Source organism: Astatotilapia calliptera, chromosome 2 (assembly GCF_900246225.1).
Source record: "Astatotilapia calliptera chromosome 2, fAstCal1.2, whole genome shotgun sequence".
In the NCBI taxonomy this organism is placed as follows: domain Eukaryota; kingdom Metazoa; phylum Chordata; class Actinopteri; order Cichliformes; family Cichlidae; genus Astatotilapia; species Astatotilapia calliptera.
This window is the reverse complement of record NC_039303.1, coordinates 22,070,735-22,140,405: the sequence shown is the minus strand read 5'-3', so window position 1 is coordinate 22,140,405 and position 69,671 is coordinate 22,070,735. Positions and strand designations below refer to the sequence as shown.

The 69,671-nt window shown below is 42.6% G+C and overlaps 5 protein-coding genes and 1 long non-coding RNA gene across 9 annotated transcripts; 2 read left to right on the top strand and 4 right to left on the bottom strand.

Moving 5' to 3' along the window:
- Positions 1-9,035: 9,035 nt before the first annotated feature.
- Positions 9,036-9,432, top strand: LOC113029183 (uncharacterized). Its single transcript, XR_003273356.1, has 2 exons — positions 9,036-9,142; positions 9,224-9,432. It is a non-coding gene; the product is annotated as an uncharacterized LOC113029183 (long non-coding RNA).
- A 12,556-nt stretch (positions 9,433-21,988) lies between these two features.
- LOC113033922 (transmembrane protein 182-like) lies at positions 21,989-29,124 on the bottom strand. The gene is made up of 5 exons (XM_026188131.1): positions 28,678-29,124; positions 25,859-25,982; positions 25,237-25,335; positions 22,892-23,029; positions 21,989-22,575 (listed from the first exon to the last, which is right to left on the bottom strand). Exons 1-5 carry the CDS (start codon positions 28,849-28,851, stop codon positions 22,355-22,357), a joined length of 756 nt encoding a protein of 251 aa, XP_026043916.1. The 5' UTR covers positions 28,852-29,124; the 3' UTR covers positions 21,989-22,354.
- A 156-nt stretch (positions 29,125-29,280) lies between these two features.
- Positions 29,281-43,134, bottom strand: LOC113033906 (sodium/hydrogen exchanger 2-like). 4 transcript variants are annotated; one of them, XM_026188118.1, is made up of 14 exons: positions 42,623-43,134; positions 35,953-36,158; positions 35,441-35,663; positions 33,601-33,841; positions 33,275-33,525; positions 32,958-33,175; positions 32,676-32,872; positions 32,501-32,590; positions 32,117-32,187; positions 31,803-31,940; positions 31,604-31,700; positions 31,359-31,484; positions 30,861-30,924; positions 29,281-29,732 (listed from the first exon to the last, which is right to left on the bottom strand). In XM_026188118.1, exons 2-14 carry the CDS (start codon positions 36,044-36,046, stop codon positions 29,548-29,550), a joined length of 1,995 nt encoding a protein of 664 aa, XP_026043903.1. In that variant the 5' UTR covers positions 36,047-36,158; positions 42,623-43,134; the 3' UTR covers positions 29,281-29,547. The 4 variants fall into 4 exon arrangements, with proteins under 4 accessions (XP_026043903.1, XP_026043874.1, XP_026043882.1 ...); XM_026188089.1 differs by lacking the exon at positions 42,623-43,134 and adding an exon at positions 41,352-41,811 and having other exon boundaries at positions 35,953-36,200; XM_026188097.1 differs by lacking the exon at positions 42,623-43,134 and having other exon boundaries at positions 31,359-31,481; positions 35,953-36,251.
- A 5,078-nt stretch (positions 43,135-48,212) lies between these two features.
- On the bottom strand, positions 48,213-50,280 carry LOC113029177 (uncharacterized). The gene is made up of 2 exons (XM_026179876.1): positions 50,016-50,280; positions 48,213-49,173 (listed from the first exon to the last, which is right to left on the bottom strand). The coding sequence occupies exons 1-2, from the start codon at positions 50,182-50,184 to the stop codon at positions 48,503-48,505; spliced, it is 840 nt and encodes a 279-aa protein (XP_026035661.1). The 5' UTR covers positions 50,185-50,280; the 3' UTR covers positions 48,213-48,502.
- A 1,203-nt stretch (positions 50,281-51,483) lies between these two features.
- On the bottom strand, positions 51,484-64,341 carry sh3bgrl (SH3 domain binding glutamate-rich protein like). The gene is made up of 4 exons (XM_026188080.1): positions 64,053-64,341; positions 55,655-55,840; positions 52,765-52,845; positions 51,484-52,384 (listed from the first exon to the last, which is right to left on the bottom strand). Exons 1-4 carry the CDS (start codon positions 64,095-64,097, stop codon positions 52,346-52,348), a joined length of 351 nt encoding a protein of 116 aa, XP_026043865.1. The 5' UTR covers positions 64,098-64,341; the 3' UTR covers positions 51,484-52,345.
- Positions 64,342-65,289: 948 nt separating this feature from the next.
- On the top strand, positions 65,290-68,014 carry LOC113033891 (non-histone chromosomal protein HMG-14A-like). The gene is made up of 6 exons (XM_026188067.1): positions 65,290-65,447; positions 66,404-66,436; positions 66,614-66,643; positions 67,295-67,342; positions 67,434-67,553; positions 67,670-68,014. Exons 1-6 carry the CDS (start codon positions 65,433-65,435, stop codon positions 67,715-67,717), a joined length of 294 nt encoding a protein of 97 aa, XP_026043852.1. The 5' UTR covers positions 65,290-65,432; the 3' UTR covers positions 67,718-68,014.
- Positions 68,015-69,671: the final 1,657 nt, after the last annotated feature.

Below are 69,671 nucleotides of genomic sequence, written 5' to 3'. Positions count from 1 at the left end.
TGGGGAATCAACAGCAGAAAAGGCGCCTAATTAAAAAGGCCTTTTGATACATGAGGTGTCACAGCCTCAAAAACACTCTCACGGTTTTCTCCAGTACGCTCACGTCAATGCCATTTTCACCCCAGTCTTGTCTTCTCTCCCTAAAGTCTGCTCAGGCAGGTGCTTCCCTTCTTTACTCCCTAATGTCTAAAGATCTCTGCACTGACCTCAGCTCTACATGACTCATCCTGTAGCGTGCTGGCTCTGCGTATCGGCGTATGTGTGTGTTGGCCGTGTTCATCGGCCTGTGTTGACTTCCCGGATCCCTGCAGGTGTCTGTGTCAATAATCCAGAGGGCAGTGCGAAGAGAACCAGCGGAGGTTGTATTACCTGTGCACTGACGCACAGTCTGTCTGACTGTTATGTCACTAAGTTTGGCTGTGTGGCCTATTATGGAAGGAAAAAGAGTAGCTATGAGTTTCCTCTGCACCTAATATCATTGCATTTTAATAATTTTATTAGCATATTTGACATTTTTCTCAATTTCTCTAATTGGCTTTAAAGTTACCTTCCAACATCTGTAAAGCCTCAACACCTGCTTGCGTGTCTTTAGTTTTTAACACAAGAAAACAGAAAAAGTCAACAAATCTTTGAGCTCTTCAGCAGCTAAAAAGAGCTCAACTCTGCTTTGCATGTGATTCAATGACTCCATATATAGAATGATCACAAACTCCAGGTCTGAAACATGAAACCTGCTTTTCTCATTACCAAAATAAAGTTCAGGGTCTCAATTGCTAGTTTATCTTTATGTAATACACCAGGATGTTAATGTTGTAATGTACGGTACCCATTCAGAAGTATGCTTTAGTGTGTGGCTCCCATATGACTGACGACACGTGAAGTTGGCCCCTTAAGGTCGGTCTCTCAGTTACGCACTCACTTATTTAAAATTCAGTTGTATTGAAACAGACCTTAACGAGTGAGCTATTCAGCTTTTCTTCAAAAACATTTCCAAACCCACCACTCCTGGAAGCTCTCTTGCTGGTACTATAATAAAATATAAACCTTTTTATTCAAAGAGTTTACTTATTAAGATAGTAAAAGTTATATAGTCCTCACCAGGTGTTAAAACTGAGTGAATACAACCTCAGCTGAACAATGATACATGAGATATTACACCGTGTCATTATTTATTTAACAAAAACGAAGCAAATATGCAGAAGCAGTGTGTGAAAGACTAAGAGCACCCCACGATTAAATAGCTACTAGAACCACCTTCAGCAGCAATAACCTGAAGTAATTGTTTTCTGTATGACTTTATCAGTCTCTCACATCCTTATGAAGGAATTTTGGCCCCCACGTCTTTAGAACATTGAGGTTTATGGGGATTCGTTTAAACGTGATTTTCTTGAGGTCTTACCCCAGCATTTCATTCATGCTAAGGTCTGGACTTTGGATCATTGTGTTCTTTTCTTTGTTCCAGCCATTCTGTCGAGGATTTGCTGCTGTGTTGGGATCATTGTCCTGTTAAATGACCTAATGTGGGTGAAGCTTTAGCTGTCGGACAGTTGGCTGCACATTTTCCTCTAAAATACTTTGGTTTACTGACGAGTGTGTCACTGTTGGCAAGGTGTCCAGTGCAATGTAGGTCCTATTTTTTTAGCTTCTCTACATGGTCTTTGCTGGGACAGCCACTCCTGTAAAGACTGCTTGAATGATTTTTCCACTTGTGAATCTTTCTCATTGGAATGATGGACTTAAACTTGGACATTTCCATATGACCTTTCCCAGACTGGGCAACAACTTCTCTGAGATCATTGCTCATATCTTTTCTAATTTGAGATAATTCATGTTGTTTTCTGACATGAGAACTCCCTGAGAACTGAAAGAAGGTATACTTATGTTGTTATCATGACTGTTAAATCATTGGTTCACTTGTCCGAATATATGGAAGCCCGTTTCCGCCACTAAAAAAGTATCTGTAACTTCTTAATTCGAAATTTTGAGAAAGGTAGCGCTAACAATCAGTAATCTAAGTGAATTACGTCATTTTCTTGTTACCTGGAAGGATATGGCGCAGAGGAATGCGGACTCAAAACCGGATTGTGAGCTACCAATGTATAGCAACAAATTGGTGCTTTTGAGAGTACATTTGCTGATAGTAACGCCATGTGATTCTGCTAATAACACAAGAATTTCATCATTTGTGAAGCCACGCTGAAAATACTCAGCAATTTGTGCATTCATGACTAGCTGTAATACTGGTAGCTTAGCTGTAGCATTTGTAGCTGAGGGCTTCAGCTTCCGGGTAACAAGGAAATGACGTAATTCATGTAGATTTCTGATTGGCAGAGCTAACTGTAAATTTCGAGTTAATAAGTCAAAATTTTGTGAAAACAACTCGAAATTTAGAGTTATGGAAACGTCTTTTTTTTGGTTAGGGGTGGAAACGGGCGTCCATACGAATGTCTTTATGAGTCTGATTGTGGCTGTTGTCACAGTGACAACAGCCAAAATCAGATATTATCCACCCTTAATATACAAGCTATGGATACATATGAACGCTAAGTTACCAAAAGACATAATTTCTGCACCTGATAATATATTTTAAAATTTTAAATATATTCCTTTCAGATTGTTTCCTTTCAATAATTGTTACTGGGAAAAAATATGTTTTCCAATACTAAACATGTTCATTTTTTTCATATTCTGTGGGCTCATGCATTGAAATAAAATGACATCTAACAAGGATCATGTAATCAAACAGTAAGTTCTCAGGTCTTAGTAACTTGTATACATATACTGTGAGATCAGATTTGCTTGTTAGACGTGTTTCTATGTGAACGTCGGTGAATATCGTTCCTGTTAGTCCACTAACTTCATTGTCTTCAGCTCACCTTGCCCTCCCCTTGTTACGAGCTTGTTAGTGTTAAGTCATCAGCAGGGTCAAACTCTCTGAAAACACACATTACAACACAGCCAAAAGATCACATTACACAGTTTGAATAAATACAAGGCAATTTGTCATTGTCATGTCAGAGTTGCCCCTTCCTCTGTCTGCACTGGCTGTCTCTCTCATCCTCCTGCCTACCCCCACCTCTCCTCCATGCCCTGCCTCCTCTGCCCCGGCACAGCAGCAGGAAGCAGTAATGGTGATTGTATTAACCCCTCGCAGAAAGCGTTGACCTTTGCTGAAGATAGTAGTGAGGGGGGGACAAACTCAGAGATTAAAAGTGTACACTTACACACTAAAGCATTAAGCAAAAGCATAAAGAAGAAAGAGAGATGTTATATTTTATATGCAAATTTGGGGTATTTGTTGTATTCCATGCATTAAAACATAAAAACGTATGATAGCAAGGATGGGAATTAAGCTCCAGCTCCAGTTGAGAACCAGTTCCCTTACCTGTCCTTTCGTCCTGCTTGCTGGGGAGTTTCAGCAGTTTTGACTATTTATTTATACTCAGTTTTTATAAACACTTCTGCAATGGCAAGTACATGTTAACGGGACTTTTACGGTCTATCTTAAAACCCTTCATTTAGTCGTGTTGCGATTTTTATTTCAGTTGTGTCGACTTGGATGTGTGATGTGATTTCGGCTATTTAGGTGACGAAGAACAGTTTAAAGGTTTAGCTATTAACAGGCCACCATGACTGAGACTCCGGTAGCAGTTAATGACTACCTTTCTGCACTCTTGCTCCGGATTGTTGCTTAAATGGCAATAAAAGCAGAGTTCCTGTACCTGTGCGGTGTATGGGGCACAGGAAAAAGGCAAAAACGTAAATATCTGCCAACCATTTTCTGAATTTACCATAAAAATTGCTAGGTTTTATTAGACGCATTACTAACAACTTTGAGTTGTCAGTAAGTCTATAACAATGTTGCCATTTCATTCAGTCTGTTCCATTAAACCTAAAACTAGAGCTGTTCGACTTTGGTGTCGTTCTAAACGTATTTAACTCGACTTCATTAGAGTTAGCATAACTTGTCCTTCTGAAATTGAGATCCCTTAATTTATTTAATCGGTTAAACTTACAATGTTTTATAGTAGACATGGAACCGTGCAGGCTTAATCGATTCTGTGAGTTTCTGTCACTGGTAGTGGTGTGCAATACTTCATATTTTGGTATCGATCTGATACCAAGTAAATACGGGCCAGTATCGCCGATACCGATACTTTCAATAAATAAGGTGGATGCGTCCTTGAATTGCTAAATCTCAATTTTCATGACGTTAAGTGTTTTTTGTGATGTTTCCTTTTTTATTATTAAATAGTTAAAACTCAGGACATAATTAGGACAAAGTTTATAATTAAATAGAAAATGCTTTATTATTTTGGCGGGGTGTGGCCTGCGATGCCGCATATGCAATCACGCCTCGCCGGCTTAAAACCTGTGCTCTGCTTGTGTTGTTGGTGGTGGTGGTGATGGCAGCGGTAGAGCTGCAGCCGTTGAATGTACTGTTACAGCAACCGCATGATTATTGTGAGAATAAATGATGCTGCGAAGCATGAAAACGCCATCGGGTCTGCTGTGGTGGTTTACAGTTTACAGTTATTTTTTTTCTTAAATAAAAAGCGCTCGCAAACCAGTAAACAAATTAAAACAAGTACTGTTGAGAAACTATAAAACAAAACACAAGGGAGGGGAGGGGGAGCAAAGCATGCCCGCTCTGCACAGCATTGCAAACAGCAACCTGCGTAAAACTTTACAGTTGCACAGAAAAAACTACAAATGAATTGTTCACTTGTGAGCTATTACCTCTACTGAACATATTTAACTAAACATTAACAGGCAATAGATGGTGTTTAAGCTCTGAAGTCAGCACAATCAGCACAGTAAAAACCACAATGTGGTCATTTACTCATGTAAACACATATGAACAGTGATGCTGTTGTTTTAATTATAAGCTGCCAATCTGTGGCTGCAAATCTTTGGCCAAAACAAAGTCAAATTTGCAAAGCGATTCACACATCCAGCATCATTTTGCAACACCACATGTCTCAGTTCAGGTGGTGTGCTTATGTTTAAAACAGCGCACTTGCTCGAGTTTTAGGGGTCATACAGCTTACCTGTCTCCACTAAAACAGCAGACGGCCCATGTGGTTTAAATGGGCAGGAATCAATACCACTGGTTGCTGTCTGAAAGATTCAGTGCTCATATTTACATTCTCAAAGGGCCTATTTTCATTGCCAGGCTAACAAAGAGATCTATCATCACCCTTAACTCCTTGTTCTTGTCAGACATCACCGACATTAACCCCGACGCATTCACGCTCAGATCTATCGGCCTTCTACGGTCAGAAGACTGAGAGGACAAGAATGATCTGAGAGAAATCACATGTATACCTTTTCACCTACAACAAACCGTCTTGACAGTTTGGGCACAGAGGAAAGCGATGTGTGTGGACTGGAATTCAAAGGGTCACCTTAAAATGTATCAGGGTTAGTACACCAGCGAAGACCTCCTACACTCTTTTATTTGGCTGTTCCCCTCCACCCCTCCCATTCCTCTCTTAAACAAATCCTTTTCTTTCTGACAGCCGACTAACTCTTAAATAAATCCTGGTTGATGTGAGATCCTGGCTGTTCCCTTCTGACCCAGACAATACCCCTCCAAATACACACACAAACACAAAGAACCTCAGGGCAGAGCTGTGACCTATCCAGACTTTGACCTGTGTGGGTGAAGCAGTCAAAGTCCTCGTGGACCCAGATGTCCTCTTGGCTCTTAAAGCAGCACAGTCTCTCCTCTAATTTCCCCCCCCCCTCCTCTTCTCTTCTTCATTCGCACTCCTTTCCCTCCAGCCCCTCTGGAGACTCAGTGATAACCAGGGTAGACGTGAGGAGGAAGGGAGCAGAGGAAGGAGCGGTGGAAGGAGGGGAAGGAGGGTGGTGAGAGAGAGTTGCGATGTCCCGACTCAGGGATATTTAATCCTCTCTGTGAGGGGCAAGAGTTTCTCTCCCTGTTTGGTTTTGGGAGATCAAAGAGGCCGTTCAGATTCGGAGCGAGATGGTTCGCTCTTTCTCCCATTGAGCCGACAGACGCTGCACACACTTGCACATACACTCACATACTTGGGGTGAGCTGTGAGGACACTGTGGTGGTAATGAGGCAGTGATTGATGAGACTTTATGCTTCTTTGCTTCACAGTCTTAAACCACCAGTGTTTGAGCAGACTCCAAATGAAATCAAATCTGTCTGCAGAAAGAAATCAGTTAGTTAAGACAGGAAAAAGAAAAACACAATTAGCTTCTATTAGCAGTATCATAAAATGTTTCTTTTGCTTGTTTTGTTTCTCAGTTATAATCACAGAATTAATTTCTTGCTTTGGGAATCTTTGTCCTCCCACGTGCTCCCACTGTGTTTCTTCATCTGGCATCGGCCCAGCAAAACAAACACACCTGGAGTCGGGTCAGTGTGGTGGTATTTGCACTCATCTGCAGTAGGAGAACACACCAAATGCAGCTGGCTGTGGGCCGTGGCCCTAATGCTAATCTGAGTGCATTTAAAAAAAACATTTTCCCACTGCTTTGGACATTTACCAGGACAAAGTTGATAATTCAGCTATCAGGAATTGGAACAATGCTCTAAAAAAAGAAGATTTCTGAACTCTCTGTCTCAATATCTTAGAGTGATCAATTTTTAACAAATCTTCCATTCCAGTGTAAGACGAGCATGCAAAATGGCATCACCAATTTAATTTCAGCGCTCATCAATTTCTTGTGCTGTCAAATTAAAGCAAAATAGCCACGGAAAATAAATACATTGCATAAAGTTGATTATCTGCAAACTTGATAAAACTCATAAGTACTTTTCCATTGTTTCTCTGGTTTAACGAATGCATGAAAAAGTATGATTAAGCTGGCATCGCTTTAATTGTTATCCTCACAAATGGTCCTTTCAGTCTTCTCTGCAAAGGTAGGTGGAATACTAAACAACAATCAAACTTAGAATCCATCCATCCATCCATTTGCAAACTTGGAATCCTTTTAATAATATTTTTCATCAGGACAAATTTTTTTCAGCTTTCATTTATTTGTTCTAATTAATCAAAAACATTTTAATCTTAGTGGTTTGTAATCAGAATTATTACCATAAGTATAAGGGACACTTTTGCTAGAAATTGGATGAAAAATCCAGAGCGTCCAGAGAGTCCAGAGTTACATTTTGTATAAAGATTTGATTTTGATGGGAGTGTAGATGCAGTAGGTACAGATACTGGGCACTGAACAACAAAAGCAGTGACTCTAAGAGTCCTGTACACTGGGCATATTTTGCATTTGATTGGGATGATCAGGAGCAGTGTGGGTCACATAAGAGTCACAAAGATTTGTGTCGTTTTGTTCAGGCTAAGCAATAACTCATAATGTGCTCATACAGTCTGTAGGCTACACTCATTAATGTTAGATTTCCCAGAAAATACCATCAATGCTGCAGATTGTTTGTGGTTTTGTTTTTGTTTCAATGTATGTTAAAAACATTAACTTAATATTTTTATTTTATTAATACCAGTTGTAATTCTGTGGTGCTGTTCTGGTCTTTAAGTGATGACGTATGAAACCTGCTTCTTTCCAAACTACTCTGCGTTTATTAAGGCTGTTGTGTTTTTAACATGTTTTAATGCTTTTTATCTTGTTCTATTTAAACTGAACAAGCCCGTGAAAAAAGGCAGTGATCACTGTCGGCCTCTCTCAGTTTTATTACCACTGTTTATTTTAAAGCTCAGTTTTTAAATCCTTACGATGTCACTACAGCCCAGCACACACAGCAGTATATTAATGACTAACCTCGTATTGTGGATGGATTATCTCAGTTGTTCTCCTGACTGAAGTTTGGTCCGTTTACAGCATCCTGCCATGCGATTGCATTTGTCCCTAACCATCAGGAACCCTCACGTTAACTTTTATCGAGTGGAAAAAAAAAATTGCATTCATCCTCCTGCTTCACTGTGCTAATGTGTTTATATTGTGCTAACCATAGCTGTGTAGCTAGCCACCACGTAGCATATCATTATATACCAGCTAGTCCAACTTCGTAACCCTGTCTTCATTTATGTCGGAAGTGATAGCAGAGCTGTACGTTTTAATTTTTTCAGAAATCTCTCAGTCAGAACATGCTATACCATCTTTAGATAAAAGCTAGCAAGCTAACTTCCTGCTAACTTCTGACTCCGTTAAATGACATAGATTTTGTTTTCATGGATGCCTGGATGTTAAAACTTAATTCTTACACTTGGTAAAGTAGCAACACTGATCATTTTATTGAAGATGAAAGAATTTGATCTCCTCCATACCCGCTTCACACCCTGGAGGACGGGGGGCTGTGGCCCCCCCACACTCCCTAGCAGATCATTACATGGAGAAACCTTTGGAATGCCAAGCATGCTGATCCACAACAGGGTATGCACCACATGGGTATTCACGACGCGGCTGTGCGCTGTCCTATCTTGCGTGGTGCACAATATCGTTTTAATATTTAGTAATATTGATATCTATGACTACTAGGTTTATTGTGGGATGTGCTTTGTTTTCTCTATATTATGTTGCTCTTTGTTGGTTTGCTGTCTCCTCTGTTTGTTTTTTTTGGTTTTTTTGTTTTTTCTCCATACAGGTGGACCCGGAGTTCTTTTTTTTTTTTTTTCTCTCCTCTCTTCCCCCCCCTCTCACCGTCTCTTCTCCCCTTTGGTTTCTTTCTTTCTCTCCCCCTCTTTCTCTCATTCATTCCCCCTGTCACTATTTAATAAAAAAATAAAAATAACAATGACAAAGGAATGAACTGAAGCTCTGCCCATCACGTAATGTCGCATACTGCTGTTTCTGATGTCATTTAATAAAAAAAAAAAAAAAAAAAAAAAAAGAAGATGAAAGAATTTAGACAGTATTTAACTCTCAGTGATGCTGCAGTGTTCCTTTGACTTTGGGACCTGAAACTGTCACGGCCAGATCAGCAGGCCGCTGACTAGTAGTGTTCTCTCTCTTGCTCTCTCTCTCTCTCTCTTGCTCTCTCTCTCGCTCTCCCGCCAGGGCGGAACTCATGGTTGGGTTCGCGCCCTCGGCCCACGCCCCTCTGAAGAGGAAACACCTGGGCCTCATCAGTGCAGCCAGCATTTAAGCCAGGGAGTGGCTTCTACTCATCGCTGGATCGTTGTGTGTGACTCGCGTCAGTGCAGCCCGGCTCTGAGCAAGTTCTCTTTTGCTTCCCTGTGCAAAACCTCTAACGTGTGTTTCCTTCTGTACATAGATCCCCTGGACCCGACCCTGCATTCCCCGAGCGGATTCCCTTTTTGTGTGAGTGTTTGGAGAGAGAGTCAGAAGAGGAGCAAGTGTCTTTTCCCTACCTGGATTTCCCCGGAGCCTTTTCCCTGTCACCGCTTTGTATATAGCACTATCCCCTGCACTGTTTGTATATACACCTGGTGGAACTGTAATAAATACTGACTGTGCCTCTGAGTCCTGCATGTGAGTCCTCAAGCGAACCGTGACAGAAACAGATTTTGGACCCGGATACGGCTAATGACGTCAGACTTAAAGACCGGATTAGCCATACTTTGATTACTTTGATTTGGATATATACACTCAGTTTAACCATGGACATGGTCAGCAGCAATACTATTCTGTGACATCAAGGGGGGCAAAAGAAAACATCACCCGAATTACAATTACGTGACCATCACCAACCTGAACAATTGATGCGATGTAGGACAGATCCATGCTTTCATGACACTGGTACAGCAGAAATCAAGACAACGGTGTGGCGCATTCAGAGATGCTCTTCTGGATACCTTAGTTGTAAAGACTGGTCATTTTCTCTGACCTTTGGCATCAACAAGGCTTTCTCACCTCCTGCTCACTGGATATTTTCACTTTTCCACCTATTCTCTGTAAACCCTGGAGACATGAAACCATGTCATATTCAGAGTAACTTAAATCACCATTCTTCTTCATTCTGATGCTCAGATTGAACTTTAACAGGTCATCTTGATACAGTTTCAATAGTTGCCATGTGATTGGCCGATTAAGAAACAAGTGTATCTAATAAAGTGGCCAGTGAGTTTATGTAGCCTCCAGATCAGAATCAGAATCAGAAACTTTATTGTCATTGTCATGAGAACAACGAAATTAAGAATGGTCCCCGATCATTGCATCATCCCTAGCAATATCAAAATATAAATAAAACAATAAAATTCAATAAATAAAATAGATAGAATACTTAAAATACTAATAAGATATAACAGTAAAACATTCACATACATTCCCACACACATGCTTCAGACCGTGCATAGATTAACACAAGAGTGGCGTGATGGACATTTTTTTGTAGTATTCAGATGTGTTATTGCAGTTGGATAACAGCTGTGTTTGAGTCTATTAGTCCTTGCTCTGATTGCCCTGTACCGTCTGCCTGAGGGCAACAGTTCGAACAGGGAGTGGCCAGGATGTGAGGTGTCTTTTATGATGTTTTGGGCCTTTTTAAAACAGTGGGCGTTGTGTAGAACTTCCAGTGTGGGGAGAGGGCAGCCAGTGATCTTTTGGGCGGTGTTAATGATCCCTTGGAGTGCTTTCCTCTGAGCCCCTGTGCAGCTAGTGTACCAGATGCATATGCAGTAAGTTAGAACACTCTCAATGGTGGCTCTGTAGAAGGACACCAGCAGTCTCTGTGTGATGTTATTCCTCCTGAGAATTCTCAGGAAGTACAGTCTCTGTTGGGCCTTTTTCAGCAGCTCGGAGGTGTTCACACTCCAGGAAAGGTTCTCCTCTATATTGACTCCCAGGAAGCGGAAGCTTGCCACCCTTTCTACACAGTCCCCATTTATGAATAGTGGTTGGATCTCTGCCTTTTTCCTTCTGAAGTCTATTATGAGTTCTTTGGTTTTTGAAGTGTTGAGGAGGAGGTTATTGGCCTTACACCATGACGTCAGCTGCTCCACCTCGTCTCTGTACGTAGACTCGTCTCCCTTGGAAATGAGCCCCACCACTGTGGTGTCATCTGCAAATTTCACAAAGATGTTGCTGTGGTGGCGAGGAGTGCAGTCGTGTGTGTAGAGAGAGTAGAGCAGTGGACTGAGCACACAGCCCTGGGGTGAGCCAGTGCTGAGACTCAGGGCTGAGGATGTGTGATGGCCAACTCTGACTCTCTGTCTACGGAAGCTATTGACCCACATGCAGGTGCTGTATGGAAGCCCAGATGTGAACAGTGAAGCCCTGAAGTGTCTTAAACCTGTATTTTTTGCAATGAGCACCAAGGGGAGGCTCCTTTGGTTGCAGAGGCAGTAATATGCTATTTTTTAACTTATTTAATGCTAAACTGTTTCCTAATGAATATATGGTACCAGTTGCTCGCTTCTTTTTAAAAAAAAATATATAATCACAATGTTCATTTGAAATCATAATTCAACTCAGATTGAAATAGGTGATAAAGCTGGAGACGTTTTGGACGTGTTCTTTCTTAACCAGAGGTTATTCCTGGCTAATGTCTGGTTGAGTAAAACAAAGGCTGAAGATGTCAAAACAGGACTAATGGGTAACACCAAGATGGCTTTGTCCATTTCATATAGAGTCATGTATCATCTACCAAACTTCTGGCATTGTGGCGAGCTGCTTGCACTCTTACTCTTGCCTGAGGAAACAGGAAATGTGGGAAACAGTACGGTTAGGTCAGAAAATGTTTGGACACCAACACATATTCCTCAGTGTCAGCAAAGCGCAAGACACTAGATTTGAAATGACAAGATAAGTTGCAGTTAAAAAGTAGACTTTAAGCTTCAGCGGAGTTGCTCATTTTGGACGTAAGGCCTACACCTGTGGGTGATCTGTCATATCAAAAACCGTCCCGGGATATTTCTCGAGATAAAATACGCTAAGCAGCTCTTACTGCATCCAACAGTAAAGTGCAGGCTCTGCTGTTCGCAGTGATGTAATGCCTAAAATGAGTTTCACTCCCCTTGCAGTACCCCTTGCCAATGGTTTATAATGTTACTTAAAAGATATTCTGTGAGTCATGAAGTGAGTACATTTCAGCGCTTTCTGTTTCATCACCCTGGAGGAGTTTGTTAACAGTGGGAGCCGTAAACTGCGTAGCTGGCGATAAGAAAAGTGATGATTCCAATGTTTCCTTTCCATTTGTATTTTAATTTTATCCCGAAACACACACACACACACGCTCATACGGACTCAAATGTAAACCTGGCAGCTCCCCTGCCACTCGGCTTCTGAGGTTTGGAGGTCTCTGATAGGAAGCCTCTGAAATGGAAAAGAGATAAGAGTAAATAAACAAATAAATACAATAAAACTGAATTTGTGCTGGTTCAGTGCACACAGAGGAAAAGAGGGGGAGAGAGAAAAGGAGGGAGTGCACTCTGCGAGGCCTGACGGCGAATCCCACAAAGGTGCATTCTCAGTAAAGCAAAGCAAGGTAAATAGCTAAGTGAATTCATGCGAGTTGCATTTATTCTCTGAAATCTGATGGAGAGAGACACCATTTTGACTCAGACAATGAAGCTATCGGTTACTGCCTCTGATATGATCTCTGTCCATTTTGCACTACCCAATTGCTCCAGAAAAGGCATTTTTATTTCCATCACAATGAAGTTATTTGGTGCCGTCAGCTAATTCTCAATGGCACGACAAGCTTTCTTTGGGCACACATCGATACCTTCGCAGAGGAAACCACGCTAAACCAAATGTTCTGCACAGCAAGCCCGCCTTTAATGCAGTGCCACGGGCTTTGATGTGCACCCACACCAACACACCACTCCAACAGCCTTTCTTCTCAGATGTTGCTTAATTACACTATCATAGTCTGTTAATTACCTTATCAGTGGTGCATAATCCCATGGTCAGTGTCTGAACGCCACGTATCAAAGCAAAGCAACGTCTCTTTCATGCGGCGGTTTCTTTTTTCGGAGGCCCTGATTAGTGGTTTGTGAGATTGCAGATGAGGTTATTTTTTACTAACAATTAGTGTCTCGAGGCCAAAATAAAAAAGATTTTTAAAAAGGTGTGTTTATTTTGTTTTGTTTATTTAGTAGTAGCGCTCTAACGGTAACTCTAATTGTTGCCCCAGAGAATCCGTCTTAGTCATATGATTAATGAAAACAGTGCAAGGCTGGATTTTGTAGATATAACATTAAAAGAATAAATCAGCTCACTGGAAAAATGTTTAAATATTTGCTTTCTCGTAGAGAGGGAGTTGATTGACTGAAGAGATGATTGGCCTAGATTAGTACAGCCGGTGTGCTCTACAGTTTGTTTGTTTGGTACTTTTTGGTATTAAAGTAGGCAAAAGATGTTAATTTCTATGCATCTAGTGTACTCATGGGGTAAAGGTAGGGTTAGTTCACTATGGCCATAACTCACATCGATCCAATAATAATAATAATACAGGTTCAAAAAAATCAAGCAGCACACAAGACAACAGGACTCTCTCAAAAAACAACAAGTATGGTTTTTAGGACTTCATCCAGCCATTTAAAAGCTCTAAGCACAGCATTAGGACTGTATGAATTTATCCGTTTCTTACATTGCTGTGGAGGAAACATGGCATCAGTGCATTGAGGTTTGCAGGCATTCATTTATGAACAGCTCTCACAGCATTTCAGTCAGGTCAAGTTCTGGACTTGCAACATTTGTTGCTATTTTGGGGTCATTGTCTTCTTGCATAACCCAATTTCAGCCAAGTTTTGGCTTTTTGACAGAAGAGTTCATTGTGGAATCAGTGACTGCAAGCCGCCCACATCCTGCGGCTGTGGTACGCCCAAATCATGACTCTTCCACCACCGTGCTCGACAGTTGCTATGATACGCTGACATGGCGTGTTTGGTTTTCACTAAATGTGGCACTGTGCATTATGCCCTGACATCATCACTTTGGTCTCATCAGTAAAAAAAAGGGACATTACTCCAGAACTGCTGTGCTTTGTTGAGATCCACAGAGCTCAGTATACTGTAAATGTATACTGAAAAACAATCTCCCCATAAAGCCCTTATTATTTGGGCTGGATCAGGTAATTGTGCACCATCCCTTAATTACACTGTAATAGGCCAAGGCTGGCTGGAGGCTTTCCATGATGCATTGACTGTCTCTTCTTCCTGTTAAAAGGTAGTTTTTCCTTCCCACTATTGCCAAGTGCTTGCTCATAGGGGGTCTGATTGTTGGGGTCTTTGCCTGATAATAATATAAAGAAACCATTCTTGTGATGTTTTTATATTTAATATATAAATAAAATTGAATTTAATTAAACTGTAATTCTCTTGAATTGCTGGGATTCATGCCTACCAATACTTACTTCAAGTGCATTTAATGCGGTGCATATGTGCCGATCTCCACGCATCTCCGTTTTGATGTGGAGATGATAATTAAGAAATAATTGAAGCCGCTAGAGAAGTGTGAAAGATGCATTCTTAAATGTCTGTGTAATTCTGCTCAGAATATGTTAACGTATGCACAGATGTTAATGCAGAATCTACGTTGGGCTCCTGTCTTCGCGCACCTCAGCGCTTCCACATATGTACTTACCCTCAGCTCTGCTTGCAGCCTTACTGGATCTGTCAACTTGGGGAAAATTTCCATTTTGCAGCTAACTCTGCAGCCTTTTGATGGGTGCGTCTTGCCGACTTTTATCTCTCAGCGCGTCTGAAAACTAATTAATATTTTTTTTACTCTCACTCACTCTCTCTCGCTCCCTCCTTCAGGCAAATATTTGTTTCCTCTGAAGTGAGCGTGGGCAAACCTTCTTCACGGCTCCATATGCTGCCAGCTGCCAATCAAGCGAGCTAGAACCCTGAAACTAATCGCAACCCCCTCCTCCTTTCTTCTGCGTCTCCTCTCCCTCTCCTTCAGCAGAAATGAAGGAGCTTGGGAGAGTGATGTTTGTGTGTGAGTGTGTGTGTATGTGTGTAGGGGGTGTTACAGGAAAATAAAGACATACAGTAGAGAAGAAAAATGATGGCTGAGACACGAGCCCAAAGCAGGATCTCCTCTGTTGTGTCTGTCCACAGAGCACTTCATGCTTGTCTCTATGCTAAGCTCTCTGTTTCCATTTTACATCCTGCTATTTATTTATTTACTGTTCACATAGATTGTACTGTCTCTGTGCTGGATTTGTACTTGTTTGCTTGACAGCTCCAAGAGCGAACAGCGTGTGTACACAGTGGCTGGTGTATGTGTGCGCCCTACCAGATAGCTACAGTGGTGCCAAAAAAAACATACAGACTAGGACAGAACAGCTTTGCATGCCCCCACCCCCACGCAACCTGCAGCAGGTGAATGAAGAAGGTAACAGAAATGTATTTTGTCAGTCATACTGGTGTGTTTCCACGTGAGCTCGCTGTCTCTGTAAGATACTCAGTGGTTGAGAGTGTTTCCCATGGGGCTCTTTGTGCATATAGCACCACTGTGGGTAATGAGGGAAGAGAGGGAGATGATGGACAAGTGTCCAGTGCTCTTCTGAGGAACTTTTAGGGCAACATTTTCAGCATTAGCATGAGGCTCGTAAGCCTCTTCTCTTTATTTTCCAACCAGGGATTTATTTTAGACACATACACACAAAAAAATGATTGTATCTCTCATATGAAACATCCAAGACCAGCTTATTCAGGGAAGAGAAATCAAACACACCTGAGTATAAACCATGAGAGTGCATCTCTTATCTGGGACTATTTTTAAGTTTTTTTATGCTACAGACACAGGGGAAAGGTGGGTGAACATGACCATGACTATGTGCAATCAACTTGTGATCTCTTTGCCTGAAATGGTTGCTTGAAAACGGGGACGAGGTCTGCAGCTGCCTGCAGTCAGCTGCCGTCTTCAAAGTAACTGGTGCGTCGAGATGGTGATAAAATAAGACAGAGTCAGTCTGCTATCAGCTTGCAACTGAATGTGGTCATTTGGCAATCTGTCTGGGATAAAATCACAAATCATGAATCTGTCACTCTCTACATGCTCGAAGGTATTTATTGGAGATAGGTCGCCTCCCACCAGACGACCTGTGCAGCTGCCTTGTGATCAGACGTGGCTGTCCAGAGATTGAGGGTGACAGTGATAGCAATGTAATCACTCTCCAACTGATTTTTCAGTCCTAGGGAAGTTGCTGTGTGACTGCAGAGTGTCCTGACCTTTAGAATAGAATAGAATTCAACTTTATTGTCATTGCATATGTCACAAATACAAGGCAATGAAGTGCAGTTTGCTTCCATCCGGAAAGTGCTTTAGCAATAATATAGATATATTACAGAATATAGATCTATTATAGGTATGTTACAATGCTTTATTATGCAAAACAAAAGCTTATTTACTTGTGTTTTTTTTTAAATATGTGTATATTACTGATTTAGTGACTTTTATGTGTAGCACATATTATGTGTAACTTGTGCAACACTTTGGTCAACTGATGTTGTTTAAAACGTGCCGTAAAAATACACTTTGCTTTGACATGACTGAGGCTTCAGGGGCGGAAACTTCCCGGTCATGGTTTGGGTCAAAATATAACTTTTTTAGAATATTGACCACGTGTTAGAGAGATCAGTTTTTCAGGTTTCCCGGTTGCCTAGCGCCACTTCATATGCAGGTAATGACTTAAGTGATAATACCACGTGCAGGTCGAGACATGGCAGCTCGATGGTATTTTTAAAACTTCACTTTATCTCGCTAAAGCCTGATTGGACAACCTGTCTGGTCTTTTGGTGGGAACAAAGAGAAGGAGCCCAATCATGGCTGTTTTCTCACTTCCACATGTGTGGCCAATCCCTGAGCTAAGTGGGAAGTTATAACAGTTATCCACCTAGAAGGTTGGTACTAGATTATCTGACAAGCTTTTTCCACAAAGCATCTGCAATCTTCCACTTCAGTTATTGAATGAGAAGCACCTATGAGCACAGCGCTCACATATACAGGACAGTAATGTAATGACAGTAACGTATTTTGTGATTATTCTGAACCAGCAACGAGTGCCAGACAAACAAACACAAACCTCGTGTCGCTCTATTCAACTTCTCCACTAAACGTAGACAATCTGTTTTCCTTTGCCTTACATCCAGTTTTGACCACACTCAGCAGTGCATTTCACCTATTTGCTCTTTTTTTCTCTTTCCTGCAGCATATGTTGCAAACGTTTGAGAGAACATCTCGGGCGACACAGAAGAATCTCTCTGAAGACTGAAACCACGACATTAAGTCCTTCACTAAGAGTCAATTCTTGTATCAGGCCTTGCTGTGAAGTACAGTCTGTTGTATACATTACACACACACACACTCACACACACACAGGCTTCACTGTCTCCCTCCTGCTATCATCATCATGTGTGTGTAAATGATGCTGTCTTTGTGAGGTTAATTGAAGGCAGGAGCTCTGACTGTCTGAGACATAATCTGTCTGTGTGAAAAGTAAGTGTGCCTGTATTGTGTGTGTGTGTGTGTGTGTATGTGTGTGTGTTTAAGGATTGGGTGTTTGAGGGGAGGGATGTCTTTAATATGGCGACACTACTTTTTAAAAAAATACAAAAACAGAAAAAGAAACATGCAGCAACTCTTCTTTATCCCTCCACCTGCTCCCTCTCTACCTCGACTAAAACCCCCAATACAGATTAGCTCTGTGTGTGTGTGTGTGTGTGTGTGTGTGTGTGTGTGTGTGTGTGTGTGTGTGTGTGTGTGTGTGTGTGTGTGTGTGTGTGTGTGCTGGGTGAGGGGTTAGTGGGTCTGTTCCTGGGGATTTGGGGTTTACAAAAGAAACAAAAAAAAAGAAAAAAAAAAGCCAAGAGTGATGCCATAAGGCTTTGCTTTTCTCTCATATCAGCTCTTATCAGGGCAGTCATTTTTGACAGGAGAAAAAGCCTTTATCTGGAAGAAGCTGTGTCCGTCTGGCCCTGCGTGTGAGCACAGACACACACACACACAAAGAGCCACGCTCAGGGCCTATCGGACTGGGGCTCACACACACACACAGAGCAGGTAATCGGCTCACTAGTAGAGTTAGGGGGTTAGAGAAAAGAAGGAAAAAGCTCTTGCCAGAGTGTATCCCGCTCTTTGACTGGATTAAAGCCCACCAGTATTCAGTCCAGGTGCTCTGGAGGACAGAGGGCCGAGGGGGTCCACGTGGGGTTAACTCTCCCTACGGTGCGAGATCACTTCCTGCTGTTCGCCACCTGACACATCGTATGCACGTGGCCCTCAGCACAAACTGGGAAGTACATCAACGCATAGACATACATGGAATCATTTCTGCTGATTGATATGCTCCTCTGATGTTTCAGGGTTCATTTTCAGAGCGTTTAAGATCTTATTACCATGTCATGTCTTTATTCTTGTGATATACATTAACTATAACTATATAATAACACCATAATTGCCGACACTTGAAGTGCAAGATTATTTCTGTTTTAAATGAAGTGATACTGTGTTTCCATTGTAGTGGTTGACAGGGGAGGAGACATAAGAGTTAATTAACTCTGATTAGGATGAGCCACAGTCACTGAACAAGCCAGGGTTCTAGCTCGATACTCCACTCAGTAATTGCTTCCTTTCCTTTTTCTCTTCTTTCCTTTTACTTTCCCTTATATGTCTTCCTTGTGTCCATACACGCATGGGAAGCTCGTCTTTCATAGAGGAGAGCTGGAGAGCCCTCTGCTGGCTCATCATGCACGTCTGTCAAGTGAAGATAGGCCAACTATTCATCTGGGCTGCAAAGCATTGGTTTGTTCAATAAAAATAAATAAAGATGTACAAAGTACTTTTTTCCATACAGAGTTCAGTTTTTCAGTCAGCTTCATGTAAAAGTCTTTAGTTGATTGTTTTTCATGTCTTTTAATCGCACACTGAGATCAGGCTCTGCGAGGGCCGTGCCATCTGTTGCAGGAGCTCTTACTCTTCCTCATGCTGCAGATAGCTGTTTATGACTCTGATCTTATATTTGGGTTTGTTGTCATGCTGCAGCAGGAATTTGGAACCAATAATAGGACTCCCTGATGAGAATGCAAGACAGATAAAAATGCAAACATCTGTGTATGGTCATTTGATCTGCACGAATCAAATTTAGTTTTACAAGAGAGACGTTTTAAGACACTGACATCAGCTTTTTTAAATCCTAAATAGACAAAGAGTAAAATGACTCTAACACTCAAGAGTCATGGGGTTTTAGTAACCCCGATTCTGAATTCATACAGCTTTTGTGGTCCCAGCAGCAGCAAGCCAAGTTTCAGTGAAATTTCCTGCCATTTGATTAAAGCTACAACAATAGGATCAATACTTTGTTTCTATCCCTAAAGGTCAGTAGGTAGCACTCTGAATCATATTACATATATTATGTTTTTGTGAAAAAGAAAAAACTGTACCAAAGTACATTTAACCAAAGCATTAACTTTAAAAGAAAGCTGATTAGCATGGCAATAGCAATAACATGGCTGATATCCTGAATTCAAATTGGATAAGCAGTAACCCTACTGATATACATCGATCTTTGTATTTCAATGTCATTTTTTTAAAATGACATTGGAAGATTGCTAGCATTAGCTAGCTAACACTGATATTTATGAAGGATGTATTAATAAACATCCATTAATTACACATATTAATTAAGTAGTCAAAGAATCAGCTTAATCGAAGGTCAGTTGTTTAATATTTATGAGAATATGTCATTATGTGCTTATTTTTACAGAAAAAATGTCTACGAACTGCAGTGCCTACTTTGTAACACAGTCAACTCATGCTAAGCTGCACTTATACTTTGACATATTCAACAGATATTATGAGCAGAATAAGTCAGCGAGTTGATACAGTATTAAAGTCTTCCTACACAATCATTAGAAGTTTTAGTTTTCTTCTGCTCATGACTTACAGGACGTAAACTGAAATAATTGAGGCTAGCCTAGCTTCAGGGCTAACAGCGTATGCGCTAGCATTATTTGTGATGGGTTCAGTTTCAAGATGAGGACCAGACAACTCTCATAATCATGTATATTTAAACCTTATTAGTCAGTTTTTTAAGTAGGTACCCTTTCTCTTAATTTAACTCACCGAGCTTGAACAGAAAGAGTTAGAGCTACCACAAGGAATGATGATTAGCTCTTTTATAAAACAGGTATGGAGAGGGGAAGACAGCAGGTGGGGTCTCAGCAGAGGTCTTGGCAGGAGAGAATATTTATGCTCATGGCTCCTCGTGTTGTTAACAGAAAATGCAAATCAAAGTTACTATTACAGTGAGTATGTGTTTAAAGAATCAGGAGATGTACTTCTCTTTTAGTTACACAAACTGCTGTCGTACTGTTCAAGCCCCTCAGTGGTTCATCATAAGCCCCGAGAGTCTGAAAGAGTTTGGTTCTCAATATAGACCACAGGCCTGAGTCATGGCCTTTAGGTTACACACAACAAAGTAAAGAAGTTCAGTCAGGAATTTCTTCTTATTTTTATTATTCACGTAATTGTCACATAAAAGCGGTTCATAAAAACGTTTTTAGTACCCGACGAGCAGCTAAAATGGGAGGTTTGCAGATTCGAAAGACTTTTTAAAAACATTTTCAGGCCTGAGTAAACTGCAAGGGTCTTCTAATGGGCAGTCAAAAGACAATACAATCGCTGCAATGTTTATTTCCTCTTCTTCTTCTTTTTTTCTTCTCAAATTTCAGTGAACCAGAAGAATATTTTGACCTGTTCAAAGAGTTCTAAGGACAGGGCCCAAATACTTAAAGGGATTATGCTAGGACAAGCCGCACTACCCACTCTCTGTTCCTAACTTCCTCCCCAGTGCCATTCGGTCCCTTTGCCTGAAAGACTTCCAGTGTTGCCTCATCTCTTTCAGGACCCTCACGTCCTCGAGCCTGACAGCCATCGCCTAATCAAAGACCTTCTTTTCAGAGGGAATGCTAAGTGCTCCTTAAATGGAATGAAAACAGGACACTTATTACTTGCTATTAAATTATTTTCAGTGATAGTACACTTAACAGAAAACAAAGCTAATGTAAAACATGCCATTAAAGCTCAACTGTCACTGGAGACATCCGCTGGTCCAAGTCTGTCTGAGTGGCCAGCAATGGTAGCGACAACCACATCATCGGCCTCGCATGTAGCGCCACTAGCAAATCACTGACTGCATGCCACAGGCTTTGACTTCTTCTGTTTGTTTTTCATCTGTCAGACTGTCATCACGCTTCCTCAGATCAGAAGTGGTGCTTTTTTTCCCCCTGTGGTTGAAATCCTGTCAGAAACCAGCTGTGCTCAGCTGTTCAGACTTCCTGCTCAAAGGACCCAGTGTTCATTTGTTATGTCACAAAGTCGAGTCAGTTTTATTGATATATGTTGTTGTATTTTCTGCGCAGAAATAATTCCACACACAGAATTTCATTGCAAAGATGTTACAGTCGGTCTTGCATAAAGCAACTCTAGTAACGATATTTAGATATTATGTGCACATGTATTTCAGAAATCAGTGGACAGTTTGATCACAGCGTGTATGTGTGTGTGTTTGCGTGTGCATGAACACACGTGTGTCGAGTCCTTTGAAGCAGACATACACCCCACCACTATCACTGCCGTTCTTGCTCCTCAGATGAAAGCTGATATGTGATCGAGAGTCCGGCCGCTTGTTTCCATTCAGAGCAGTGAAAAGGAAAGACGAGCTAATATTGTAGCACTTGTGATACAATCACACGTCAGCGTTTCTCCTTTTGAATAACACAAGAAAAGATTCCTATAGGGCACGGCTCATTTTGGGAATTATTTTTGGATTTAGCTGCACTCTGGGTTTGAAATCTAAATCTAAAGTTTCTGTAAAAGGTGGAAAAAAGAACAAAAAACCAGAAAGAAACAATAAAGCATGGGGGGATTGAATGAGGAGTAAAATGTGATTGGGGTGAAGGAGGCAGGTGGCTGGCCTGCTGTACACCAACCAAACCCACAAACAGCTGTTCATTTCTCAAAGCACCCTTGTGCCCCCCTCCATGCATCAATTCTCCCTCTCTCTTTCTGTCTCTCCCCCCCAATATCTTCCTCTTTCCCGCTCCACCCCCACCCTCTCCCCAAGCCTCCAGTCCACCCAGCCATTCCTGCCTCCCACCTCACTCTGCTGCAGCTAAACACACTTTGATCACGCGCCAGAATCAGGACACAGCTGGTTCACCCGTGCACTTCTCACCGTCTGCTTATCATTTGTGGCGATAGTAAAACATGGCAGCGATAACATGTTTAAGTAAATAGTGACATTTGAGGAGAAATTAAGCAAAGTGGGAGACAGACAGAAAACTTCCAGGAGACCCAAAGCAGCGGCAGTCTTTCCTGTATTTACATCCCAAAAACACGCTAATCCAGTCAAGTGCAGGACATAAAAAAGTCAGGCCTCTCCACCACCACCCGCTCCCCTCCTCTCCACCCTGTGATCCAGGCGGGCAGGTCACTTGCTGGCATGAATTGCACGGCCTACCAGCAAGAAGACCAAACCAGAGATGAGCTCCAGGGGCACTCCGGCAGCCGCCACCATGAATGACAGGCCGTAGAGGACTGAAACCTCAGCGTTCGGACATGTTTCCCCTCTCTCCTGAAGGATGTAGCTCTTCACATCCACCACCTCCATCCACAGGACGTAGAGCAGAAGCGTGAACAGGAACAGGCAGGCTGCGGAGAGAGACAGTATTAGAGAGACAGACACAGAGGCCGTCAGTGCTGTGAGTGGCTGCAGAGGAACGCAGCTCCTCTTCATCTCTACTGTTACCACGGCGGCAGTGTTTACTGCTGTCGTTATAGTGACAACACTGCAGAGTGACATCTGCTGCTCCGCGTGCCGGGTGTGTGTTTATCATGTGACAGGTATGAACAGCTGACAGCAGCAAAGGCTGCAGAATGAATGTGCGTCTGTGCATTCGTCTCTTATTTCACGCTACAGTTAGGACTTACACACACATAGATGCACAGGCAGCAGTCTATATTTTACCAGCAGCTAAGAGGAAGGCCCCGCCCAACTTGTAGAGTTTGTAGCTGATGAAAGGAACACCACAGACCAAGAGGAAGCCTCCAGCCAGAGCTAAGACGAGTCCGAGGATTATCAGCACGGTCCAGAAGCCCCGAAACACTGCAAGAAACACAAGCACAGCAGTGGAATCCCATAAGTGTTCTGCAAAGAAAGGGTGTTTTTGCTCAGGTTTTCAGTTTAATCCCAGCCCCTTGGATTCATTTGCTGACCGGTCCGCAAACAAGATGCTGAAGCCCAGGTTGCTCCTGTCGGCTGGCGAGTCTTGCATTCCTACCCAGGAATTTTGTGTATGTGTGTGAATGGAAGAATAGGAAACACATTGCAAAGTGCTTTGTAGAGCTGCCAAGGTTAAAAGGATGTCATATAAGAACAGATCATTTACATGTAAGAAGCTAAAGTCAGCATCCAGTTACTCTGGCTCTGAGAAAAAGAAAGCAAGAAAACTGCTCTTCCACATCAGTCATTACATGTTCATTTTGTTTGGTTTCAGTCACAGGAAGGCAACGCTGGTTCTGATCTTTTGCAAGAAGATTGGAAACAACCAGCCATCTGTAGATGTGGTTAAATGCTGTCCTATTTAACACACAAATAGAAGAGTGTTTCCCATCTTCCCATAAAACGCTTAGCAAGAAAGCACAAAAAAGTATTTCCCAAAATAGACTGTTCCTTCAGGCTGGTCCTTTAATAACTTCGATATGGTCCTGAAACGTTTAGGCTGTAATATGAGCACTTTTTGACTGAATAATAAATACCAGATTAAGTATTTCTCTGCTAAATCTTTACTGCTGTAGCAAAGATGGGATTTACTACTGATATATATGTGGGGACCTACAGATGAGGCCAAAATTATTAAGCGTTGCTTCTTTTAACGGATCGAAGGAATTTGTTATACAAGTGTCAAGAACAGGAGTGAGGAGTATCCTCAATAAATTCCAAGAAACCCACAGAGTACAGAACACGCCTGGCAGTGGTAGGAAGTGAAAGATTTCAAAGATTCTGGAAAGAAAACTAGTGAGAGATGTTTCTAGAGAGCCCAGAATAACTGCAAAGACACCCATGAATGATTTAGCCAAGTTGGGAATTGTAGTCTCAAATGAGACAATCACTAGAGCCCTGCACAGGAATGATGCGAGATTGGAGACCAGGAAAAACTTCACTTCTGCAGAAGACACGCCTTCAAGCCAGACTGCGGTGTGCTAAGGACACCCTAGAGACAGATAATGCACACTAGAAGAGCGAGAAGAGGAGATAAAACTAGAGCTCTTTGTCCACAGACACTTTGCTGATGTTTGGAGAAAGTAGTGAGAGTTCTACATCTCAAAGGACAGCGTCCCCACAGTGAAACACGGTGGTGGGAGGATCATGATGGGTGGATGCTTCAGTGGGTCTGGAACTGGGAATCTCATCAAGGTGGAAGGAATCATGAAGTTTATGTGAAGATTTTAAAAGCATTCAAAAACAAACCTGAGTCTGGGTCGTCTCTTTATCTTTAAACACAACAACAACCCAAAATATGTCGCTCCTGGGGAACAACTACCTCCAGAACACCAAAGTAAATGTTACTGACTGGCCAGTTCAAAAAAATGCAAAGCCCTGACTTGAAAATCACTGTGGGATGAACTGAAAACCAGGGTCCCTGCTGGAAGACCATCAAATCTGGAGAGCATGTGAGACATGTTGAAAACTACAACAAACGACTGCAGGCTGTTATCCAGCAAAAAGAGTAAACGACTGACTGTTAGCATCGAGGAGGTAATTATTTGGAACCTGGTAGTTTTTGTGAAATAATTTTGTTTCTATGTGCAAAGCAAAAATAATGTAAGCATCCAAAATAAAACAAGGATGTTCGGACAAGCTGTGCTAAAAACAAGTTATCGCTCTGTTAAACAGCATTTGGGAAATACCCATATTTTTATTCAAGAGTAAAAAATATTTCTCAATCATGTATCAAAGATTTGTATCAAAGATAATTTTACCTGAAGTTTAGGAGTGAGACTACACCTTAAGCACTCCTCTTCTAAAAACCTGTACCTGCTCCAAACACCTGTCTGTTCTCAATTTTAGGTCCCACCCTCCCCGTCTTTCTCTCCGTTTCCCAGATAGGCACTTGGTGTATCCGGCATCCTCATATCAGTCTTCTCCAAACCTCTGCCTCTCACCCAGCTGGCGTCAAATAATCTATCCACGATTATTTGTACATATTTTGTTGTTCATAAAATGTCTTGCATAGATTTGACCTCACTACTGAACAACAGGAAACAGAAAGACGTGTGTCCATGCAGCATATATTTGAGACTGTGAATTACCTGCTGTGGGGTCATAATTTGGATGAGGGACTTGTCCAACTGCAACCGGTAGCGGGAAGAGGTAACCATGGATGCAAACCTTAGACTCTGGCTGGTTTGCTATAGTTAAAAAAATGAGAAAGGTTTACAAAAATAATCACTCAAAATAATGGGCAAAGGTCTATAACCACAATAAACAGCAGACATATTAAGGCTTACACATAATTCAGTACTGACTTTATTGTTGCCTTTTATTTCCCATCATTGACTAGATTTTCTAAAAGCAGTGTCTGAATGAGTGGCAGAAGCACACTCAGCTATCGGGCCACTTGAATAACAATATGCTCAATGGTTGTTCTGGATTTCTTTTTCAATTCAGTGATGAAACATTAAGTGCAGCAGAAAATAAAAAAGACACAAATGCAAAATGCAGTCGGGGGAAAACAAAAAGCCCCAAAACACCCCATAAACAACATATTTTAGCAATCCTTTACATTTACTGTCATATATGGGCATTTTTCTTTTCTGCACTTGTAGCATGTCAAGGAGACCGCAGTGTTGAGCAAGGGACACGCAACCACATTGGACAACTCCCAAGAAAACCTTTGCTCAGCTTAACTAGAGGAAAGTTTCGCCTACGTACTGAAGAGAGTGGCCAGCACTGCGTGCGTCGTGGGCTCCACCTGAAACGCACAGCGCCAGAAAAAGCCCTCGTGGTGCAGCGTGAGGGAAGGAGGGGAGGTACTCGCTTCTTCCACCAACAGCGTCTAAGAAAAAGAAATGGAAGACAGACTGACATCACACAGATAGATGCTCGAATACCTAAAGATGGATGAATCCCATTTTCTGTCAGCGCTGTCAACACGTCTGCGCTCGCGGCTCTGTGTGATTCCCTACTTCACTGGAGCCACGGCATCAAACGTGGTTCTGATTATGGCCTGCTGGTCTGTGAGGTTTTCGAGGGGGAACTTATATTCTCTGCTCGCTTGTCAGAAATATGATTGATGGCGCCGAATAACACAACAACTTTAATCATCCTGTTTTATTGAAAATGAAAGACTTTGTTTCTGTGATGTTACGGAGGAATTCACTGGGGGATTAGCTTTTATAAATATATCCCTTACATTGCACTCTTTGAACTTTCACACAAGTGCTTCATGGGAGAATAAACTGGAAAATTAAAGGGCCACTCCACTGATTTTACACATGAAGCTCAGCCGGCTCGTCAGTGAGAGTCCTACTCGCCGTGTAAAAACAGTCATATCAAGGTGCCACAGTTTTGTCAAACCTTACCCCGAACCGCTTTTATTTTACAGCTGGCAGTCGAAGTGATGGACCAAAAATATAAAATTTATGAAATACACTCAAATTTTCAGCAGCATGCTGATAGCAGCAAAAGGTTATCAAGGATGTCAGTGTGTGATGACTGGGTGGTCCACAGCTGTGGTCCAGACTGAAAGATCTCAACATCTGGGTGGATTACTCTGACATACTCTATATAATCCCTGTTTTTGTCTCCTATTCATGAAATAATACCTCGGCTGCTTATTTGCTTAATATCAGCATGTTCATATTTTAACCAGAGCCATGCTCGTCTTCACAAAGATGCTACTGTAGTGTGTATGATGGGATGCTGTGTCACAAACTCTGGATGTGAAGTCAGAATGTAGGTGTGTAATGAGCAGGGAGGGTTTGATGAAAGGTGCATTTGGAGGTATTGTGGTAAGATCATAAAGGCCACTAAATACAAACTACAAGTCCACATGTCTCTTCTAACTCCTCTCCTGCACACTTTACAGAAGTGCAGTCACCTACAACAGGAAGGCCAAACATAAGGTCCGGGGGCCAGAATCAACCCGGCAACAGCTCCAATCAGGCCCACTGATTTTGAACCTTTAACTGTATTTTCATACGTTTTACAGCTTTTCTGATGAAGACCTCCAACAACTCGTAAAGTACCAGTGAGGACAGTGCAGGGAATGAGCAAGCTGAACTTTTTCTGTACTTTTGCGAATTTATCATGTGGAAAGACTGAGGCGTGCTGTTTAAACTGCACTTCTTGTTCTTCTCATGGATTTAATGTTTGGATCAAAGTCTTTACACTGACAGAAAGGGGAGTTTTACTGGTCCAGTCTATTTAAGATCAAACTGGGCTGTACTAACCACTATGTAAAATGAGTTTAGACATCCCTGGCCTCCCACACGTTTGGGCAGAGTGTAATCGGTCAAAAAAAAAAAAATGCAGTGGTTTCCAAATCAGGAAGACTTCTGATAATGATTGTCAGTCAGCAACTTTTACTGGATTCACAAATGCAAGACCTTTGCTATGCCATTAAAGAGACAAAAACATATTTTTAAAAAACACTCCAGTTGAACTTATCTAAGAGGCAAAGTGGAAAACTGTAGTCTGACTGCTTTCTCTTGCAGGCCAAAGAGGTTAAGAGTCCTCTGCCCTGACACGGTTAAAAGTCAGTACCTGTGTTGGTATGGAAGTAGATTAATAATAATGGATTGTATTTATAAAGTGCTTTTCAAGGCACCCAAAGCGCTTTATAATTCCCACTATTCATTCACTCTCACACACTGGTTGTAGCCACAGCTGCCCTGGGGTAGACTGACAGAAGTGAGGCTGCCATATTGTGCCATTGGCCCCTCTGGCCAACACCAGTAGGCGGTAGGGTAAAGTGTCTTGCCCAAGGACACAATGAGCAGGACAGAGAGCCTGGGGATTGAACCGGTGACCTTCCAGTTACAGATGCACTTCCCAACCCCCTGAGCCATTAGTGAGCATTACTCAGGTAACCAGTAATGCTGACCAGTGGATTCAGGTTCTGGAGCAACATATGCTGCATTGCAGTGTCTTGTTTCAGGGAAGGTCTTGCTTATTTCAACAAGATATCAGCAAACAACGTTCTGCATGTATTCCAGTATGGGTGGAGCTGTTGCCCAGTCAAAACATTTGGAGCAAGAGAGGTTCAAACTGCTGGGCAGCTGGAATCCTTACAAGAAAGAATAACGCTACTGCCACGTTTCAAGAATTCGATATTGCAGCAAAGCATCTGACCCAGCTTTTATGAAACATGCCGGTAGCATCAAAATCTAAACTTATATTTTTTTCTTTTAAAAACAAAATCCCTCTGCTTCAACATTTGCTGTTTTCCTTGTTCTAGTTTTAATTAAAACTCATATGTTCTGTGATTATAAATGTGTTTTGCACAGCCTCCCAGCTTCTTTGGAAACAAGGTTGTAAATTGCTTCAGGACATCTTTAAATATCTTATAGTGGCACAGCAGCGAGTCCACAGCACCTGATCGGGTTTCCCCGTTTATTCTTTTTGTGGTTTTCACGTGTGACCAGTTAAAAATAATATTTTCGGTTGCTGTTATTGAATTGATGTGTTTTGATGGAAGTGATCAGTGATTGCTTACAGTATGTTAGGAATCGCACTTCTATCTGTCCTACCTCAGTCCTGTTGGCATCTTTGTCCCCCATCGGTGTCGTTTGTGTTTGCCATCTATATGGTCCGCAGTTGTCGCTTGCGACCAGCCAGTAGTCAGTACCAAATGCCAGGAAGAAACACAGAGTCCCTATTACCCCAAAAATCCCCCCAGACAGGGCTGCAGCTCCCACCCTCATAACTCCGGCCTTTACCCCGCTTTAAAGTATGATTCCTCTTAGCTTTTAGTCTTCAGGTCAGTGACTCCTTACTTGTGTCCACTCTGAAGGCTGTCTGCCCAGTCCCAATCCTAAAGAACATGACCAGCCTCTCTCAGCCACTCCCTGGCATGCTGGGAGCTGTGAGGAAAAAAATGCTACAGTAACCGAGCAGGTCAAACAGAGGGAGGTGGGGGGACAGGAGTTATTTTAGGACGCAGTAAGCCTGTCCTCGTCAGATTACCAGTGTATGTATTTTGCTGTGCATTTGTAAAGGAAACAAGGAGAGGAAAGATTGGCGTGAGGACGGTGTGGGCAGCAGGTATCAGCATTTATGACTGCGAGGTATTTGTAATGTTGGTGTTACTCTGGGAATGGTGCTTTGAAAATGAATTAGGCTGGAGATGCAAGAGTTGTTCAAGAGGTGAAACATAGAGCTGAGAAAAGCTTTATTGTAGCCGGCAAATAAATAAATAAAACCATTAAATTCATTTTATGAGGAATTTACTTGGGATGCATCCATGAAATTGCTGAAGACTTCTACTAGTTCTGCTTTGCACCTCACAACTCTGTGCTTAAAGGAATACGAGGTACTTATCACTTCAAATGATGGAACACGCTGAGTTCTTTGCTTTCATATGTTTTTCTCCCTCCCTCCCCGTGTCTCACAGTCTGCATTCATTGCTGCTTCTCATTCTCCAAAACAAAGCTGAGGTGTTTCCTGGCGGCTCTCTCCACGGTTTCTTGATGTTTTGGAGAGACTAGGTCTTCTCTAGCAGCTTTTGGATCCATTGATCTAGTCTGAGCCGGGCCAGCTGAGTCTGAGGAGTCCAGGAGAGTGGATCGTGGGCTTATGGAGCACACTGCCAAGAGGGAAGAGGGTGAAGTGAGCTCAAGAGTCACAAAGTCAAAAAAGCTTCTGGTCAAAGATCAGGAGGGAGAGAAATACTAATAAGCTGTTTGTTTGTTTGTTTTTTTCTCTTTCTTTTCTTTAAGTTAGAGCAGAAAGTTTGAGAGACAGCAAACACACAGTTAAAAAACTGCATGAATTAAAACACAATTTTGCAGAAGTAGACAGGATGACTGAGTTTTAATCTTACGTACTAACTAGCAAGAAAAGCAAAAAGCCTTTAAAAGTAAAGCTTTCCATTTGTTCAACATAAGTTTGATAAACAGACATTTGAAAAAGAAAGTGGTTGTCGGACTCTATGCGATCACATAAAAAAAACAAAGTGCACCCTTATTGGTTCCATATGAGGGGAAAGTAGCAGCCTTAATTCATAATTTTGGTCATGTAGCCTGGAAAGTAGCAGCCTGGAGAAACTGCAAAAAACCAAAGAGCTGCATGTCCGACTCCACAGGCCTCAGTTAGCATGTTAAATGTTAAACTTCATGACAGAATGGTTGGCGAGATAAGTTATGGCTTGTTTTAAAGTGCCAGGAGAAAAAACGACCATGGCAGCATGGTTTAGTTTTGAAAAGCTGCATCTGAACAAACAACTTCTGAAACAATGTCATTTGGACAGACCAACAAGACCGAATTTGAGCTGTCTCACCATCTTGCAGTTATTGAGTTTAACTCAGTGCACCAAAGTCATCTAGAGTCAAATATAATGCTATCTGAGAGCTAAAGTTTGGCTGAGAGTAGGTTATTTGGCATGGTAATGATCCCAAACATCGAGGTGTTACCATGGCTGAGCCAAAGTCCAGACATCAGCTTCATTAAAAACTGTGGTGGGACATTCAGAGAACCTGCAAAACCGCAATGAACTGAAGCAATGATGTAAAGAAGAGCAGGAAAAATGTATTGACAATGATGTGAGAGACTGATAAGGTCATACAGAGAATTAATGATTCAAGTTATTGTTACGTAAGTTGGTCCTACAAGCTGCTGAATCATGCAGAGGACTTGGCTGTTTTTTTATAGGACTGCATAGAGTCCTGTCAAGACTTTCTGTTTCACATGGCTGTGCATCTGGCTGCGTCTTTACCTGTGTGAGATCTGCTAAGTCCAGTTCTCACTCTCTGTGGCTCACTTAGCCCACCATCCTCCCCCTGCAAAAGTAGAAATACACAGTACAGCACCATGGAGGATGTTCTCTACTCTGATACCGACACTCCATCATTCACGTAGAGTTTAAACAGATTCCTAAACTTGGATGCAGTATTTCAACATGAATCCACCAAGCCACAGGTGTCGAACTCCAGGCCTCGAGGGCGATGTGTCCTTGATCCAACACAGCTCATTCAAATGGCTAAAGTACCTCCTCAATAAGTCTTGAAGTTTTCCAGAAACCTGGTAAGGAGCTAATCATTTAATTCAGGTGTGTTGATCCAGGGTGAGATCTAAAACCTGCAGGACACCGGCCCTTGAGGCCTGGAGTTCGACACCCCTGCAACCCTGTGAACTTACTCTCCTAACCATTCAGTCTTTTTAATTCTGTTCAATAAAACTCGAACATGAGGAAATGCAGGTAGTTTGCATGCACCTGAAAGTGTGTGATTGTGTTGTATGAGTATCTTTCTCCCAGACTTTGGTGTCTGTAAAGGGGCTTCCTTGTTCTGTCCACCGATGTGTCCTGGTGCAGGGTGTGTCTGCTGTAGGCTGGTGTCTGCTGGAGTGAGGACAAATGCATGAGCCCAGAAGTGTGGAGCTGAATTATACACATTGTGCAATTTCTAAGTTATAGTAGCTGGAACTAGGAAATAGCTAACAGTGGCATAGAAACTTTACCTTGTTGTTGAAGTTTTGGAGGTTTCTTGAGAGGATGCGCCTGATGCTTTCCATCTCCTCCGGTAGCAGAGATCGCCCTTGGGAGCGAGGATCCACTCTAGGTTTTTAGAAAACCCTGATTATGGTCATGAACCTTTCTTCCGTTATTCTGGGAACTTTAAGGACAAACACTGACACAGTCCAAAAACCATTTTCTTACATCGGCGGGGCCTCCTCCTCGACTCCCCTCTGCTCCCGTCTCTCCAGCTCCTGGTAAACTCTGAGGATGCTGGAGCTAGCCTGGCGGTCGTTACGGATGAGGAAACGGCGAAGGTACTTCTTGTTGAACTGCTCAAACCTCACACACACACACACAAGCACACAGATGGCAATACTGTGACTTGTAGAAAATCTGCATAGTGTTTGCTGCCACCTGCTGGTCATTTCATATTTTATCTTTTTATATGCACAACAAACGCTTTATGATAAAACACAAGCAGAAGACAAAGTAACAGTTAAACACGGAAAACTAACTTGTCTTTCCAGTAGTGCTGCCCCCAGTAGCCAACCACATCCTCTATACCTGCCACCAGGTGATCTATGAGCTAACAACAAACAGGATTATTTGCAGATAACTTCCAAAAAATGATATCCTTTGGAAGTATTGAAAGAAATTCATGAAACAGGCTGCTCTCTGTGCACCATCCACTTCAGTGCATCCTTCAAACATTGTATGCTTTGCATAGGAAAAAACCGAACTCACCTTGTTTCCTTTTGGTTAGTAAGCCTTGCTCTTCTGAGATCATAATCCTTGACAGTCTTTGCTAATTTACTGATATCTAAAAATCAGTAGTGTCCAGAGTTATCTACAGCCCTATCACAAATCCACACTTAGCTGTGATTCCTGTGATCTCTCACCCTGCTGTGGATCTCCTCGCTGAGAGTAGGCAGAGCTCTCTTCTTCCTCTTCACATACAGTAGCTCCACCAGAGGCTTGATGGTCATCCCCTGCAAACCAGACTCAGAAAATAAAATCCACCTTCAAACTATGACAAACTTTTTTCCTTACAATTCACGAACATGTTTGCCCCACCTGTACAAAGACAGTAAAGAGAATGACCACGATGGTAGTGGTGATGAAGAGTCGTTTCTTTGGGAAGTCATCAATCAGGAAGACCAGGGAAAAACAGATTGCCCCTCTCAGGCCACCGTAGGCGATGATGAACTGGTCTCGGAAGGTCACGGCGTTCCTCCGGAGCTTGTTCACAAACGCAGTCAGCAAAAGCACACCTTTTAAGAAGTGAGAAAGAGTTTAGATATCCACTTTGCTGATCTTGTGATATAACTTGTTTTAAAGTGCGGGGAAGACTTATACCCGTGGCCCTCCAGATGAGACAGAGCAGCAGTGTAGAGCACACAAACGGCCAGCTCCACATGTGGATGTCCTGTATGGTGGACACTCCCAGGAAGGTGAAGATTAAGGTCTCGCTCACGCTACTCCACATCTTCAGAAAGTACTGGATGCTGGTTTTGCTGCGCTCCGACACATTTGCTTCCACGTACTGTTTCATTGTAGCAGCACAGGTCACTATTCTGCAGGGCAGGGAAAGGGGAAGCAAAGTTAACTAATGTTTATACTAATGTGTACAATTTGTGGTCTTTGGGATTCAGATGATTCTGAGCAGCACTCACGCCATGATCCCAGAGAGGTGAAGCATCTCTGAGGTAAGGTAAGACAAATAGGAATAGAGGAAGACAAAGAGCGGGGCGATGACTTGGGCCCTGGAGGTAAAACGTGAGGTGAGGGCTGCCAGCAGGCCGAAGAAGAGACCTACACACAAGCCCCCGATTCCGACCACCACCACCCTGCAGCCCCCCAGCAAAACATCCAGCCCTGACACTGATGGCAGACGGAGGAAGGACTCAAAAAGCTTGTAGAGCACCTGAGAGGAAGAAACGTCTATGAGTATCAAGTGTTTCATTTAGGTACCTGAAACACGCACCGCTTCTCTCCTCACCACAGTGACAGCGTCATTGAGCAGTGACTCTCCGAACACCAGGATATGCAGCTGTTCGTTAACTTGCATCTCTTGGAAAACAGAAAGCACCGCCACTGGGTCTACAGCAGCGATCAGGGAGCCAAACAGCAGGCAGTGGAGCAGAGAGACATCTCCTAGTGAGCTCTGAGCCAGCAGGCAAACACCGTACAGAGACAGGCCGATGCCCAGGACGTTCCACAAGGTCCCCAGCACTGCATACCTGCACATGCACAAGAAACCAGCTTTAAGACACCTGCTCCAGGTACCTTTAACAAATGCTCGATGAATATCTGAGTTTAGCCACTCAGGTCCACAAAAATAAGCTCAAAATATGACAAATGTGGTAACATATGCAGTGCGTCATGTTTATTTTGAATATTCAATGTGATTCCTAAGTTCATGGTCAGTTCTTAGTAATCTTAGAGTTCTTCCTCCCTCAGTGTCTCGTCTTCTTCTGTGTTCATTCAGCCTTGTCTTCACGTTGTCTTCATGTCTTGTCTCTGTGTTTTGTGTTCCCCTGTCGGTCATGTCTCCAGTGTGTGTTAGTCTTCTTCTCTGTTTTTATTGTACTTCCTGTTTTATTTTGACAGTCTCTCATCCTTGTACAGTATGTTCAGTTTTACTTCCCCTGTCCTATTAGTCTGTATAGGTTCCAGCTGTGTTTACAATTGTTGCCCATCCTCTCGTTAGTTTCTAGTTTATCTTTTATTAGTTTCTATTTGTTATTGTTTTTGTATTTTATTTCAAGCACCGTGTTACAGCACATGAAACTGCCTCCTTTAGTTCACTCCCTTTGTTTCATCTGTCTGCCACACAGCCATACATGACACAGAGGGGTAAAATGATTATTAGGTCTCCTGCTGAATTTGTAAGTTCACTCACTTACAAAGAATTGAAGAGTCTCTATTTTTGTTGCAGATAAATACAACCAAATAAAACCAGTACCGGTACCCAAAAAAAAAGAAGATCTATCCATAACCACGGGAAAAGAACCAGGGAAACCAAGTTAACAATAAAAACGATTTTAAAAAAATAACAATAAAAACCAATAAAAACCCCTGAAAACCATAAATTTCACACCCAAGCTTCAACTCTTGCAGCCCGGTACCAAACGGCTCATGGATCGATACCGGTCCATGCCCCGGGGGTTGGGGACCGCGGCTTTAACCCATTCCAGTCAAACAATCCTGTGACTCTGTGGGAGGCAGAAATCTGGCTGGGCTGTAGGAAACCAAATACTCATTTCACTCAGTGACATGCAGGGATGTTTATATCTTGGTTCTCTCCATTAAAATAAAACCGTCATAAAAATTAGAGACTGTCCAATTCTTGGTACACGATCAAAATGATGAATTAAGCAGGAGATCAAATAATTATCATTTGGATGTTTCAAATTTCAACCCTGAGCCTGAACCATGAAATAATTGCCACAAAATTCAATTGTTTTTGAAAGTAGAGCATTCATTAAATCATTTGAAGAAATTTAAACAATAAATAAATAAAATATAGATTTCTGTTTGTGAATTTCAATTTGTATCATATTTGGTGCATCATGACTTCTTTTTTTTTTGCAATTTATTCTTTTGAATTTTTATTTTATATTGTGTAATTTACACTGATGATTCAGACGTAGAGGTAGAAGAAGGCTTTAAAGGGTAAAACCAAAATAAAGAGTCTAATTCTGACTTTTAAATCAAACTCTTTCTACTCATATTTTATGTGGAAATGGCGTACTTTCATTCTGTTCAACGCAATCTGCATACGAATGCCTCCACACACACGCACACACACAAAAATCAAACATTTTAAAGCTACCAACCAGAGGATTGTACCAAGGTTTTCAAAGAACAGCCTGCCTGGCAGGAAGTATCCCGCATCTAACACGATGGGTGGCAGCAGAAAGAGGAAGAAAGCATCGGCGCTGAGAGTCGGTGGAGCAGAGTGGCGCACCCCATAGATCACACCTCCAACCAGGAGGCCCACCATGATGAGGACGCAGCTTTCGGGGACAACTGCAGGGACTCGACCTGACCAGTGAAAACCTGAGGGAATGAGAAACAGAGAGGGAGTAAAAGGAAATCAGCAGGATCCGAACTTTGTGGAGTTCTGACTAAATCGCTCTGTAGCTATACCGAGGGAGGACTACTACCATTGTACTCAGATAAACTCTTTCATTGATAGAACAGATTGTTAACTTGAGGTTTGGTGTGAGTTTTAAAAAATCCTGGAAATAACTAGAAATGTAGAAAAATAATAGATATTATATACATTATATTATATATGAAAGAATCTGGCTTCTCGTGGATGAGTGTGAGCACAACTGAGGCTTACCCAGCTTGGCCAGTGAGGCCAGCATGATCCACAGCACGATCTCAAAGGGAGCCTGTACGTGGTGATAGTCCATGCTGAACACCCTCAGAGCCATGGGTAGATCCACAGACAGGCTGCCATCGCTACTGTTGGTGCCCAGCGAGGGAGGCAGATTGTGGGGCAGAGGGCTCCCATCGGGAGAGGTCACAGCCAGACAGCCCAGCAGACTGGCAGAGAGCAGCAGAGAGAGAGTCCACAGAGCAGTCATCCTGCAGCCATGCTGGGACAACAGCAGAGAGAGGCAGAGAATAGGAGTGGGACTATGGAGATGGGGGGTGGGGGCGAGACACACAAAACAACCTGACTGGGACTCATGCAGCCACTAATGTGCACAGGAATCCCTGAGCTAGCAATGATACCAGCAGCACAGAGCTCAAGGGGTGTGTCACACACACAGACGGTCTCATCAGCAACTCAAAGAACATTACATCCATTTCCTGAAAATGAACCCTAACTGGAAGCCAAAACAAAACCCAAAATATGATTATTTCCATTACAGGGAATTGCTTTAAGTCCACAATATGTGCCTGTGTACACACATTTGTGTCCCCACGGCATAAGTAATGCAAGTTCACATGCACAAGATTCAGCCAGGGTATTAGCACTGATGGTTTGTTGTGCACAAAGCTTAGATAGATTGCAATAATTGTTAATATATTTTGTTTACCTAGCAGAGAAAGGGCTTCTCCGATAATGGACTCATTTTCAGTGTTTGTTCTCATGCTGTGGTAGCAGTGCTTCATTTGGTGGAATTTGTGTTCTGCTGTGGCTTATTTGATTTGCAATCTTTCATTTCAAACAAGCAACTTATTGTTGATGCGGCATGTTGTGATTATTGAAATAGTTTGAATTACAGTTACAAATATGTTGCCTAGTGGTGAGAAAAAGGCTTTAATTATCAGCCAAGACAGTATCTCTTCCTCCCACTGGCTTCTTATTAAATTCGGTTTATCGTCTTTACATATTTTATGCCAATATGCGTGCAGTCCGTCAGTTCCACTGCAAACACAAGGATCTGTGTCAGAATAAGCCTTCCACTGTATAAGTGCACAAAAATAATTGGTTTAGTGAGTTTAGTTGTACGGGTCATTTACACAGAAAACAAACAAAAAGTTAAAAATATGTTGCTTGTGTGACTTGTTCCCTTTTCCAAAATGTTAGGCAGATGGCATGTGATTTTTTTTTTTTTTTCTGTTGCTTTAAAATCTGTTTGTGCTTCTGGAAAGTTGTTAGTTGTTCTTCTCCAGTCCAAGAGAACATTTAAAAGCTAAGAGTTGTTTTGGTTTTTTTACACACCCTCACTACCTCAGTGATTTTGCCCTTCGTCCCTTCTTCCCTACAAGTGAACTCACTGAGGATCAGACCTCTCCACCTCTGATTAACACACAATGCCTGACTGCAACTTCTGGCCATGTTAGAAAACAGCTGGAGAAACTAAGAAGCAGCAAGTCCGTTTGTGACTCTAAGTCATATTTACAATCCGAGTCTGAAGCAGGAGAAGATACCATTGAAATGGAAAAAACATCCTGTTTGATTCCTCTACTGGAGAAGTTGACAAAGTCCAAACTTACTGACTATCAACCTGGTGGACTTCAAATCGCGTGTGAGGAAGGTGATGGGAAGACATGTCAGTCCACGTCAGACCAGAGATGAAACATCTTGACCCTCTGCAGTTTACACACAGTCCATCATCTACATGCTGCACAGCGTTTAATCATTTTACACGATTCAGCCACTGATACAGACAGAGGAGGTAATATCAGTAAACACACCCTCCATCGCATGGATTGCTGACAGACAGGCGTTGCTCCGCCCAATCTCACATCCGTGGACTGTGCAGTTATTCCTGTTCCCCTTGTTCACCTTAGACTTTCAGTACAACTCCAACTCACGCCACCCTCAGAAATATTCTTTGATCCTGGAGTGGTTGGATGTAAGTAATATATAATCAACTAACTTGCCATTAATGTATAAAAATGAATGTACACTGAACAAAAATATAAACGCAACACTTTTGTTTTTGCTCCCATTCCCCATGGGATGGGAGCAACACTTTTGTTTTTGCTCCCATTCCCCATGGGATGGACGTAGAGACCTAAAATTCATTCCAGATACACAATATAACCATCCCTCCCAAACAGTGGTCACAAATCAGTCCAAATGTGTGGTAGTGGGCACATCTGCTATATTGAGATAATCCATCCCACCTCACAGGTGTGCCACATCAGGATGCTGATCTGACATCATGAGTAGTGCACAGGTGTACCTCAGACTGCCCACAACAAAAGGCCACCCTGGAATGTGCAGTTTTGTCTCACAGCAAAATGCCACAGATGCCACAAGCAATGAGGGAGCGTGCAATTGGCATGCTGACAGCAGGAATGTCAACCAGATCTGTCGCCCGTGCATTGAATGTTCATTTCTCAACCATAAGCCGTCTCCACAGGCGTTTCAGAGAATATGGCAGCACATCCAACCGGCCTCACAACCGCAGACCTCGTGTAACCACACCAGCCCAGGACCTCCACATCCAGCAGGTTCACCTCCAAGATCGTCTGAGACCAGCCACCCAGACAGCTGCTGGAACAATTGGTTTGCACAACCAAACAATTTCTGCACAAACTGTCAGAAACCGTCTCAGGGACGCTCAACTGCATGCCCGTCGTCCTCATCGGGGTCTTGACCTGACTCCAGCTCGTCGCCGTAACAGACTTGTGTGGGCAAATGCTCACATTCGATGGCGTCTGGCACGTTGGAGAAGTGTGCGCTTCACGGATGAATCATGGTTCACATTGTTCAGGGCAGATGGCAGCTGAGAATGTCCCAGTTCTTGCATGGCCAGCATACTCACCGGACATGTCACCCATTGAGCATGTTCGGGATGTGCTTGACCGGCGTATACGACAGCGTGTACCAGTTCCCACGAATATCCAGCAACCTCGCACAGCCATTGAAGTGGAGTGGACCAACATTCCACAGGCCACAATTGACAATCTGATAGACTCCATGCGACGATGTGTTGCACTGCATGAGGCAAATGGTGGTCACACCAGATACTGACCGGTTCTGGGTCCCCAGACCCCCAATAGCGCAAAAAACTGCACATTCCAGGGTGGCATTTTGTTGTGGGCAGTCTGCGGTACACCTGTGCACTACTCATGATGTCAGATCAGCATCCTGATGTGGCACACCTGTGAGGTGGGATGGATTATCTCAATATAGCAGATGTGCCCACTACCACACATTTGGACTGATTTGTGACCACTGTTTGGGAGGGATGGTTATATTGTGTACCTGGAATGAATTTTAGGTCTCTACGTCCATCCCATGGGGAATGGGAGCAAAAACAAAAGTGTTGCGTTTATATTTTTGTTCAGTGTAAATTCTATAATACATGATTGGGAATATCAGCACAAACAAACATTATAAATTCGGATCTTTCTAACAAGGTTTACTTTTTTTTTCCTAAATCCCTTTTCATTCATCTTTTACTTTAACAGTAGTAACTTAAATACCAAGTTACTTGTTCACAAGAACATTTAATGACACAGAGTCACTGTTCATCACACCTTACACATACACCTGTGCTATAAGTAGAGATGCCCTCTCATCTGAGTGTTTTCACTATGTAGTTTTGTATTGCAAATTCATAAGAATAAAGCTACTAATTCTTAATTAATTTAATCACTTCATTAATTTTATTTGCTTAGAACTCAATTTAATTATAGGACATGTAAAGCCATGAATGTTGTGTAATGTAGGTGTACACACCTATAAACGGTGGAAACTGTCTTGTGTATCAGACTTGACTGAGAGCCTCCTGCCTGCCGTCCGTCCTGTTTCAGGTCAGACAACTGCTCTGAACTGACTTGAATCTAAATTTCTAATGTTGCCTGTGTGCGAGCCTAAATCAGGTATGCCATTTTAATTCAGTTATTAAGTTGCAGATAATTTAGTTTTATGTTTTTAAAAAAATCTATTTTCAGTCATGGGTTTTCATATCACTTGATTTTGCTAAAGCATGAATTAATGTCCTGTAATCCCTGTAAACAGCATGCATCATGGATACCAGTACACCACATCCTTTTGATGATGCCGGAACCTGTTAAAGTTGAATAGCTTCCACTTTCTACCACAGGACCTTATATAACTCCTGCTTGCTTCTGCCTTTACTGAGGTCTAATCAACCAGCTGAAAACACTTGTGTAATTACACTGGATAGGGCCCCTAATAAGGTATAATGTTATCAATGTGAAGTGGGGAAGTGATTCAAAACATGAGGTAGCCTACACTGCTCAGGGATACCTCTGTAGTAGTTGGTATGTGGCAATATTAGCTTTGCTAATCAGAAAAATTAAAAAATATTTTAGTAAATAAATTGTGTGATCCTGAACAGGCGTGAGTTATGAATAAGGACTTCAAATAGACAAAGAGAGGGCAAAAATGATTAGAATAGCATGAATACTGGGCCAGAGTGAATAATAAATACTTGAAATAGCTAGCTAAACGTATAGCTAAGAACAGCTGAAACTGTTAGCTAACGGGCTGGATTAACATATTGTGAAACACTAAACTGACGTTAAATAGCATAGCAGAAAAAAGTAGTGGTAGAATTGTTTCATAGTTAGCTAAAAAATAATGATGATAATAACAAGTTAGCTACAAGAATATCCAAAACATTTAACCATCATTGACATAGCATTACCTTTAGCTACGCTTAGCTAAATGTAATGCTAAGCATAATCTGAAAGTCATTGAGAAGTGGTTTAAATAAAAATGAATTCATGATGAAGTAAAACTCTTAAAAATGAATTGATGAAAATGATTATAAATTTGCTGGTAATGGACAGATAGTAAAATACAAAGACTGTAGCTCAGAGCAAACTGACCAAAAAAACCCACGGACTGATAGTTTGACTTGGTTGAAACAAGTGTTAAGTTAGACTGGGTTCAGATGAACACATTTAACAACAAACATGAGGTATTTGAATCCATCTCAATAGACTTCAAGCTTATATCAGATGAAACATAATAACTTAATTTCCTCTGTTCACTCGGTTTGGGACTAATACATCTCCCACAAGTTAAATCTAATTTACCCCTGTTCTTTGTCTTTGTATTCAATTTTTAGATTAGCTCCTCTAAATTACCTTGGATTTACCTGCCATAATCTCCACACAGAGGCTACATATAACAAAGCCTGATCACACTGCCAATTCTAATCTATTAATTACAGGATAACCTCAGTTAAATCTCTGTTTTCCATCTCTTTTCACAGATGAATAGCATGCCTTAGGCTTCCAAAGATTATGTTGGTGCATGTTAATGAATTACCATTAACCTCACTGCAGGATGCCTACTTGTGAGGACGATTTGTGTTTTCTCTTAGCAGCCAGATCAATCATATTTCTTGAGACTGCTGCTCTGACAGTTGATGCCAAAGCTAGAGTGATCTTCGGGTCCCTTTAAACAAAAACCTAACCACTACTAATAATAATCATGGTGGAAACAGCTGTACTAAAGCCTATTCTCTAAACTTAACAAGGTAACATCTTTCTCAGGACTACAGGAAGAACCTGCTTTCTCCTATTCCTTTATCTGCCAGCGGAGATCAAACTAGGTGATGTGTATACACCCGTGGAAATCATCATGGAAACCTAATCAGACACGTTTGCATAGAACTGGTCGATAACATGTAAAGTTTGTGCTTGTGTTAAAGGGGGGCCTTGTCGGTGGGGTTGTGTTTAATCTCTGTTGCTAACATGCCAGCATTATCACCTTTTTCTCCTGACCTCTATTAGATATCAGGCAGTCCGAAGGCTTTTTGTAATCACACTTGAATCAGTTATTTGGTAGCAAAAACCTTTGCACACCATATTTTTTCATAGCGCATGTAATGGAGACCAGGGGTTCCATTACCTGGTCGGTATGGTTAATAATAAATTGTTGGATTGGGAATTTAAAATAGGGTAATAAAGGAAACACATTAGATCTTTTGGAGTCTTTTATTAGGTTATTTGTAGTGATGGGACGTTCTGTATCGAGGCTTCGGAGCGTGTGTCGAGTAATGGAGGGGGCGTTTCCGCGAAGCGCGTATCGAGGCTTGCTTCATTTATGGGAGGAGCTGAAAATGATGACGTCCGAAGCCTCGCTGCCCGGCTGTACCACGTGACTGGTTCATGAAGCGGTTCGAACTTTGCCGCAAATAATCATTTTCCATACTGCCAGCATAAATATACACAGTATACTGCCATCACTACAATATACATGTTTTACACACTCCTTTTGTTGTTGACATTTACAGGCTGTGTGCAAAATGCCACACTCTTCAAATTCATGCCAGCTATTATTTTTACGTCCAGTAGGTGTCCTGCTAGAGCAAATGAAGCTTCATGAAGCTTCGCGTTGGGGTGAACCAATTGGATGAAAAGCTCCAGTGCTTCATGGGGCTTCATCTGCCCATCACTAGTTATTTGATATACAATTAAATTGACAGCTTGTAACAGAAAAGAGACAGTGGGACTGGCCATCCTACCTGTGTCGGAGAAGAGCCAAAGTTAGAGCTGTTTGCAGTTAATCATTTATCAATAACCTAAACGTATGTGAAATGAGAACTTGTAAAGGTACTCACCTGTCCTAGTTGCTTCTTGCAGGATGTGGAGCAAAAGAGTGAAAGCGGCTCAATCACCTGTTTAAGAGCTCTTGGAGCAGACCAGTGTGCCAGGTTAGGGAGTATGGATAAAGAGGGTTTTAATTTAGATAGAAATGGGTGAAGCTTATGTTATTGGTTTGTTTATAGTATGTGTTGGAAATATGTATATGTTTGTGATGTGCTTTAATGTTATTGTATGTTTGTTTGTGTGGAGGGTTATGTGTCCATTTTGATTAGTTAACCCCCATACTTGGGCTATTCCAGATGCTCACCTGAAAAGGTAGAGTATAAAAGGAAGCCATTTTGTTTAGTTGTAGTTAGTGTTTGTGCTGTTATCATGCTCCTTCTTTAATAAAGTACCAATCCATGGATGTCTTTTACTCCAGTCTCGCGTCATATTATTGGACAGAACCTATGACCGCCGGCCAAAACTGACAAGTGGTGTCAGGAGTGCTGCCTCTAATGAATGAGGTAAATATGATGACGAGAAGTGGAAAGAAGAATGACAGTAATGAAGTGGCAGAGGATGGTGAAGGTGCTACAGCTGATCCAGTGGCTAAAGCAGGAGCTAAACCTGGCGATAGACTGGATGAACTGACAGCTCTGGTGAAATCATTGATGCAGTCTCAAGCAACAAGAGACCAGAGAATGGACAGAGAATCAGCCCGACAAGAACAAAGATGGAAAAGTATGCAACACCAGTTTCAGCAAATGCAAGTTCAAGTAAAAGAAATGACAGAACAGCAGCAGGAACAAGAGGACAACCAAATCGAGGAGGGAGGTGAACCTGATGAGGGGCCTAGTCTGACTGGTCAGCAGATGTGGTCTCTGCCAAGACAGGAACCATTTCACCAGAGAGATCCCAAGTTGTTGCCACTCACTCCAGATGATGATATTGAGCATTTTCTCACTACTTTTGAGAGAATGGCTCAAGTTTGCCGTTGGCCGAGAGAAGAATGGGCTGTTCGACTCGTACCTCTGCTCACTGGTAAAGCACGTAGTGCTTATGTGCATATGGACATTGCTGATTCGGAAGTCTATGATAAAGTAAAAGATGCCATTCTTGCTAAATACGAAATAACTGCTGACACATACAGAAGAAGGTTTCGAGCCCTGGATATGCACCCAGGTGAAACTCCAAGAGAACTTTATGTGCGATTAAAAGATATGTTTTACAAATGGGCGAAACCTGAAAAATCTACAGTGAAAGACATTTCTGAACTGATGATCTTGGAGCAGTTTCTGAGGATGGTCCACCCAGATCTGGAGGTGTGGATCAGGGAACGTGCCCCCAAATCTGCAGAGGAGGCTTCACAGCTAGCGGAAATCTTCATCTCTGCCAGAACAGGAGCGAGAGGAACCACCTTTGGCCAGGACAGCTTCATGACTGGACAAAGTAAGTCTGATGGGGGTGTAAGGAGTGGTGGTATAGGCCAGAGTAGAAGTTATCCTGGAAGCAGACATTTTGTTTCTGGTAAAAGTAACAACACTAAAAAGTCACATTCAGGTTCAAAATCAGATGTTAGATGTTATCACTGTAACCAGATAGGCCACACTCAGTATACATGCCCAGCAACAACACAAAGTCGGCCATCCCTTTTGTGCTCAGCCCCCAGACCCACATTGCCAGGTCCTGATCATGAAGCAGTAAGAACAACACCTGTACTTGTTAATGGTCAGCGTGAAGAAGCACTCTTGGATACAGGGAGCTTTCAGTCAGTGGTTTTGGCTAGTTTAGTACCAAGAGAGTTATGGAGTGACACAAGGACTAAAATAAGCTGTGTACATGGTGATGAGAAGGATTATCCCATGGCTGAGGTGTATTTGAAAAATTTAGGGTTCATCCAGGTTAGAGGGTGTAGACCAGAGCCCCAACCTCCCTCTCGAACTTGATATCCCACCAGATATCTCTTCACTTCAACGGGCAGATCCATCATTAAGATCTTGGTTTGATAAGGTGTCGGAGGTTGATGGACAGGTGCGAGGGACAGTAGATGTGTTGGCAGATGCAACCTATGTGTTGAGAAATGGTGTCCTTTATGAGTGTAAAGGCAAGACTGAAGCCATAGCATTACCACAGGCACTAAGAAACAAAGTCATGGAACTTGGTCATTCTGTACCTTGGGCAGGCCATCTTGGTTTTCAGAAATCTCTACATAGGATTGCAAGCCGTTTTGTCTGGCCTGGCATGTACACTCAACTACAGCAGTTTTGTAAGTCGTGTCAGATATGTCAGCTCACCCTAAATAAAGGAGTGGCCCGTGCCCATCTTCAGCCATTGCCTGTCATAGATACACCTTTCGAAAGAATAGGAATGGATGTAGTGGGGCCCCTTGAAAGAAGCTCATCAGGTAATCGTTACATCTTGGTCATTTGTGATTATGCCACTCGTTATCCTGAGGCTTTCCCCCTAAGATCAGTGAAAGCGAGACAGGTTGCCAATTGTCTCCTGCAGTTGTTTTCTAGAGTAGGTATAGCTAAAGAGGTCCTGACAGACTGTGGCACAAATTTCCAGTCTAAATTCCTACAGCAGGTATATAGATTACTTGGTATAAAAGGTATTAAAACCACCCCTTACCACCCCCAGTCAGATGGACTAGTAGAGCGTTTTAACCAGACACTAAAGAACATGCTGCGCAAATTTGTAACAGAGACTGGCTCAGACTGGGATCAGTGGCTGCCTTACTTGTTGTTTGCCTATCGCGAAGTGCCACAGGCCTCTACAGGATTTTCACCATTTGAACTGCTTTATGGCCGTCAAGTGAGAGGTCCACTCGACCTGCTGAAAGAACAATGGGAGAATCCAGAGCCTGATGGAGATAATGTAATAGCTTATGTGCTGAAAATGAGAGAGAGACTAGAACAAATGACAATACTGGCACAGCAAAACATGAAAGTGGCTCAAAACAAGCAGAAAACCTGGTATGACAAGAAGGCCAGGGAAAGAACATTCCAACCAGGACAGCATGTGTTGCTGTTGCTTCCTACGACAGACAGCAAACTGCTAGCCAGGTGGCAAGGCCCCTACAAAATTACAAAACGTCTTGGCAATGTTAACTATGAGCTGTACATGCCTGACAGGAGGAAGAAACATCAGGTCTTCCATATTAACCTGTTAAAAGAATTCACGCAGCAGCAGCAGCAACCCATCACGCAGCAGCAGCAATTGCCAATGCAGTCCACGCAGCAGGTAAAACAGCATTGTCTTGTTCGGGTAGTCAAGGACGAAGAGGAGGGAGAACAGTTTTTTCCCACAGGCAAATCAGGGCCAAGTTTAGTGTCACTGGCCCATCTTAAGCCCTCCCAGCAGGGAGATTTAAGGGCTCTTCTGGATCCAAATTTGTTCCAGGAAAAACCTGGTTTTACAAAACTGGTACAACACAAAGTTCACTTGAGGGATAATGCTCCACCCCGTAGAAAATTCTATAGGATTCCTGAACGCCTGGTTTCACAGCTGAAGAAAGAAATTGACCTAATGTTGTCACTTGGGATAATTGAAACATCAGCGAGTGAATGGTGCAGCCCAATTGTTCTGGTCCCGAAAAAGGATGGAACATTGAGGTTTTGCATTGACTTGAGATATCTCAACTCTGTCTCAAAGTTTGACCCCTATCCAATGCCTCGTATTGATGAGCTCTTGGAAAGGGTGGGGAGAAGTAAGTTCATTACCACTCTTGACCTAAGCAAGGGCTACTGGCAGGTGGCCCTAGCTCCAGAGGCAAAGGAACTGACGGCCTTCAAAACCCCGTTTGGGCTGTTTCAGTTCAGGGTGATGCCATTTGGTCTCCAAGGGGCACCAGCAACGTTTCAGCGGCTGATGGACCAGGTCTTGAGGGATGTGTCAGACTTTGCTGCAGCATACCTAGATGATGTTGTGATATTTAGTCAGACCTGGGAGCAGCATGTGGCTCACCTGCGACGCGTTTTAAAGTTAATCAAATCTGCTGGTCTTACTATCAATCCTCACAAGTGTAAGATCGCACAGAGGCAGGTGGAGTACCTTGGATATGTGGTTGGACATGGACAGGTGAAGCCTCAGGTGGGGAAAATGGAGGCAATCCATGCATATCCAGTTCCTACAACCAAGAAGAAGGTGCGGGCATTTATAGGCTTAGTGGGCTGGTACAGTAAATTCATCCCCCATTTTGCAGAGAGGGCAGCACCTCTCACGGATTTGACAAAAGCGTCGGCGCCGAATAAGGTCAAGTGGACAAAAGACTGTGACAGTGCTTTCATTGACCTTAAGTCAGCCATCACAGGTGATTCTGTTCTACACAGCCCGGATTTCACTCAGCCTTTCACACTGCAGACAGATGCTTCTGGAGTAGGCTTAGGAGCCGTGCTGCTGCAGGAGGTGGAGGGAGTGAGGCGCCCAGTTGTTTTCCTCAGCAGAAAGCTTCAGGACAGAGAGTCTAGATACTCCACCGTGGAAAAGGAGTGTCTTGCTATGAAGTGGGCAGTGGAGTCACTGAGGTACTATCTTCTAGGCAGACATTTCACCCTGGAGACAGACCACCGTGCCCTTCAGTGGCTGCACAAGATGAAGGAGAACAACATGCGTGTTGCGAGATGGTATTTGTCATTGCAACCCTATGATTTCACAGTGCGGTATCGTCCAGGCAAATCTAACTGTGTTGCAGACTGTCTTTCACGTATGTATGAAGATTGAAGTACAGTGGTCTAAGGAGAAGGGGGGAGGAAATGTAATGGAGACCAGGGGTTCCATTACCTGGTCGGTATGGTTAATAATAAATTGTTGGATTGGGAATTTAAAATAGGGTAATAAAGGAAACACATTAGATCTTTTGGAGTCTTTTATTAGGTTATTTGATATACAATTAAATTGACAGCTTGTAACAGAAAAGAGACAGTGGGACTGGCCATCCTACCTGTGTCGGAGAAGAGCCAAAGTTAGAGCTGTTTGCAGTTAATCATTTATCAATAACCTAAACGTATGTGAAATGAGAACTTGTAAAGGTACTCACCTGTCCTAGTTGCTTCTTGCAGGATGTGGAGCAAAAGAGTGAAAGCGGCTCAATCACCTGTTTAAGAGCTCTTGGAGCAGACCAGTGTGCCAGGTTAGGGAGTATGGATAAAGAGGGTTTTAATTTAGATAGAAATGGGTGAAGCTTATGTTATTGGTTTGTTTATAGTATGTGTTGGAAATATGTATATGTTTGTGATGTGCTTTAATGTTATTGTATGTTTGTTTGTGTGGAGGGTTATGTGTCCATTTTGATTAGTTAACCCCCATACTTGGGCTATTCCAGATGCTCACCTGAAAAGGTAGAGTATAAAAGGAAGCCATTTTGTTTAGTTGTAGTTAGTGTTTGTGCTGTTATCATGCTCCTTCTTTAATAAAGTACCAATCCATGGATGTCTTTTACTCCAGTCTCGCGTCATATTATTGGACAGAACCTATGACCGCCGGCCAAAACTGACAGCGCACATAAATGTCAATATCCAGCCTTCTGCTGTCTAAGTAAGTAGATGGGTACAAGATGGCTTTACAGGTGTTGGTAAAAAGCAACAGATTAATAAAACGCAGTTGTAAACAACCACAAGCTGATACTTTGTTATATCTTGCTTTATTATAAATCAAACACTTAACACATTCCCAACTATAAGTCAGTAAAATACATTTGAATGTATAACAAGTAGCTCCCCGGTGGTGTAATACTCAAATCTAACAGAAGATGGCATATGAAAGCAACTAAGTTTCAGGCATCTTAAGCAAGAGAGCAAGGCTTTGTATAAAAATAGCACTGATATAGTGGATACAATTGTGTGTGTGTAAACTTGGGTGTGAAGCACTGAAGCAAAGTCGTCTAGGTCACAATATTTAAAGCTTTTGCAGGATCATTGCGGATGAGGATTTTCCGCCTCTGAAATCCTCAACACTGGGGAGCTGAAGTTGGAGGAGCAGGGCACTAAGTTATGGGTGTTCAGATAACTAATTTTACTGCTGCTGTCTTCTGTGCTTTCTTCCATGCATCCCAGTAATGAGTCTGGCCCCTCTGACTGGCTGCTAGGCTGCGGCGGGGGCACCAGGCCGTGCAGGAGGCTGTTCCCCAGGTGGGAGTTGCACCGAGCTAAGTTCTCAGTTAGATGCTGCATGTACACCTCCTCCAGCTGTTTCTCCAGCAGCCCGTTCAGCACCGAGTTAGACATGGGCTCTAGCCCCGATCCAGGCAGATCCAGGCTGATGTTCACACTGTCCCCCATTGCTAGATAACCCTGGTCTGGTATGGATGGTACTGAATTCTGTGGCTCTTGCTGGGCTGTGCTTGGACAAACTTGAGAGATGGGAGACTGGATGCAGAAATCATGCTGGCTGACAGCAGTTCTCAGTAGATTGTGTGTGATGCGGCCTGAGTCAGCCACCTGCAGGTCTGGATACTGTTCCAGCAAGCTACAGTCTTCTATGTAAAGGGGGTACAGGTCAGTAGGGATTGAGAGGGCTACACGTCTCTGAGGCACCACTTTGAGAATCTGGGGTTGGCTGGAGTTTAGATCTTCCTCTATGATCCCTGATTACAGAAGAGAAACTGGTTACATGCTTGCTTACAATTTTTTCAATATGGGTATTATTAGTTTTAGATTCAACAAGTTTTTACCTTTAAAATATCATAAATCCACTGTCACCTGTACCACACTTTATTCTATTACGTTCAAAAAAAGGTTATAATAGTTAAATAAAAAGAGAATAAAAATCACACCTTTGAACAAAAAAAAACTCGAAATGAAGTGATTTTGTGAAGAAAAATAACTAAAATAAAATAAAACAAAAAGTATAGAGAATATATTCATAGTTTGTTAGTTTGCTAAAATTTGATCAAAACTTGCCTGACGATTCTTTGACGGAAACATTTTGGGTTTTTACAAGACTGTGAGTTCACTGCTTTCAGAAGGTTCTGTGTTTTTCGTGTAGTTTCTGTACTGCTTTTCCTAAATCTAACCTCTGACATCTGCCCTCCATACAATAAGAATTCACGAAGACTAAAACTAACACAAACTAACCTAAAACTAAACATGTTCAAACTATAAATAAATAACCAGAATGAGCAAACTCTGCCTGGAAATGAACCAAAACTTAACTGAATTAAGAGAAAAAGCTTTTTGTTGTGAGGCGTTAGTTCTATCAACTGCACCACCAACCATTTTAAACCAGTGACTGTTGATGTGTGTGTGTTGGTAAGTTTGCATTTAACAAAAAGAGGAAGCTTGTTAGTTAGAGGGAACTAGACTGCAGCAGGATACAAAGTTACTGCATAAACCCCACTGCAGAATAACTGTCTGTCACACTAATATGGGACAGTTGTTCCAACATGTTTTGTTGTTTGTAATCGCAAAAAAGGCTTCTTTTTTTTACCTGCTTCTGCTGAATGCACCCCTGGGACTGCAGAGCTCGAGTCAGAGCGAGCACAGTTGGATGGATCAGCACAATGACCACTTGTCTGCAATCTCCTTTGCTTGGAATTGGAGGCAAACTTTCTCTCCTCCCTGTACACCAGCAGTCTGAGAAAACCTTCAGCCAACATGCCCGCCTAGTAACTGGCCTTCTTTTTCCTCTGCCTCTTTTGCTTCTTCGGTCACTTGCATGCACTAATGGCACTGCGTGACTGTAAGTGCGGTTATAAAGATCTCCAGTCTGGTTTCACTTCTGCATATAAGAACTGCCCCCTCCACCTTCCCGCCCCGGCACTTCCTTTATTTAATCTATAACCGAAAATCTGAGTTAAAAAAATGAGAACAGCTCATTTTTACATAACAGGATAAGTTAACATCGTCAGGTTGAGGAGCAGGTGGTATCCTGCTCCGTTACTTAAGCAAAGGAAAAGTTCAGTTCAAGTAACAGTCATTCATTCAAAGTCAGAGAATAATTATATTTAAAGTCTGTGGAAAAGTTTATATAACGTGGCGTTTAGTGACTAATAACCTCAGAATCAGACCCAATTCAAAGAGTAACAATCAAAATAACTCTGCTGTGATAAACGAGGTAGGCTGTTTTAGTTTGAAAAACAGCAGTCTGATACAATTTCATTTCGTTTTCCTTGAAACAGTTATGTAACTGACATCATATGAGATGTTTATATGGGAAATCTTTTCTTTTGGTTCTATTGATCATATAACCATCCACAAACCTTAAGAAACCTCGAAAGGAAGGTTTACGCATCTCACCTTAGGACTCCTGTCCTTACCACTAAGTTGGTGAGAGAATACACGGTGCCTTACAGAACTTAAAGCACTTTTGAAATGCAGTTTTTGTCTTTATGTGTTATTCAAATGATAATCAGCTCCAGAGGTTTCACATTCTGAATTTCATTAGTACTTTTAGTGGCTTCAAGTCTTCTGGGTAGGTTCTGTTAAAGTGAACACCTATCTGAGATAGGACCTATTTGTGCTATTACAGTCAAATTTAATCAATGTCTATTCTTACATTTCACAGCTGTTGAGGCTGGTGGTAACGCGCAGAGCTTTAGAATAGGTTACATGCGCTTTTCCTGATTGGGAGAGTTTTATTTTGAAGGTCCACTGACAACTCCTGGGACTCTTTGGTCCTGACATGTGGTGTAAAGTGTTTGACCAGCGTGAGTTTGCCAGTCTGACACAGTTTGAAGGGCCACAGTAAAGTGTCTGAATACTTGTTATTATTTAGTTACTTCAGATTGAGATTTTGAATAGAATTTTAGAGAAGCGACACATATCAGTCTCCTGGATGTAGATGGATTAAAACAGTGCATTTGTTTAAAACTACATTTACGAAACAGTTACGTGTTCTGAATACTTTCTGAGATGACTGACACACGCTAAAGTAAAACAAAAACAGACACGTCAAGTCAACTTACAATTATTTATTGTACATAAAAAATGAACAGCACGGGGCGAGGAGGCAGAGCTCGTTTCAAAATCGGCTGACTGTTTTAAGAGTCATTCTTTTTGTCTGTGTGTCATTGCCGTTTTATTCCGAGGAGCGATTGTACCAGTTTACGTAAGTCAGGGATTTACCAACACCATGTTAAAAAAATTTATTCTAATAGGAACAAGAACTTCCCCCAAAACAAAACAAAAAAAGCACCAAAATTGCATGTATTGTCATTTCTGTTAAGCAAATATCATCTTGTAGAAAAAGGGTTTGCTAATAAAACAGTTTTAAGACGACAGAAAGTAAGTATAAACTCAGCGGGTGGGACTGTAAGAGAAAACCGTTACTGGATCACACAATTTGGCTGAAAAATTTAAGACTTCTACTGATTAAACCTCTAAAAAACAATAATATTCATGTTTACAGTCAAAGATTGGATGATGTTGTTTGTGGCCAACAGTGAATCTGTCTTTGTATATTTCACTGGGTCTGATGATGTCGTCCCAATCGGGTAGTCACACATTCACGGTAATGCTCTGATTGACATGTCATTGGGCCAATAGGACTATCAGGCTGAGATTAACGGGAGGAAGCTGAGCTGTTTTAGATACCCTTAATAGTCTGCTTTAGCACCTCCTTTCAACTACAGCTAGCAAGGCACGGCTGAACGCAGATTTATGAAACAGAAACGTCATGAGAAAAAGTACATCGAAACCTTCATTATATTTATAAGCTGAGCAAGGTGTTGCTTCTATTCCCCCCCCCCGGGTCTAGGCAAGGCTGGGTCCAGATGTAGGTTAGGCCTGAGGTGTCAGGACGGGAACGATGGGAAGCTGCTACTGCTGTGCTCCTTTCTTCGCTTGAGCCTCGGCCTCCTGGAGAGAAAAAAAACAGAGAGGGAAGGGACAGAGTGTGTTATATTAAAATGGAGGATACTGGTTAATATATCCCTTGCCACAGCTCAGAGGAAAACCCCCTCTGTCTCCATGGTAACTGGCACACCTCCCTGCAGTCCCCTTTGTGGCCGAGAGGAGGCGCCAGCGAGCGAGAGAGCCTGCAAAACCGATAGGAGGCCTGCTGTGGTGGATATCATGAACAGATGTATTATGTAATGTGTGTTTTCTTTATGGAAATTAAAGTGCGAAGACGAGTGTATATTTAGGATTGTTTTACAGGAAATGTGGCTGAGGGTGTAGGAATGCACTTCTCAGGAGGGACAGTCACCCAGCATGTGTTACTGTGTCCGTGAGCTTACCTTAGAGCCCGGAGGAGCGGTCAGACCCAGAAATGCGTACACGGCGTTTTCCTCCCTGGCGTCAAAGAAGGCCTCGTAGTTCTGCGAAGCAGGAAGAAACACAAACAGAGAGGTTTAAGGCCGATCAATCAGAAGATCCGGCTCTCCTGAAGCTGAACGCTGATAATTTGAAACAGCCTCTGAGCGTGTGCGGCCTGAGGCAACAATCTGGGCGGCTGTGAGAAACAGTTGAGGTTGTGTTATCTGTCCAAGGACAGACCTCGGCAGTCAGTGTGATAGGAGGGCATTGTCTTTTGAGAATGCAGCGCAGGGTAAACAAGCTAACACGTTCAGCCCGTCTAGGGTTTAGCCGTCTCGCACATTCCTGATCCCTCGCTCCTTCTCTGACCCTTTGTCTTCTTCCTCTTTCTCCACCAGGGCACAAAACTGATTTTTCAAAAGAGCTCTACAGCTGCGAGCATCCCTGTCGTCTTTGTCTGTGACATTCAATACAGCCCATGCTGCAAGTGCACCTTCACTTTGAGCCACCCATTAGCAGCACAGGATGATGCCACAGTGCACGCATGCTAAAGGCCCCAAGTGTTTACAAAGGGAGTAAACGAACATCTGCTAACACAGTGCATCAGGTTTGTGTAGTGTTTGGTAGAGTATGTCTGATCAGCACAGCTGCCAAACTGATTCCTGAATAGAAAAAAATGAATGGGGAAGTAAACAGAGGAAAGCAGAATTCATGTGTCACATTTTAAGACTTAATGCCTACAATTGTTTTGTTTTTTTAATTGTGCGATTAGTGTATTTATACAGCCATTGCAAGAAAACTTCTTAAAGTCTTAAAGTCAGTCTGGATATAGCTCCTCCTATAGACTGGTTGATGTCATGCATTGGTTTGTGGACTTCTCAAATAAGAGGTGGATGACTAAGAAATCACTATATATGCTTTTTCACTAGAAGTGAGGCAAATCGCAGGCCTGTGACCTGGTGACTCAATTACATTTTTGTAGAGGATACAAATTTTGGTGACTGTTAAGTTACGTGTGGACTCTGTATTATGACTGAACATAAAAATAAACGCAAACAGAACATAGCCTTACATCTGCAGGGTCATGAGGAATATGAAAAGAATTTGGATCTATAATAAATGTTTGTTTTTTTTAACACATACAGATGCTAATAATCAGTGTCTGAGTGATGATGTTCAACAAAGTTTTGTTCAGATTGGCCTGTTTGTTAAGGAGGATATACGTACATATATATACCCTGATCAAGCATAACATTCTGACCGCCTGTCTATTATTGGGTTGGTCCCCCTTTCGCTCCCAATACAGCTCTGACCCGCGGAGGCATGGACTCCACCAGACCCCTGAAGGTGTGCTGTGGTATCTGGCACCAAATTAGCAACAGATACTTTCACTCCTGTAGTTGAGAGGTGGGATCTCCATGTATCAGACTTGTTTGTCCAGCACGTTCCACAGATGCTCGACTTTGGAGGCCAAGTCAACACCTCAAACTCATTGTTGTGCTTCTCAAACCATTCCTGAACTATTTCTGCTTTGTGGCAGAACACGTTAATGGTCTGCAACAGTGGTAGGTGGTACGGGTCAAAGTAGCATCTAAATTAATGGCAGGACTGAACCCTGCAGAACAATATCTAAAGCATTGCACTGCTTCCTCTAGCTTGCCTTCTTCCCATAGGGCATCCTAGTGTCAGGTATTTCCCTGGTAAGCGATGCACACAGACAACTGGCCTTCAATGTGACCAGGCCACCTTCTTCCATTGCTCCATGGTCCAGTTCTGATGCTCACGTCCCCATTGTTGGTGGACAGCAGTCAGCATGGGCAGCCAGATTGGATTGGACTACACAAGCCAGTCTTCACTTCCCACATGCATCAGTGATCCTTGGCCGCTCATGACTCTGTCAGTGGTTCATCACTGGCCTGGAACATCCCACAAGAGCTGCAGTTTAAGAGATGCTCTGTCCCAGTCGTCTAACCATCAACATTTGGTTCTTGTCAAACTCTCTCAAATCCTTTCACTTGTCCATTTTTCCTACTTCTAACATGAACTTTGAGGACAAAATGTTCTCTTGTTCCCTCATACATCCCAACCACTAACAGGTGTCATGATGAAGAGATAATCAGTGTGATTCACTTAACATGTTAGCAGCCTTGAGTTTTGCCTGATACATGCATACACACATTTACTACGTTAAAAATGAAACCATACCTTAAAAGACACCCTGATTTGTCACCAGTTTTACTATAAATCATTTACAAAAATGGCCACGATGTTGCAAGCAGTCAGGTTTAAAACTGAACATAAACTCAGCAGGAGAGCATTTATTAGGCTATAGATCAAATGACAAGTACAGTAAACAAGCTCCCCCTATTGCCCATTAGAAAGTAAATTAAAGGTAGTTTGCATTAGTTTATTCTTTCAGACCCAGGGGTTATGTCCATTGTTTATTTACCGTCCGTAGGGGCAGCAGAACAGTGACATATTGAGACCTTACGTGTTTTGTATCAGCTTTAGTCTCCAAAAACTCTGTTTCCACTTTTAAAAAAACTAGCTGTCTTGTAAGTTGCTAGATTCCCCACTGTGTTCACCAGCTATTTGCTAACTATGTTTGGCAGCTCTGCGGTGCTGGGAAGGGAGTGTACGGAGTGTATTTTTATTAAAGCCTTTTCACTGAGCACAGCAGCTACTGAAAGAACAGTGAAGCTGCGGTCTATAAACCCAAAACAAAGGGATAAATGATGCCTGTACACTCTGTATACTTGAGGTCAACTTTTAATCAGGTGGTCTTGAAGACATGAGCTTTATTATCACAACAGTAGCTGCTTAGATGATTGCATGCAAATAATTTCATGTGTGTGCACGTGCGTGTCTTACCCCGCAATATTTGGTTTCATTAAATATCTGTGGGGGGAGCGGGTTCCCCGTGGCAGGCCTGGATTCCTCTGGGACATTCTCCCTCATCCACTTCCTGTTAGCCTCGTTGGCTGCGATGTCACACTCCTCGAACTCGATCTTATTGGCCGCCAGGAAGCCCATCACATCCTGCTGCTGCTTTTTAATCTGTGTGCGGGTAGATGAGAAAAGATGGTAGAGGGGGAAGTTGTCGGTTAAACATGACTCAGCCGTATGAGGAAACACAAGAGCCTCAGTTCATCATGCTGTCATGAGTCTGTTTTAGAAATAAGGAGACTTTTTCTCTCCTGTGAGAACTACAGAGATCACTGACTCTCTGTTACTAAGTTACCACTCTGCTAGTAAGTAAAGGAAGTGGGAACATGGGAAAGGCTAAGCAGGCACAGATTATACTTCATCTGTATCAAAAAACACACCATACAGTGAAGAAGCCTGCAGACACCAGTAATTCCCCACATTATCAGAGGAAATGTTTAAAATAAAAGCATCTCAAAATTAGTCAAAGGCTGCACTGTTTTTCTCACTGTCTGGGATTTTATGCAAATGCGATTGATTTCGACAGGAGGATATCCTGCTGCACTGGAAAAAGCACTAAATTAAACATTAACACATTTGTCATTTGTCACACTTCTAAAATAGTCTATCCGGCTTGTTGCAAAGCAACATTTTTATCTAAGGGGATGCAGCTCTACAACTAACAAGGAAATAAAGGTCTATCAAGGTTGCCACGGTGATATCTTGCAAGGTTTCATCTCTTTACAAAGAAGCCTAAATGCATCCTGCTGACAGATGAAGAAGAAGCTACAGTCTGCATAAAAGTGAGTGTTTAACTTTGTTTTCTTCCTCCTTCTGTGTCTTTCTGTGTGTGTGTGTGTGTGCGTGTGTGAGAAGTTGTGGTCCAATGAGCTCTCAGTGGGTGTGTTTAAGAGGGAGGATGGCCCTACAAGGCCAGACGGAAACATTAGCTCCTCTGGGACTTGAGAGGAGGTAACTGGTCAAACACGAGCCAAATAAGGCCTGCTGAATGGAGACACACACACACACACAGAGACACACATTCAATCTTAGCGGCACACACACACCAAAAGTAAACCAACTTCACCACGAAAACACATAATAAGGATTGATGTATCATCTTTGTGCCAGACCTGACGCCCCTGTGCGAGGGTTCCTCCCAGCTTTATGGCATGCAGATGAGACAGGTGGATTATTTAATAGCTGTTGAAACTTCACTAAGGCATGGAGGACAGTGCTCTGTGATCAGCCAGGCTGCAATCTGAATCATGGCAGTTTCACTCCAAAGGGCAAAGTCCTAAAACCAGCTCTCACTGTCTATCCACCTGCCCCGAAAAGCAATGCAACATAAAGCAACCGAGCAGAAACCTCAAAGGCTTTTTAATAGACTCTGTGTCTCCTAACGTGCATGTTTTGCACAATCACAGGAGATTATTTGAATCTCAAAATGCTACAACGACAAGTTAAACATAAGGTTTCTCATACTTTGGTCTGTTTTCTGCTTCACTTTGGTGCACTCAGGCCATTGGTCCAACAGGGCTACATTGTACCGCTGCCAAGCAAAATTAATTTGTAGGACAAACTGGCCACATGCCATCTGCACCGTAACTCTAATTGAGCAGTGGGAGCTCCCAGCTCCGGGCCTCTGAAATGCTCCCTCATGTCTTGAGTCCCGAATTGAGCGCCTGGTGAAAGAAAACTGGCTGTCCTTGGATTTGGGTGTGGTAATAAACAAACACTTACTTCTTATCCATTTCTTCAGAATGCTTTTATATCATTCCTTCTTCTCAAGAAGAAGATAATCATCTAATCATCTTCTTCTTCTTAAGAAGAAGAACACAAAAAGAAGTGTGAGGCAGGCCAGTATGTGCCTTACAGCAGAGACCTGCAAGTGTGAGGTTTCATTTCCATAAACTATGCTTCTCTTGCATCGAGTCCAAGCATGCAAATTAATACTGGTATTTAGCTGAACATAATGCAAAAACCAAAAAGGGTGCGCTAATGTCAGAGTTGCTTCTTTTGCATAGATGCTGATCAGCATTAGCTGTGTTACTCTATCTAATCCAGGCGTTCATGGTACTAACCCAATGATTCCTAATCAATCAAGCGGTCCTTTTAACATTCCCAGCAGTTGGATGTTCAGTCATAGAATAACATTCAGTTATTGAATGTCTTGCACAATTGGTAAGCAGTTTTCCTTCAGGCCAGACTGTTTAAATATCTTCACCATCAAAGTAAGCTTAACTTACTTAAGTAGTCTGGCTTACAATCAAATTAAGCCAGCTGAACATCAACATGTTAGCGGTGTCACTGTGAGAAAGATAGCACCCTGATGTCAGTGTTTAGCTCAAGGTGCTGTGCAGCACTCACTTAGCGCCGTGTCTCCTGTGTCGAGTCACTCGCACACAATTACTTACTGCTGACTACCTACACTGATTTCATCTGGGTTAGGAGAGAGGAGCCTGAAACAAACACTTCAAATCACTGATAACTACCATCATAGCACTTACTTGGCACAGTAATTAAATTTGATCACACCCACGCTGACGGACACACCCATGGAATGACTCAGGCAATTCCACATTAGCTTACTATACTAGGATGTCCGAAACCTTGATAAACAACTCCAGTAGGACAACTCCAGGGATTTATTAGAATATGAAAATATATCAAACTATGCTTTTGAAGTCATAGCAGACATTGCCGGATAGCTTGCCTGAGCTTTAAAGTCAGGAACACTTGTTTAATATAGTTTAAATTTCTTAATTATTACTTGGTTAAAATTAAACGAGACCATTGTTACCCACCGACTATCTGCTCTTAAAAGTTGCCATGCTAAGCACAAACCAGTATGTCTAAAAAGATACATACAGTCATGTAAAAAAGAAAGTTTTCACAATAGTCTATGCAGTCCTGTGAGCTCAAGGTGAACTCAGTGACCGCAAGGTACCCGGTCCAAATCATCAACCTTCTACCACCGTTGTTGACGGTTGCTACAAGGTGTTTGTGCTGATATGCTGTGTTTGTTTTACGCCAACATCTAAACTTTGATTTCTCTGTCCAAAGGACATTGTTCCAGAAGTCTTGCAGTTTGTTCAGATGCATCTTTGCAAACCCGAGGCATGCTCCCATGTTCTTTTCTGCTGCCAACACCTTCCAAACAGGCCATACTTGTTGAGTCTTTTTCTAATTGTACTCAATGAACTTTAACGTTTAACATGCTATCTGAGGCCTGCAGACTGAGAGCTCTTGGGTTTTTGCAGTTTCTTTGAGCATCGCAAACTCTGACCTTAGGGTGAATTTACTGGGACGTCCATTCCTGGGAAGATTGTGGCACTCTTCCAAACCACAAAAACTGCCACAACATCTGCTTTCCTATAGGTGCTCACACTTTAATCAAGTGCATTTGGTTATCATCGCCTGGCTGCTACTTGCCATCTTATTTTCTTTGGAACCAGTAAGGGTGTACTGACTTTTTCCAAGTACTTCATAGTCTTTTGAAACTTTCTTTTGCCTGTACTAAAGTTACAGATTGAAGTACAGATTAAGTTTATTATTAATTAAAAGAACAACTAGTTTTTGGTAGTAAGTTCAGCGGAACTTACTGTATATCGTTACATGAATGATTATTGTTGACTGACTAGAATCTGAGTTGAATACAGTTGAAGGAGGTGGAATCTGCACCACGTGAACTTTGGTTTACATGCCTTATCATCATGTGAGAGAGTTATGGCAGGACAATCCACATCCAGACATGATCAATCCCAGAAAAGGTCAGAACTCTGGCATTAACAGCTGCCAGACAATGACAAGAATTGATTGGATGGACCGTATCCACAACACTGGCTTAGATCAATATGGTGGACACTAATTGAATACCCCATCTGATTAAGGGCTGGGTTCAGCTCATGTTAATTTCAATAAGACAGGAAAGAAAACATGTTTAAAACGTCAGTTGCTCTTCACAGATAAGGCAAATAGCCTTTCATATTCCCCGGAAGCCCAACATTTGAATATGGGAAAGAAACCACTCTTTGCACCAAGAGGAAACATGAATCAACCCCTGCCCTGTATGCTCATAAGGGATAAACGTTTGTCTTGATTAGATCACGTCTGATTTCAGCTGAAAACAGTTGCTTACTGGAAAAGTACCAAAAGCAGTAGCCTCCACCCAGTCCTGTACTCAGTCAGCATTACAATATAGTTACAAAAGAGCCTTACACTGTTGCTCTGGCTGAATTCCCATACTGCTGCCTGGAGGTGAAACAGCAACAAAATTAGCTGATATAGAAACGAACTGTAGCACCAGCCCAAATCACGTCTGACCTATAAACCTTAACATCAAATCCACAATAGGGAAAAGCATGATAAGGCTGACATTCTGAGGGCGAAAGTCCTGGGCATAGAGAGTTACACTGCATGTCCACAGCATCTCAGGTTATTACAGATTCACAGAGCATTTATTGTGACAATAAGGAAATTGTAAAACAGTGTGGCTGCAGTTCAGGCATGGAAATGAGGGAGGAAATGTGCCGTGGTGCTGGCCAGTGCCTTTGGCTCGTTAGACATTTGCAGTTTAAGTCGACCTTGTGGTCTATGGTCTAGATATACTGTTGTAGGTGCATATGTGCATTGGCATATGTGTATTTAAGGAAAAAAAGATTCTAGTTTGTTAGGCAAACTTGGCCTCGCTCAAAACCAGGCGCAGTTGAGATACCCGGTGGCATTCTATAAAAGATATTTTACATACAAATACAACATCAGAAATTTGGGTTATGTTTTAAAGAGCCATTAGCAACAGGATTGAAAACATCCCTAGAGAACTTACACGAAAGCACAATATTATATATCTAAGTGATTGAAATGCTCTGCTTCACATTACTGGGTGGAAATACAATAATGTCAGCTCACATTGTGATACCCTCCTTCATACTGTATAACTAGCTCAGACCAAAGTCAAGCAGCAACCTCCAGGGATAAAAACTGAAACCGATGTGGGAAAGTGCCAAAAACACCAGTTCATCAAACGGCCACTTGGCAATATATTGCACACAGCTTCTTGCACTGGCACAAAATATGGCTGTTTTTATAAAAGCGTGCAGGCACTGTTAACAGATTCCACTGTTAATGTTACTCACTAGTCGCTCCTGGAGGTAGTGCTGATAATACTGAGTCCTCGTAGTATTGTACCTTGAGTTAGTCTACGATTGTAGCCACTAAACATGGGTGTCTCTCCCTGTGAGACACATCCATACTGTCTATAGCTGTGTCTTTCTCTTTTAGCACTCAAAACCAAAACATGGCCACTTGTGGCTTCAAAAAACCAAGATGCTTTTTGGCTATAATGCCATCTTAAAGCTTCAAAATGGGACTTCACGAACTCAACATCACAATGCAAATGTCTCCTGGGGAAAGGTTTTATGTTCAGATGGGATAAATATTGAGCTGTTTGGCTACAATGACAAGAGGTGTGTTGCAGGAGTAAAGGTGTACCAACTGTCAAGCATGGTGGTGGTAGCATTATGCTCGACAGTTGGTACACTATTGTTAGGTTTGAAAGGCTAGCATTATGCTCTTGTTAATGAAGAAGGAGGACTACCTCCAAATTCTTTAACTTCATTTTAAATCAACTGATAAAGTGTTGAAAGTTACTCAGAGAGTTGCGTTCCAACAGGACAATGATCCAAACACTGGTTTTGGAATGGATAACACATGCTAGCAATTAGCTTCTGTAATGGCCTTCCCAAAGCCCCGACCTCAACCCTATTTAATATTTTGGGACTATGATTAAAAGCCAGGCCTGTGCAAACAAACCAACTAGATTAAATGAACTCTACCAATTCTGCCAAGAAGAATGGTCAGATATCGATCCAGAATTATGCCCGACGCTTGTTGATACCAAAAGTGCCTGATCAAGGTGAGTGTATATGTATATACTTGCGCCTGTATGTAAACTTGGCAAGTTGTGTATATCAGAGAAAACCTGAAACGATTTCAAACTTTTGTACCAAGTTTATGTTTTTGGATATAGGAAATCTGAAAAAAATAACATGTCATGCATGACCATGGTGGATGTATCTGAACTTCTAATTACAACTGTATACATTTACCATCTCCTACCAGAATACTCACATTGTGTATTTATTTCTTATATGTATTTCTTTAGTGTAAAGTGATCTATTTTTTAGATCTATTTCTTTTCTGATAGTTTTATTTTTATAGAGCTATGTTTTTTAATGTTTTGGGGACATGGTAATTTCCCAATTTTGGGGATAAAGTATTTCCTCATCATATTCTTCTGGAATTTTATTGTTGTTCCCTTTTTTCCATTTTTTTCTGTCAGAAAAAAACCTGTTTTTTCCAAGTGGCAGCAACGTATGCAACTGGAGTTTGTGGCATTTTGCTAAATCATATTTTGAGGAACAGTACTGTTGACATAACTCACCTCAGTTCTTTTTTTCATTACCATACTGTAGCCTTTTCTAACTGGAATCTGTCTATTGACACATACTGTAAATCTGATGTTGTGCTCTTCTATGACAAACTAATACTGAAGCTCAATCAAATAACAGTACTTTGTTTTTGACCTTTGACTCTTGTACGGATCAGCTTTCACATGAAATCAATCAGCCCCAAAAGCTAACACAATGCTCGAACACAAAGAAGAACTTAATGTCTTGGAAAACAAAACCATCTATCTGGATGATGCTGACTGTTGTAGTTTGTCAAGTGCTGAACCTCATATAGCCCTCTGGCTAACTTCACACAGTCTGCTGCTCTGACCTGCATTCAGTTTCCTCTGTGGAACAAAAAACACTTGAAATATTATTTTTTTTAAATACTCCTACTTATCTCCCTGTTTTTGGATGTTCCTCTCTGCACATTCTTATTTATACTCGAGTGCTTAATGTAGTATCAGATGGGGCTGGGTAGAGGAATGTGATGACACTGTTTTGTAGACACGGACGCAAAAAAGCAAGCTTAGTTGCGACAGAGGCTTTTCGCCACGATTTCCCGCTCAGCAGCCTGCTCATGCTAATGTGCGAAGAGAGATTTTAAATATTGTGTAATTCAGACATTCAGTAAATGCTTTAATAATCTACAATAGTGCATCTGCTAAAATAAAAATCAAAGGGAATGAGTTAAACATGGTAAGAACAAACAAAATGAACTCTAACGCTGCTGCTCTGCTGACTATGAAAACAGTGCAAAAGCTCGTACGCCTCTTCTAGAGGACTTAACCAAAAACAAATCAATGAGAGGTAATGCACTTTCCCAGACAGACTCCAGGACGCTGATGGCATCGCTGGCTCTAAACTCACTCCACTCTGACTCTACAGGAAGCTCCTGTGCTCTAAAGCCTGCTGCTGAGCCTGTGCAAATGTCATTTACTGTCAGGGCAATAAAGTCACTCAGAGCAGTCCAACTGAAAGGAGGCTCTGTTTGATTATTTCCTGTATGTGAGCTGTGAAAACAAACGGCTGGCGGAAGGAAAATCGCCCTACAGGTGATCTAAAGCACAAGGGTACAACAAGTGACTATAAAGTTGGACACTTTTATCAAAGGAATCTTTAAAGGTTCTTTTTTTGGGAGCATTTCTCCTGATAAAATTTGCACGTTTACAGTTTTGAGACTTTGCAGACACCAGGCGCGATGCTAAATGCAATGTTTTCATCGCATCTGATGTTGACTAGTTGTAGGATACAGTGTGCAAGAACTCAATGTTTAATGCGCTTCTGCATGCTCGTGTTTATGTTGATCCAGAAGTCTTAAACCCTACTTCAGGGCTGCAGCTGCTTGTCTAAAAGGGGGGCCCTGGAGAATTGCATCACCATCATTCCTCTGCACTCTGGAAGAAACTGGCAAGTCTGGAGCTAAAAGAATGTCCTCTCTACTGAAGGAAAACAAGAGTCCTGCTCTGGCATCAGGTGACACTGCACATCGTTTTAAGTTCATCTATTGATTTTTTTATTTTCTGCATGTCTTTCCTGTTCACAGTCTAGTTTCAGCTGAAAAACCCAATAAACTGCCACTCCAGGAAGCACTGTGACAAACCGCAGCTGAGAGAGACAGACGCCCGCTCGCTCCTCAAACTTCCTCCCTGCCCCTTTCTCTGTGCACGAAGTTAAAAGAAAATCAAGGAGAGACTCGAGCTGCGTTCAAAGTGTGGTGGACGGCAGAGCTGCATGCTTACTGATGAGTCAGGCCACCCCGCGCAGTGAGAGGATGACAGCCCGGTGGACATCAGTTAAGTAGAATAAAAAAGTTCGGCCTGGCTGCTGCATATACACCCCCCAATCACCTCGTACGCACACAAGCCACACGCAATCACCCCGAATCTTACCGAAGTGGATCCAGAGGACGATGCTATGTACACTTTGATCACCATCTTATCTCCCTGATGCTGTTGTCACAAAAGTCCGGCGGGCTGAGCTGGTCGGCTGCTTGCTCTGCTGCTCGCAGACACTGTGCAGGTGGGCGGCTGAGCAGCGAGACACAAAGGAGAAAAAACTACAGCAACAAACTTCCGAGGCTGAAATAACGTACCAGTCTCTGGTAGACAGCGCAGACGATCTGCGCAAATGCTCCGGTCCTCAGCACTGGATGGAGCTTTGCATTCCTCCCCCGCCTCCACTCTGCCTCCCCGCCCCTTCTAGCCTCTCTCTCTCTCTCCGTTTGTGTGTGTGTGTGGAGCTGAAAAGCACACACTCTCAGACTGGTACACGCACAGAGAGGTGGCCTGTCAAGATGGCAACGGGGTTATACTGCCTGAATATTTCAGCATCGACCTCCCCCTCCACAGCATCACCACCACCCCTCCTCACCCCTTTGTCTGTAAGCCAGACACTGGCTATTGTTCGGCGCACAATGCACGTGTGCACGGTTACAGGTGTCCCGGCACTACGTGTGAACGAGGAGGCAGGTTAATGTGATAGAAAATAAAAATCTGATTTGATTTTTTTTTTTTTTTTTGGAGAGTGTGTGTGTGACAGCACAGCCTGTGGAAGCGCCGTCTTCAGAGCAGGCGCTTTATTATTAGCCGGGCTTCGTGGGCCCCCTGCAGGCGTCTGGAGAAGTCGACGCGAGGCCTTTTTCCCCCCTGAAACGAATTTAAGGAAAGCCGACTGACAAAAAAAGTGTCGGAGAGGAGGAGGGGGAGGAGTGGGCGCCATATTGGACTGAAACTCGAAGTGAATCTATGGTTAAATCTCCCCCGCTGACTTCTGCAGAGGCGAGCCTGTGCTTTAATAAGAGCCAGCGAGGATGCCTGGCTCGCACTGGGGGCATGTTGCCTACCGCCGGGGCCTGTATGAACCATGCATGCGGCTCCCTCTCTCACACACACACACACACACACTAACACGGCTCACTCGTGTGAAGGCAAACATGTCCTCGAACGCGAGCCTTTTCCCCCTTCTTTGCAGGCTTCCTCCCATCTCCCTCTGCAAGAACAAGCCATTCGCGGCAGACCCCTCAACATCACCGGCTCCAAAATTCCAAGTGTTCTGCAGCCCCCAATGGCGTCACCCGATTGGCCGAGGGCCTATCAATCATGCCTTTAGCCGCACCCCTCCCCCCATTCAACCACTCGCCTCTCTGTTCCAGTGTGTTTACTACACTGCCGAGCATAAGGGAGACACTCGTCTTCACATGCACTGATCCCACAGAGAAAAAAAAAACAGTTTTTAGTTGTATTTGTAAGGAAACCCTCCAAGAGATCAACATGCCCAAGAGAAAGGTACGTATTACGAAAATAGCAAAAATACTTTGAGGCGGATAGCAGCCATTAATGCAATGAAAACGATTGTGAAGACATCCCTCTGAGACATTACTTAATTATAACGCAACGGATAGCGGTTATTTTTCGCTGGTAATTTTTTGCCTGTTTTCTAGATATAATCTGCATTTTTTTTGTGTTAGAGCGAATATTTTCCTGCTCGGACACGGCCTTTAAAACGCCTTTTTCGTGTGCGAGCCGCTGTCCTTTGGGGAGTCAGAAGTCTCTCTCGGTCTCCATGCAGTTAAAGCACAAGCAGCAGCCATGCTTTGCAGCTCTTGTCCACCTTCGTCGCCCGACCTACCGAGAACAAACGCTTCGCTTATCGCCGTTCGGGCTCCAAACCGGCCCGAAGTGGCGCCAGAAAATGCCTTAGTGGCTTTACTTTGCATTTTGACCGCGAAAACAAACATTCGCCGTCGCGTTTCGATAAAATTATATATTTTCTCTCTTTGTTCGCGGTCCCAAATGGCTGCGATGACGTTTCCCTGCCGCCCGGTGGCGCCTGTGAGCCCGCTAAACATGGTCCCTCCCCCTTCTCAGAGACTCCCGCGCCAGCTTTCAAATCTCAGCTCCATGCACTGAATGAGAGAAAGAGATGGGGGGGCGTGGAAGGGGAAAGCAAGGCCTGGACCCTCGAAATATGGCCTCAGAGACCCGCATGACTCTGCTCTCACAGTCTCCGTCGGAATCCAGGCGTGGAGCCGGCATTTCTGGCCTGTAAATCGCTTAAACCCACCTGTATTTGAAATGAACTTTGCTTTTCACCTGAAACTGAAAAGTTTTTTCAGCACCTCTATGACCAATCCTAATATGTGTCCAGGTCGCACAGCATCTGTTCGCTGTTGATATAAACAGCAGCTAAGCTCTTATTTTTTCCAGTCACTCATTTAAAGCTGTTGTGTTGTGTTTTTCAGGCACACGGAGCAGAGGCAGGAGAAAAGGAGGAGGTAAGCAAGGAAACGGCGAGCTGCACCTCTCGCACGCCATTTAAATTCAGATTTTAATCAGCACGTGAAAGATTAAAAGGGAAAATAAAAATTTTAGATTAAATACCTGTGTGTCTGTGCTTCCTGCTTGTCAAAATAAAAGCCTCGCATTAACAACAACCTCTTGTCATGTTTCAGCCCCAGAGGAGATCAGCTCGGTTATCGGCGGTAAGATGGCACACACTTTTCCACGCTCACCGACATCACCTGATGAGAATGGACACGTAAAAAACCCAAACAAAGCAGAGCGGCTAAAAGTGTAGCACATGCAGATATTTAAATTGAGTGTGCATAGGGGCGCATAGGAGCAAGAACTGCGTTTTCCAGCAAAGCAAAACTTTTCAACAAGTTGTTTTTGCATAACAAAACATAGCAGTGACTTGAGAACAGTTATATAGTGCATTAAAATTACTACAAATGTCTCAGATATACTTTAATTTGCCTAAATTCACAATTAAAGCAAGATTAATGAACATTACAGTGAGTTAAAACAGCCAAAATCAACCTCAAAGATGTGTTCACATGTATCTACATGTAATACTAACTAAAAGCCAATAGCTGGCATAATCGACCCCCAGTATTGACTGTGGGGGTTTTTTTTCTTAATGAAGCAAATTATTGGCACGCTGTGTCTTTATTGAAAGAAGTTTCTTTTCAGGAACATTTTAGGGGTTTAAAGATGTCTTTCATGCACCAAAGTCCTCATGAACATTCAGAAGTACTGGGAAAAAACAGGCTCTAAACTATCATAGATACTCCTGTAGTGCTGCTGTATTCAAGCGTAGCAGTTTCCACATCGCTTTCCTCTTCTTTCCCCAGAAACCGGCCCCGCCCAAGCCGGAACCAAAGGTGAAGAAGGCGGCGAAGGTGAGAGGCTAAATGAAGTAGTATTCGAGGGTGGAGGGAGGGCGTTTGTAGATGCTCAGCATGCTCACTGCTTGTGTCTAAACCTGAACAGAAAGAAAAGGCTGTGAACGACAAGAAGGAGGACAAGAAGACCAAGAAGGCGAAGGAGAACGCCGAGGCAGAGGCGAACGAGGAAAACCACTCTGAGAACGGCGAGGCCAAGACCAACGAGGTGTGTGCGCAGGGGGACGCCCCTCCCCTTGGCCTTTTTGGACAACCCTGGTGATTTCACGATTTCACCAAAAACGAACAAAGTTTTAACTTCAGCCTTTCTGCTTCATCCCTTAGGTGGAGGCAGCTCCCGAGGAGGCCAAGGAGGAGGCCAAGTCCGAGTAGCACCACTGCCCAAACTCTCTCCTCCTCCATCTTCTACAGCCCCTTCCCCCCCCACTCCACCCAAAAAACTACCCCAGCCAGTCCCACCCCACCCCCCCTCTAAGTCTCTCTCACATGGTTTCCCTCCAAGGCGTATTGTTAACAGAGGAATATTTTTATCAATGATTTTATAAGTATCCGTACAGATTTTTAGCACAAAAAAGCAAAGCTGATTATGGAGCGCCTTGCAGATTTGCAGTGGTCATATCAAAGTGTCTGCAAGCGAAATGAACACACTAAAATCTTTTTTAAATGGCATTTCATGATTGTTGAAGGCTTGTTTTTGGTGTAGAAAGCGTGTCCCTGCCGGATTGGCCATGTTGTGAGTTGTGTATTACTGTGGGTTTTTTTTTGTTTGTTTGTTTCACTTCTAACTCCACAAAAATCAGACCTTTTCTTCCTCACCTCCTCCCCTTTCTCCCCCCCTTTTATCCACGTTTTTACTACAACGGTTCAGACATGTCGGTGTGGGCGATTCCTTTTAGACCTCTATAAACGTGCAGTGAGTCCCCTCCTCATTTTTTTTTTTTTTTCCATTTTTGTTTCTCTGCTTCTGTCTCATGGTGTTTTTTTTTTTTTTTTCTTTCATTGAAATTGTGTTTTGACGAAGAAGAAGAAAAAAAAGATACAAAACGAAAAACTACTAGCGTGTTGTCCATAAGAAAGAGGAAGACGAACATGTGAAACATTCCGGAGAACGGCGACTGCCTCCGATCCGTCTCCTTAGACGACCCTGCGTGTATAAAAGAAAAGAGGAAAAAAATTCTAAAAAAAACAACAAAACAAAACAGCTCCCGCTCCATCCACGCTGTCACGCCAGCTTTTCTAAACACTGTTTTTTGTTTTAGTTTTTTCTGGTTTGGTTCGGTTTTTTTGGTTTTTTAACAGCGATTGAATTTGGAATCCTTCTGTGACAAAAAAAAAGGAAAAAAAAAAAAGAAAAAAAACATATATGCAGGTGTCCGGTCCCTCTCTTATGTTCTGAAATTCTCTTAATAAAAAGAAGTCCTGGGAATTTTCCTCGAATCGGAGTGTCCAGTTTGCTTTCTTTGACGACAGAGTGGGATAAATAAAGGGAAATGAATGGGGGAAAATGGGTTGTGAGTCAAAACTCAAGCGTTTCGTAGGTAAAAGCAACCATGTGTTGTCTTTGAATTGAAATATAAAGCCTGCTTGCGTCTTTAAAGCATGCGATTTCCACTACTAACTGTGCTTAAGAGCCTCCTGGGATCTATCTGTACGCATAATCAAAAATGACTGCATTCATTTTTCTTTTTTAAACAAGAACATCCTTGCCACTTAGCAAAATCCAGTATTTCCTTCAAGAGAAGCTGCTGCAGGTTATAGATTCCACATTTCATCCGTCCTCCTTTCTCTGATTACACACTCAAGTCCACTTCATCCTCCAAACTTACTCGAGGCATGTTTGTTACAGCCCAGACTGCAAATATCTGTTGCAAAAGACTCTTTAAGGGAGGTCAGGTCAGCGAAAGGTCAGCCAGACCTTCATTGTTCATCCCACTGATCGATCCTTCTAAAATGCACCAGTGAGAGGACATCATACCCAGTAACTGAGCAAAGCCTTTAATAAAGTCATGCTTCTACATCCTCTCTGGCTCGCAGCCTTTACAAACCCAGAGAAAAAGGGCCTAGATGCAGACAGTTCCTAACTGCCCGCTTCTTCCTTCCCCTTTAGGGCTTAACACGCTCACGTTAAACCCTGGCGCGAGTGCTGTGACCCACATTCACCTCGACCCTGAAAGAAAGAAGAAGTTGCTGCTTTATTTCGTAACCTGCTTTAAAGAGAGCCCCGCATTTAGGTTGCACGTACAAAGCTTTCATGCATCGGTTCATGGCAAAGGCCTGGCAGGAGAATGGTGAAGAAGATGCTTGTAGTCTGCTGAGCAAACACGGT

What these genes read in the sequence shown, in the direction of transcription:
- LOC113033922 (XM_026188131.1), bottom strand. Translation starts at nt 28,851, where the DNA reads ATGAGGGTGGGAGCTGCAGCCCTGTCTGGGGGGATTTTTGGGGTAATA. An exon ending in AAGATGCCAACAGGACTGAG is followed by an intron (nt 25,983 to 28,677) that starts GTAGGACAGATA and finishes TCTTTTTCTTAG; the next exon opens with ACGCTGTTGGTGGAAGAAGC. An exon ending in AAATTATGACCCCACAGCAG is followed by an intron (nt 23,030 to 25,236) that starts GTAATTCACAGT and finishes TGTTTCTTGCAG; the next exon opens with TGTTTCGGGGCTTCTGGACC.
- LOC113033906 (XM_026188089.1), bottom strand. Translation starts at nt 36,199, where the DNA reads ATGACTGCTCTGTGGACTCTCTCTCTGCTGCTCTCTGCCAGTCTGCTG. An exon ending in TCTCATCTGGAGGGCCACGG is followed by an intron (nt 32,873 to 32,957) that starts GTATAAGTCTTC and finishes ACTTCTTAAAAG; the next exon opens with GTGTGCTTTTGCTGACTGCG. An exon ending in GAGGAGGAGGCCCCGCCGAT is followed by an intron (nt 31,701 to 31,802) that starts GTAAGAAAATGG and finishes CTAAAAACCTAG; the next exon opens with AGTGGATCCTCGCTCCCAAG.
- LOC113029177 (XM_026179876.1), bottom strand. Translation starts at nt 50,184, where the DNA reads ATGTTGGCTGAAGGTTTTCTCAGACTGCTGGTGTACAGGGAGGAGAGA. An exon ending in GGTGCATTCAGCAGAAGCAG is followed by an intron (nt 49,174 to 50,015) that starts GTAAAAAAAAGA and finishes TTCTGTAATCAG; the next exon opens with GGATCATAGAGGAAGATCTA.
- sh3bgrl (XM_026188080.1), bottom strand. Translation starts at nt 64,097, where the DNA reads ATGGTGATCAAAGTGTACATAGCATCGTCCTCTGGATCCACTTCG. An exon ending in CGTCCTCTGGATCCACTTCG is followed by an intron (nt 55,841 to 64,052) that starts GTAAGATTCGGG and finishes ACCCGCACACAG; the next exon opens with ATTAAAAAGCAGCAGCAGGA. An exon ending in CCGCTCCTCCGGGCTCTAAG is followed by an intron (nt 52,385 to 52,764) that starts GTAAGCTCACGG and finishes TTTTCTCTCCAG; the next exon opens with GAGGCCGAGGCTCAAGCGAA.
- LOC113033891 (XM_026188067.1), top strand. An exon ending in AGGCAGGAGAAAAGGAGGAG is followed by an intron (nt 66,437 to 66,613) that starts GTAAGCAAGGAA and finishes GTCATGTTTCAG; the next exon opens with CCCCAGAGGAGATCAGCTCG. An exon ending in AGGTGAAGAAGGCGGCGAAG is followed by an intron (nt 67,343 to 67,433) that starts GTGAGAGGCTAA and finishes AAACCTGAACAG; the next exon opens with AAAGAAAAGGCTGTGAACGA.